The following is a 72,089-nucleotide window of genomic DNA, read 5'->3' as shown; positions in this document are numbered from 1 at the left end:
TCATTTGGGGGGTAGATACTATAAGTCAAGCTAGGCTTGACTCTTCCCTGCCCCCTCTTTGAGGTGTCTTGAAAAGACCATCCTAAGCCAAGTGGTCCACACTGCCTTTAAGAATACTCACCATATCCCCAATAATCAACATCAAACCAATTCCAGTCTAAAACTATTCATTTTTTTCAGAACACAGACACAGTAATCAATTATTTCATCTCCATAGTTCTATATATGATAGGATTTTAAAACACACCAATGGTCATAAGATCAAACCTTACTAGGAAGATCATAACTTTACCCTTTTAACCCAAGTTGCACTACAATGCCCCACTAAAATCTAAGTGCCATATTTCAGGTTTGAAACAAAGGATTCTCACCAATCTTAGATTGACTAAATGTCTTTTCACTAAGTTCATACTGAGGTTAGTACATCACATAAACAAATTCACACATAAATGCATCATACAAGTTTAAGCATATTCATCATGAAGCAAACAAGAAAGGCAAGCAGGTTGAACTTCTAAAAAAATGGATTCAAACCCTAGTGAAGAACTTACCTCTTTTAATACTTAGTTAATGGCAATTTTAACCCCCTTAATCGTGACAATGATGTGACAGACACCTACCCTATATTTTAACTTAGTTTTAAATAAGCATGAAATCTCAGGAATTCCCCCAAGGCATGACAAACCATTCTTGACCAATCCCAAAATCTCAATGAATCCCACAGTCATGAGAACAAGGTTTAGGAAGACAAGGAAGCCTCAGGGTCCTGAAAGAGGAACAGGATAGGGTGAGGTCATCACCTCCCCATCCCCTTCATGAACCTTACTTCCAGTAAAAAGGGATCAAAGGCCCTACTGGTCACTACCTACGGTTCATGCCTAAGCTCACCTTTTACTCTCCCAAAGCAACCCCAGCCCATTTACCTTATTCCCATACCTAATGTCAATCACCAAGAACTTATGGACAAGAGTAGTTTGACATTTCCCCTTAAACTGAATTTCACCTAGACCCCTAATTGATCACATAAGTTAACAACTTCTAACCAACTCAGTTTAGGGTCCTAATTATGTAAAGCCAATTTGAATTCATTTAGACACTAACATTTGAGAAAGTTGAACATTTAAATCTTTTAAAAGCTTAAGTTCAGACTGAACATCAACCCCAAGATTAAAAACAACACCTTTTCCAATTGATCAATCATTTTCAAGTAGTTAAAGGCACATCAGGACTCAAATCATCTTTTTAGTCCTCTTAGACTCCTTTTGAAAATTCAAGCATGAACTAGATATAAAAAAAGAAAGTCTGATAATATGAATGTAGAGCCTGAACTCTATTCAAATGAAACCAAACATGACACATAGTCCTGCTAGTGGCATCTAGGTATTCTACTTCATTTTAAATTATTTATAACTTCCTAATTCTTCATCAATGTCACGACCCAACTAGTGGGCCATGACGGGTACCCGGAGCTGACTACCGAGCATCACTCATTAGGTTATCTATCATACTCAACCTGGGCATACATCATGCTCAACACAAGGCTTATCGTGAAATAACCTGCAAATATCCCCAAAACACGTATATGTACATGAGCTCACGAGGCTACAAAAATGATGTACAGAATATTCAATGAAGAGGTCACATAGCATCTACAACCCACACATAAGTATTTATGAACCTCTAATTAGAGTACTGAGATCATAAGGATGGGACAGGACCCCGCCATGCCCCAAATATGTGCACAAAAGAATATACCAAGAAGTGGCAACTCCGGAGTAGTGGAGTGCTCCGGCAAATCTGCTGAAAAGCTCCTAAGTGTCTGCACCGTCTCCCTGTCTACTTGTGGGCATGAACACAGCGTCCATAAAGAAAAGGACCTCAGTACTAATAATGTACTGAGTATGTAAGGGATGTACAATAACATAATCAAGAGATAAGAAAGCATAAGTAGAAAAGAGAACTTGTAACTGATTGCCTCTTAAGGCGGAATCATGCATGCTAACAAAAGAAAACATCATAGCATGTATACATATATATAAACTGCCCAACCATACAGGTACGGTGTGATCATCATTAGCCCGCGTCCGGGGTAAACATCTCAAGCCGTCTGCTAGTGGTGTCTGCCCATGCCATATAGACATAGTGTAATCATCATCATAGCTGCCTACTACGCCTGTCGTAGTGGTGACTTCCCGGCCATATAGGAACGGTGTAATCATATGTATACATAGCATAATGCATGCATGAGAGCTCAAGAAAAGCTATAACTCTATCGGAGTGACATAAGGTCGGTAGCCTCCGATTATGTTATGGAATAGTCATGATCGTCATGTCTCACCTTGAAGGAACTAGTAACATGAGGTGAGACTAACAACAATGAACAATCATCAAGGAAAACATAGAATAAGATCATAAACCTTATAAAAGCCTCAACTCATAAACTTTGAAATCTTTAGAATTAGAACCATCAACCTCATCATTATCATAAAACACATCTCATCTTTATCTCATAAGGAGCTCTTAAGAACCTTTAACCTTCATCTTTTAGGATGTAAGAAGATCATGGGTGTATAGAAAAGAAATCATAAAACAGTAGTCATGCCTTTGAAAGAATGGGGACTAGCCTTACATACCTTTACATATCCTTAACGACTAAGCGCTCTCCTTCCAAGCTCACAACTCTACATTCAAGAGAATTCGTACCAAGGTTAGATCATTAGAAGCACGCTTAAGTCTAAGCTAAAGTGACTAAGGGTTAACGAAAATTGGGCAGTATTTCCTTTGTTTCGACAACTTTCTCCATATAATACACAACTCCCAAATAGAAATAGCAACACCCATAATATCATAATCAATAAACTTCTTCAAGTTAAACGTTATTTAATCCTCACAATTCTCTTTCAACCCATTCATAACTATGAGTACAATACATCACCATTTCCATTCTTCATATAATACTTCTTCAATGTTACTAACATCATTTATGACGATATTATATTCATCTCATACTAATAATCATGACTCAAATTAATTTACTACTCAAAGTACCATTATTTCCATATTTGAGCTCACATTCTACATTCTTATGTAATCCAAGTCTTTCAACCACTCAATACCTTTAATAACATGAAATAAGTGTGAAACTCACCTTTGATTATGTCGTAATGATCTTTGGATGAAGATACTTTACTTGAGAAGAACCCCAACTTCAATGCTAAAGAAGTTCTTGACTCGTATCAACCCTAGTGAGCATCCACACCCTTGGGTTTCTTGATCCTTAGTTATTGGTCTTTAATTTTTCCTTGGGTATATGTTGATATGGTTTGGAGAGGGTTCTAGAGGTTTTGAGAGAGTTTTAGAAGATGAGAAATGAGAGAAATGAATTTGGGGGTCCTCAAGAAAAGTTATAACCCTTATACGATCCGTATAACTTATATGGCCCGTATAAGTGACCGTATAATACTTCCAGTGAAAGACCCCTCTCTGGATAGGTTATACGGTCCCTCATACGAACCATATAAGTGGTTGTATAACTCATATTTTACGAAGTTGATCCCATTGTTTCGTTTGACTTCCAATCCTTGTGGAACCTTCTTGACACTTGTATAATACTTCATTAACCATCTACAGAGCCTTATAACTTCTCCTCGAGGCGTTACTAAATCAACGTTAGCTCGTTCGTTACAAAATCTTCCCGAACACAACTTATAGTTCACTTCCTTTGACGAACTTAGTTTCTCCAAGTCGTATGACTTCAAAATCTTGTCGTATACTCTTTGAGGCTATCAAGTACTCTCCTTAAGGCCATATGGACTCCATGTGCCCCTTGAGCTTGCATTAGTCTATTCACAGCTCGACGTATAAAAAGTCCGAGGTGTAACAATCAATTCCTAATGAACCATTTTAAGAATCTGCTACCACAAGAATGATCCTTAATCCCAAGGAAGAACTTCATCTTTAGACTTCTCTATCATATTCTAGGATGTTGTTATTTCAAACTACTTTTAATATATATATATATATATATATATATATATATATATAGCATACAACTATTCCAAATTATTTGACTAATTCAAACATGCTCAGACAGCCTTGGGAAGATTCAGACCCACAAAAATGCAAGCAGACCCCCCTAACTCTAAATGCCTTGAACACTCATCAAAGACTCCTATAAACATGCCTAGGTTCCTTAAGCTTTATTTCAACCTGAGCATGATCTCTTCTATTTTTTATCCTAATCATAATTTCATGTTATCTAGTTGACATTAGACAAGTATATAGGCCTATGAAATAACAAAATTTAGGAAATCAAAATGTCATAGTCTTATTCAAGAAAAAGCAACTACCTTAAATGCTTCAAATAGATCATCACAGTACTTTAATGTTCTACTGCATTCAAATAGGATCAGTGTTGATTTAAAAGTTCACTAGATTACTATCATGACTCATATAACGACCTTCCTATCATATTTAAGTATTGAACAGCCAAAATAGGAAACCTCAACATCCAACAGAGCACAAAAAAATCTGTTTCAACCATATCTATAGAAACAAACACTACATTATTTGGAACTCATACACTCAGTCTATACCACCAACTACTTATTAATGTCAAACATATGCTTTGAAACTAAAGGAAGTAATCTCCACATCTAAACAAGCTAATGAACCTTAATATCACCCAAACAGTACAGTCATTTAATTGAACAAAAAGGCAACACATCAATCAACTAACAAGCTACTATATATCATATAAACTAACTACTAAGCAATAACAAAATAAGTAAAGGATAGAATATTACCTTTTAATAGTGCAGCCTTGGTCAAAAATGAATTTAAAAGCCCTTTGTGCTTCCAAGACCACCACACAAACTGAAAAAACAAAAGGAAAATAATTTTTTAAACTCAGAAAAAACCTCAAACTGTGAAGTCTTAAAAAAATTTTACTAAAGAGGCTTGAAATCTGAAGTTTTCAGCCTTCCTTTTAATTTTCTCCAATTTTTGACCTTTGAAACTCTTTTAAAATTTTTAACTTTCAAAACTCAGACTTTTTCTCTCCCAAAAGACCTCTTCCTTTGTGAAAAGGTTGGGGTTCTATTTATAAAACCCCAAAATTGTTCAACTCTACAAAAACCCCAATGTGGGAAAGATATTTCCCTAAAAAATGAACTTTCAAATTGAATCTACGTCTCAAATGACTCCTCAAACACATGAACGGCCAGATCTGAACCTCATTTGGTTTGATCTGGACCTTTCAACCCCAACCAATGGAAATCAAGCAAGGTACAACAACAAAGCAGGTAAATCGCAGAATAATAAAGTAAAAAGACGATTCATTACCATGTTTGTATCATATTTTCGCGAAACCAAGTGAAACATTAAATGTTTCACTACAATGGACATGCAAAAGTTGCGTACATCTACTATACTTTGTGATTTTGCCATTTTTGGCGGAGAGAGAAGAGGGACAATATGAGGCGGCGATTAGGGTTACACAGAAAAGGATAGAGAGAGAAACGGGGTAGGGGTAGGGCTTTTTTTTCTGAAAAAAAGGAAATGAAATAGGGGGGGGGGGGGGTATGCCCCTTTATCATTATTAAATGTTTTGGGCCGGGTCTCAGCCTGGTTTCGGCTGGACTCGGTCCAGACCTTAAGGAATTAAAAGGGACCCTTTTCTTTTGTATACATATATATGTATACTATGTATACATATAAAGATTACAATTGATCATATTTTAATTATAGATAAAATTGGAACATAATTATCTTATTAAAATAGTTTAAAACTTGGCCAAATTGTGTTAATGGGCCTAAAATTGCGAACATGGCCCTAATGGATTCTGATCGAACTAATTACTTCAATTATGGTCAAAATTTGGCCTTAATTGAATTTTAATTTAGCTGGTTATTTCAATTATGGCCATATTTGGCCTAATTAGCGGGTTTAAAATTAAATTTCATTAATGACCTTGATTAATTTAAACCAATGAATTTGGTTATTTCAATCAAGGCCATTAAGATGTTAATTTTACAAAAATGACCCCAATTTTCTTGAACCATGAATTGGTTAAATTAATTGTGGCCATACCAGAATAATTAAATAATTTAAACATCAATTTGCAATAAGGACCACTTAATTAAATAATTAAAACATCTATAGATAATTACAAATAAATTTTGACAAATCACACAATTATGCAAAATTAAAGATTAAAGAGTGAAATGGTCAATTAATTAAATTACTCAAACTCCATGGATTAAAGGGAATAAAGTATTTCCTAATTTTGATTTTTGACAATTTAACAATTAAATAATGATTATTATTTTAAAACAAAATGTCCTTTTTTCTTTGATTAAATCAAATAAGTATCTTACAAATGTCATAAAAAAATACCAATTAATTTCTAAACAACTTTGTGATGTCATGAAAAATCTTTCACCAATTTAAAGGAGCAAAGCATTGTTCTGAACAATTTATAAAAAAAATTATTTAAACCCTTTAAAGTGCATAGCTTATTTTATTTATTTTCCAAGGACTCTAAGTAATTAAAGTAAATTATGGGAGGTCAAAAATTAGGTGTCAACACCACTTGTCTGGCCATATCTCCTTTCAATGTCCTTCCACAATTGCTCAACAATTTTTGTATACATCACACTCTCTCTAATCTCAAGTTCTAAACTATTCAATATCCAGCTAAGCACCATGTCATTTGCCCTACACTAGGGTTCAAAATAAGAGGAGTGTTCATCTGGTCTTTTTAGAGTGCCATTAACAAGCCCGAACTTATTCTTACATGAAAGACCTAACAACATACTCCTCTTCCATCCACCATATCCAATACCATTGAATTAGAAATAACTAGAATGGTTCCTGGACAATCAGATGGGTGCAAGTAGTATGGGTGTAAAGATTCAACAGAAAATGGAGTGAAACCATCACTATGACTAGATGTGCCGGCATTTGCAGTCGCATTCGCTACATTAGCAACCGGAGTGGTATGAACTGGTGGTGTAACAATATTTGTATATGATAGTCAAACAGAAAAATCACAGCAATGTCGTATATATCAATATAGTCGGCACAATTAAGATGAAACCAACACAAATCAGATGAAAACTAGGGCACCAAATTGAGTATATGAAAACAATAGGAACAACAAAGAGAATACCGATTAATCACACTATCTGACCAGCAACAAATCGAGCAATTGATCAGAAATCCCCAATTTCTCGACTAAGAACAAAACAATCTTAGAAAACCCTAATTTTCATCGACAACTTCGATCCAATTTCAACAAACCTTAGCAAGGTTAACATCGATCGATAGAGGGGATAAAGAGATTTTCCGTATCTATAAAAATCTCGCTCTGATACCATGTAAGATGAAGAATTTGAAGAGAGGGTTGGAGAAGAGAGAGAAAGAGAAGAGCTTTTATTTCATCTTTACAAATAAACCAACCAAGTTTTACAATGTACAAAACACTATATATATACATACACACACACACACACACACGAGAAACAAGTGTAAAGTAAATGAAACTAATGGACCTAAGTGTATAAGTAGAAACTAAGTATCAACAACATCTCACAATTTGTATGTTATATACAGATCCTACACTCGAAACTTTGGGGTCTGTGATTATGTGAACCTGAATATCAAGCTGCAATCAGTAACAACTTCTACTATAAGCAATTGAATATGTTGGTGTGTATTATCCAACTTGAGGGGAGTGCATGAGAAGTATTGTAAATTGGTGTCTCAGTTATGACATTCAAATTCACCTATCCACATTATTAATTGCCCAGAAAAGGCTAGTAACTAAAATACATATTGTAAACACCAAATTCTCATCTTAATTTTTTCCTCTAGAAGCAAGCAATTGCAAGTAATACAGTGAAAACAAATAAACTAGAACAAATAAAATTGATGACAAGAAATAGAGTAAAAAACAAATTGTGTTCAACTTTTTCTTTCCCCAAAATTCTTTGAAAAATATGAAGAATATATTGTTGGAAACGTAAGGAGATAAAGCTACAAACCTTAAGACTAAGTTTGGTTTGCTTATGGTCAATCAAGTTTTTGACATCTCCAACGTAACCGCACCAAATGCACAATATTTTCCCACCTTCAATACCCGAACGTACAAAAGCGAGGAAGACGACGGAGGACAAATTGACGAAGACGCTTGAAAGTAGCGTTTAAAACTAGAAATACTGATACATAGCCTTGATAATGTTAGATTTGTGCACTTTTCTAGCAAAATTGATGTTGTAGCTGGGCAGCAAAGTTAGGGCATCAATATGGGCTTTGACGATAAAGGTTTTGAGGTAATTGATAGGCATTTACCATGGAAATGAATTAAAGGTTAACTCATTTAATGGCCATTTCTTTTAATTGCGGGAAAAGTGTAGTTTTTCTAGGCTAATGTGTATTGGTCACTGGTGCTTTGGTTTAAACAATACATTGCTGGCAATTACGCTATTACCACTAAAAATATTTTTTGTAGTAGTGAATGTAGAAATGTGCCTTAACTACCTTAGTGAAAACTCCTGTAAAGGGTCTTTCCTTGAAAATATCCCCGAACATCAAATTTATACAATGAGCCGCACATGGAGTCCAATATATATTCAGAAAAACTCCCTTCAACATAGCACTTGCTTTAACATTTTCAGTTGCATTATTTGTAACAACTTGAACAACATTCTTTACTCCAATCTTCTATATGGTACTCTGAACAAGGAGAACATCTTGATGGAATCAGTAGACAAGTCGCTTGCATCAACAGATTCAAGAAATAAGCTTTTGGAGAATTCACCAACACATTGATTATCATTTTTCCAGTTCTTGCTGACCATTTATCCATCATAATGCAACATCCGAAATGCTTCCATTCTACCCGATGATCCTTCACTATTTTTTATTTTTATTTTGTCTCTTCCACCTTTTTAGCTAGATATGAGTTACTAACTTCATGATAAGTGGGTAGTTTCATTCCTGCACCATACTGGCCTACGGCCTCAATGAAGGCTCCAAATGTGTCGATATAGTTGACACAATTGAAGGGGAGCCTGGGATCGTATATCCACCGTGAAAAAGCCGCAACTGCACGATCCCTCAAGATAGCCTTGGCATGGGCTTGCAAATTTTTCTTACCACTCGTCCTTGCATTATCTCCTGGCTTCTGCTGAAAGTAACAATCTAAAGGACCTTTCGTACCGGTTGATCCATAAGTTGAAAAGATTGTTACATTCTTTGCACGTTTTTGTGATTGTGAAGGAAGCGATAAATCAGCAGCTTCACCTTCTTCCGTTTCATCATCATCAAGATTAATCACATTTGCCTGATGAAACATTTGACGTTTTAGATCCTTTTTTCTTCGACATATTTTTTTATTTCTTCCCTCACATTCTCCGGGCATCTTAGACGGCATATAATGTTGCTATAAGTACCAATAAGATGTTGTTTGTGACGAAAGATGCCTCCTTTAGTTATCTTATCACAAAATAAACATATAATTGCGGTCTGATAGGTCTCACTAGCTTTTCTCCCATATTTCCAAGCCGGGTCGGACATTTTTAATCGATGTTCAGATTTTAAAAAAATTAATCAGGAACAAATAATTATTTCTCTTCAGCAATATACAAAATCAGTAGAGAACAGCAAAACAGATCCAAAAAATCAGCAAAACGGAGCAAAAAAATCAATAAAACAAAGCAGAAGAAAGAAATAAGAAGAAAGATGAAGAAAAGTAGAGCAGAAAACAGAGAAAAGAAGAGAGTAGAAAAAGAAAAAGGCATAATACATAAACAGGCCTTCAACTTTGGCTTCAACTAACAAATATGCCCTCCAACTTTGGGTGTGCACAAGTAGGCACCTCACCTTGTATGGTGTTTGGTTCGTATACATAAACAGACCCTCAAATTCGAGTAGTTGCTTCGTATAAAATTCAGCACATCTAGTATGGTGTTTGGTTATTATTTTACAATCCCATATAATAAAATATGTGTGGGGGAATCTTAGTAGATCAGTTACTTGGCTACCTGAACTAGTGAGGGTTCAATTCCCCATCCTGTAATCTCCTCCTCTATTTTCCCTTCCGATCTCTTAGTTTACCCCCTATTTAAAAAAAATAAAAAAACTTCATGTATATGAGACATGGGTAATTAAGTACATAAATAAAACATGTTTAACTACTCCATCTGTTTCAATTTATGTAAACCTATTACTAATTGGGGAGTTTGCAAGGTGGCTCTTTGACCACATTTTCTTTACAATTTTTCTAAATTATTTGAATTATAAGTTATCATGACTAATAGTATTTTTTATGTAGTTTCTAAATATGTAAATTTTATTTTTATAAACTTGAAAAATCTATATCAAATTTTACGGTCAAAGTTATAAAGTTTGACCCTCGTACTTTGAAAAGATTCACATAAATTGAACCGGTGGAATTATTATTTTGTGCAATGTAAAAAATAGAATAGAATAGCTAATACACATGATAACTAATCGTTATATAACTAGTCCACATATAATTAATACTTGGATAACTCTAACTAGCCACCAAACAACTCCTTAAAATGTCCTAAGTTTATTGGAGAGTTTGAAAAATAGTCTCAAAGAAAATGGTGAAAACAAATATAAGAAAAAGGAGCGTGGCTTCTGGGGCCAAATACAAGAAACATTAAAATGAGATGACCAATTCTTGTTGCAGATTCTTTTGTGATGGTTGGTAAGTGTTGACTCTCTTCATAATATTAACGGGAATTTTCATCATTAAGTACGCGACCCGTTCTTGGCCTTTTCTTCTTCTTCTTGTTATTATTTTGTTTCGATTCTTTTAGGGATGACAAAATCAACTTAGGTAAACATGACCCATCCAACTCTCTCATATTTGGGTTGATCATTGACCGTCCAATTATTAGCTTAACTCATTTCAACTCATAAAAAGTTGGCTGATATTCAATCCAAATTGACCCATGAGAAATTTATCTTTTTGCGCGGATTGTCCTTCAAAGGCATTGGTCTTTAATTTTTACGCCTCAAATTGCCGGTCTTTAATTTTTGCCTTCGCTTAAAAATGTGACCAAAAATATCCCAAAGTTCTGGGTTTGAATCCCCGCTCAGTAATAAAAAATCACAAGGCGAAAACTCTACCTTTTGCAAGGTAGATTTTTTTTTTCTTACGTGGCTGAGATTCTACATAAGTTAGGCCTTAAGGTCTAACTTTGCCTGAATAGGCATAATTTGCTACGAAATTCTGCCTTGCGAATTTTTTTTATACTATATTGTGGTTGCAATCAGAATCTCAAGGGTATTTTCGGCCACTTAAAGTGCTGAAGGGTAGCAGCTGCGGGTTTTCTTGTCATCAAAAAGAAAGAATTGGGTGGGTGGAGTTATGACCCATTTTTAAGCCCATCAATTTTAACACAAGAAACTAACCCGCCCATTTTGACCCTCCCAAATTCAACTCAACTGTCCATTTGACACCCCTAGTTTCTTTCAAATTTGACATAAAAATGAAGAAAGAATTATAAAATTGGGCCTATGAATAGCCTATTCATCAATAATTGTAAGTTCTCACTATTTATCGGCCTAAAATGATAATTTTAGGTGCAAATTCGAATTAATTGATATTGATTAGTTAATTTTGAATATCTAATGATTAATTTTTATAAAAGAAAAGCTTTGTCACTCTCATTTGGAATACGCATTTATTTTAATTGTTGTTTACTTATATTAAAATTCAAAGAAAAGTAAAAAGTAGATATTTTAGGACAAATGAAGAAAGCTTAGATAGAAAATTTATTTTAAAATGTCAAGTAATTTCGAAATATCCAAAAACAAAAGAGTGGCCGAACAAATAGAGACATTTGGAATAGAAATGAAACGTCATACTGTATCAGTTTATAAGCAATTAAGTTACTACTTATGAACAATTGACTAATATTTTTGGACAAATGGGATAGTTTAAAGAGAAAATATATCTTTAAAATGTCACGTTATTTAAAAACATCCGAAAACAAAAGAGTGGATCTAAACAATAGAGATATTTGGCATAGAAATGAAACATCGTGTAGGTTTATAAACAATTAATCTACTATTTGTGAACAAATTAAATTTTGCATTTGCTAAAAAAACACATATAATCTATTTTCAAACGTTCTAAATAAAAGAACAAAAAAAAAAAAAAGGTTTAACATAACCAATTCCACTAAGGGTGTGTTCGATATGGAGGAAAACATTTTTCAATTTTCTCATTTTCGTTTGGTCAATTTTTTTAAAATATATATTTTTAAAAACAAGTTCATTAAAAATGAAAAAATGACTTCCCTAATCAAAGTAGGGAAAATAAGTAAACAAGTGACATATCACCAACCACCCTATCACCATCCAACCCACCCGCCAGTGACCAAAACCCCAACCACTCCCACAACCCCACACACCAGCCCTCCACCACCCCTACCCCCACCACCACCACCACCCCCCAAAAAAATTTTTTTTTCTTAAAAAAAGTTTCAAAATGTTTTTTTTTTTTTTTTTTTGGTTTTTTACACCACCCACCCCCTTCCACCACCACCCCCTCCAAAAAGATTAATTTTTAAAAAAAATTGAAAAGTTTTATTTTTCCTACGAAAAAAATTCTCATTTTTTATTGTTTTTTTTTAAATAAAAGTAACATAAAATGTATGAAATAGCAAATATGAGAGGGGGTGTTGGGTGGAAGGGTTTGATGGAGGGGTGGTGTGGCGTAGGGGTGGGTGAAGATGAAGTGCTTTCGAGGGTGGTTGTTGGGTGGGGTTGGATTTGGTTGGGGTGGTGGGGGGGTGGGTGGTGGGGCTTGGGTGAGTATTTTTCGAAAAATGTTTTCTACCAATCAACCAAACATGAGAAAATAAGTAAGAAATTCACTTATTTTTTACTACCCATCCGAACATGAGAAAATAAGTAAAAATTCACTTATTTTTCAAGAACACGTTTTTTAGGAAAATATTTTTCTCCATACCGAACACACCCTAAATTTAAAATTGGGATATCACATTTTTCTCCCTTTGTCCATTTTTATTTATGTTGTATTGACTTGACACACCCCTTAAGGAGCCATAAATATAATGAAAATTATACTATATTACCCTTAATTATTACTAAGTCATATGTTGATTGAAATTAATAAAACATATTTTAAAAGTTGTGCAGTCATTACAATTTCTTGAATTCTCCAACTCAATAATTAATAATAAGGAAAACAAAAGTATAAAATTATAAAAATTATCTCTTGATTTTTAAAACTGAACAAGTAAAAATGTACATCTATTTTCAGTATACGATGGAAGGAGGGAGTAAGTTTTATAAGCAATTACGTAACTTAATATTTCTGAACAACTTAAATTTTGCATTTGCTTTAAAGTTTAAACACACATAATCTATTTCACCCATTGCAGTCTAGAAAAGAAAAAGGTTCTAACATAGCCAAGGGTTGAAAATAGCACCATGCATTAAATATCTCTTCCTGATATAATTATGAACCCACCATTATAAAGTTGTATGCTCAAATTTGCCTTTTCTCTCTCTCTTCTTCCTTTTTCTCTCACTACTAGTTTTAAATTCATCTGCAACTACTCGAATCTAAAGGTGTTATCTCCAATTTAATCTCAAACCACTTTAGGGTTTTTTCCATTGATAAAGAGTAGTTATGAAGGACGAAAATTTGGACCTATTCAACCCGAGAACGGCGGTAATGAACCCGGATTAGGGAAAACATCACTAATTGCTCTCAAAATATAAAATATTTACCCGCTCATGCGCCCTCCAAACTATTTTCGCCTTTACCCCCACTGGCTGAAAATATTTACCCGACATACCCTCGTGCAAAAACCTTACTTGGGTGATACCATCGCAGTATATTTATATATCACGATAGTATTATGGAAGACTAAAAGAAGCTTCATGATCCATCCCACTATATTTATATATCATGATGGTACCATGAACCTGAGGAGTGTCTCATTGAAGGACTGAAGCAGTGCTTCGTGATACCATCACGATATATGTATATAAGACGATGGTATCATAAAAAAAAATCGAAAAAAGTGTGTCATTTTTAATAAATGAACATGATCATTCATATAACGTTTTGGTATATTTATATCACGGTATCATCGAGGACTAAGAGAAAGACTGAAGCATCTTTCGTCATACCATCTTAGCGTATTTATATATCATGATGACATCATGAAGGACTAAGAGAAAGACTGAAAATCTTACATGATACCATCTCAGTATATTTATATAGCATGTTAGTATTATAATTGGGGTATCTCGGATAAATATTCTTAATTTTTTTTGGGGCACGAAAATAATGGAGGTATGAGTGGATAATTTTTTTTTAATTGTGTGGGCAGCCGTGATCTTTAACCCCCGGATTACTCCCCAACCCGTACCCGTGAACGCGATTTCGCTTTCGCCTTTAATGATAGCAACAAATATAGTTTCTAGTTACATAGCCAATTCCATTAACTTAAAAATTAGGATCTCACACTTTCAAATGTTTTATTAATATCTTATATACATATATTTATGGTTTTTAATGTTTTTTTCTCTTCATTTCATAATAAGTGGTGTTTTATCTTTTTAATTTTATCTTTATTTAAATAAATTAAGTTTTACATAATCAGGAAATTATTAAATAACTACGTACATCTTTTTCAAGGCACTTGATCTGACTAAGTTAGTAAAAATAATTCTTACCCCGTTCACTTTTAGTTATCCACTTTTAACTTTGCACGCCCTTTAAAAATTAATAAATGAAGTATATATTTTATCATAATACATATATCAATTGGTGTATAGTCTCAATAGACTTGAAAAATAATTTGAAAATGAGTAATTAATGTTAAGCGTAAAACAAGATTTTTTTTTATCTTTATCTAATGCTAAATCGGACAACTAAAAATGAAAATTTATTTTTAATATAATGGACAAGTAAAAATGAACGGAGAAAGTACCCAAACTAAATATACCACTTATTATGAACCGGAGGAAATATCATATACAAGTTTTATAAGCAATTAATATACTATTTCTGGACAACTTAAATTTTGCATTTGCTTAAAATACGCATTAATCTATTTTCACACATTCTAGAAAAGAAAAAGACAAAAAAAAAAAAAAAGGCAATGCGTTAAATACTCCCTTCGATCCAAAATAATTGAGGTTTTAACTTCAAAAAGTTGATCCAAAATAATTAATGTTTCACAAAATCAAGAAAATATTTATTTCTCTTCTCCAAATTTGTTCTTACACATTTACATATCCCTATAATAATTATGTTTAACTTAAAAAAAAAATCATAATTAAGTGTATATTAGTCAAAACCTCTCTTATTTTTTTTTTTTCTTTTAGAGTTAGTGAATTCTTAAATCATGTGATCAAGCTTAAAATCTCAATTATTTTAATATATCTTCCTTGGTCACGATATTATTATGAACCCACCATATATAATAGTTGTATGCCTTTTCTCTCTCTCTCTTCTTCTTTTTCTTATTCTCTCACTAGTTTTAAATTAAATTCATCTGCAACGACTCGAATCCACACATCTTATCTTCAGCAATTTAATCCCCCAAAACGAAACCACCTTAGGGTTTTTCCATTGATACTTATGAAGGATCAGAATTTGGACTTATTTGACCCGAGAACGGCAATAATGGACCCGGATTATTCCCCGACCCGTACCCGAGAACCCGATTTCGCTTTCGCCTTCAACGATAGCAACTTCTCTGATCGTGTCCTTCGGATCGAGATCCTAGGCGATTCAATCGACGGTTGTGATGATTCTAATAATGGATGTAATAGCCTTGCTGATTGGGCGCGTAATCGTAAACGCCGCCGTGAAGATTTTAAAAAGGAAAACGGTTAGTTTTTTAAGCATCTGTTGTAGCTGTAATTGGCTTTTTTAAGTGGCTATTTTTGTAACTTTGTGCTATTTTGGTGAATATATTCGGCGATTTATCTGTGAGCATTTTAGGAAGGAAAACGGTTAGTTTTTCATGCATCTGTGGTAGCTTTAATTGGATTTTTAAGTGGCTATTTTTGTAACTTTGTGCTATTTTGGTAAATATATTCCGCGATTTATCTGCGAGTATTTTAGGAAGGAAAACGGTTAGTTTTTCATGCATCTGTGGTAGCTTTAATTGGATTTTTTAAGTGGCTATTTTTGTAACTTTGTGCTATTTTGGTAAATATATTCCGAGATTTATCTGCGAGCATTTTAGGAAGGAAAACTGTTAGTTTTTCTTGCATCTGTGGTAGCTCTAATTGGATTTTTAACTGGCTATTTTTGTAACTTTGTGCTATTTTGGTAAATATATTCCGCGATTTATCTGTTAGCCTCGCTGAATGGGTGCGTAACTGTAAGGGCTGCCGTGAAGATTTTAAAAAGGAAAATGGTTAGTTTTTAAGCATATGTGGTGGCTTTGAGTGGGTTTATAAGTGGTTAATTTTGTAACTTTGTGCTATTTTGGTAAATATGTTCCGCGATTTATCTGTGAGCATTGACGAAGGAAAACGGTTAGTTTTCTCTGTCTGTGGTAGTTGTATTTGGATGTTTGAACGTCTAATTTTGTAAATATGGCTAATGTTGTGCTATTGTGGTTAAACGGTTAGTTTTTCCACCTATGGTATCTCCAATTTAATCCCCAAAACTCAAACCATGTTAGGGTTTTCCATATAGAGAAAAAAGAGTAAAATCGATAAAAGAGTAGTTATGAAGGATCCGAATTTGGACTTATTTAACCCGAGAACGGCAATAATGGACCCGGAATATTCCCCAACCAGTACCCGAGAACGGCAATAATGGACCCGGAATATTCCCCAACCAGTACCTGAGAACCCGATTTCGCGTTCGCCTTCAGTGATAGCAACTTCTCCGATCGTGTCCATCCTAGGTGATTCAATCGATGGTTGTGATGATTCTAACAATGGATGTAATAATCTCGCTGATTGGGCGTGTAACCGCAAACGCCGCCTTGAAGATTTTAAAAAGGAGAATGGTTAGTTTTTTTGCATCTATGGTAGCTTTAATTGGCTTTTTAAGTGTCTATTTTTGTAACTTTGTGCTATTGTGGTAAATATATTCCGCGATTTATCTGTGAGCCTAGCTGATTAGGCATGTAATCGTAAGGGAAGGGCAGCAAGGGACGGATAATATACAGTTTCTTCCCTTGCTATAAATGTTATGCACAATGATTAGACTTTTGCTCTTTCTTATGCTGGTGTGGGTTTTTCTGATGATAACCAGACATGTACCACTCGTTTGCAGCTTTGGATATCACAGCATGCCCTGAAGAACAGATAATAAGATGTAATCAAATTGATAGTGAAGATGCTGATACCGAAAATCAAGACGAATCAGTTGTTGCAATGATTGAAGAGCCAAACTCAGGTATTATAATAAAATTACTTTCTAAATTTCTTTTCTTTGTGCCCTGTTTCTTTTTGAACTCTTATGATTCTTAAACTTCTCTTTTATTTTCTTGAATTCTGTATGACTGCCAAATGTTATTCTGATAATTTTTCAAAAATAGAAAGGGTACAGAATATGAAACATGATTGCAATTCCTAGATATAGAAGGCTAGGCGATGGCTAACCTCTTAACAAATTTGACCCCAAAATGTGGGTGTTTTGCCCTAGTTTCGTGGACCAGTTTGGCACTTAAGGTGGTAGGTTTAAAAGGAAAATTTATAGCCATCATGTATTATCGTCTCTATTATGCTAGGCAGCTGCCATGTAGAGGGAATTTATGCAAGAGATTCAAAACTGTTCGTTCTGGCCTGCATAAGGAAATCAGATTGCTCATAAGCCAAAATTCAGTTATTTGAGTTGTATGTTAGAACTACTACTCTGGGCATGTATCTGTGTTGCATATAGCTTCTGTCAACTACTACTCTGGGCATGTATCTGTGTTCCATATAGCTTCTGTCAGTTATCATCGCATAGTGGAATAAATGTATGATGCAAGTAGTTTTGGAGATAAAAGCAGGGAAATTTCTGTAACCCGGACAAGAAATCTTGCTTCTAGTTACCAATGATGTTTGGCGTGTACCATCGGAGACTGAGGTTCAAATTCCTATGGAGCCAAAAAAGTTGAGTGATTACTTATCATCTATCTAAGCCTTGGTGGTTGGAGTTACCTGGTCTGCTGGTGGAAGGTAGCAGGTATTCGGTGGATTAGCTAAGGTGCAAGGCTACAAGCAAAGCTGGTCCGGATACTGCCACTATGAATAAAATAACTCTTGTTTCTAGCTTTCAGTCGTGAAAAATGGTAGTGTGCCATGGGCTGAAAAAGATGAACCATGTAATGTTTTCTGTGCAGGAGATGAAGCTGCTAATAGTGACGATTCAACTTGGAATTGTGATTCGCCAAGGGTTATAAGAGTTAAAACACTACACATTAGCTCCCCCATTTTAGCAGCCAAGAGTCCATTCTTCTACAAGGTAAACATTTCATTTTCACGTGTAAGCAGCTTCTGCGCTGTCTAGAATTGGTATTGGAAGTTTGAACCTGCTTTATGATGTAATTTATGCAGCTCTTCTCAAATGGGATGAGAGAGTCTGAGCAAAGACAAGTGACTCTACGTATTAATGCTTCAGGTATGTCACATCTGTGCTGTTGTTTGACGTTGATTACATAATGATCAATGAACTTCTGTTCAAATTAACGTGAGCAAGGTCTACCAAGTAATGAACGCAGTTTCCATTCATCTTGAATATGAGGAATTTCCAAATCATGGGGAGTTGAGATGCTTGTTCTGTTATATTCCAAGTATTTTGTATAGTGATATGCTGGATCTATGGTTTTGAAAATTGTGTATCAAATATTGTTACTTCATTTGAAGTGGCTTGAAAATCAGTATCACTTCTCGCGTAAAATTGATTTCTCTATATTTGTTCCCATGGAGCAGAGGAAGCTGCATTGATGGAGCTCCTCAATTTTATGTATAGCAATACGTTGACTACAAATACCGGGCCTGCTTTGCTGGATGTGCTCATGGCTGCTGATAAGTTTGAGGTTGCTTCTTGCATGAGGTATTGCAGCCGACTGCTACGTAATTTGCCTATGACTCCGGAGTCAGCTTTGCTTTATTTGGAGCTTCCCTCTAGTGTCCTGATGGCTGATGCAGTTCAGCCATTGACTGATGCAGCAAAACAATTCCTAGCCGCACGATACAAAGATATAACCAAGTTAGTTCCATTTATGCCTACCCCTTTTCCTTTTTCTTTTGTCTTTTAGTTTGTTATGCAGAACAGCTATAGGCGCAGCAATGACATTTAAATTTTAAATCTACAGAACCATTGTTTAGTATGCCTTTTTTTCCCCCCTTTCTTTTGAGGAATATTTCTGCTACCAGAATTTATTTCAGCCAATCTCAGCAGATGTTTCTGATAAGCAAAACTGGTAACTTTTCTATAATATTAGGGTAACATATTGGGAACTTTGTGAATTTTGTAAATCTAAAAGTTGCAACATAAGAATTTGACATAAGCAATTATAATAAAGAATATGTCAAGATCCCTACCATATATTCATATCTATCTATAAAAAAACATTTATGTTTCAACATCAGAAGGTTGTCAATGATGCATAACCGTTATGTTCATGTACTAGTAATTCATTTCAATTTGATAAGAGTAATATGTCATGAATTTTATAGCGTGTTGCTTTATCATCTTGTATGAAGGATTGATATGTATTACATTAGTAAAAGTTCTTATTGAAGCATCTCGTACTTGCTTGCTAAGTTACACGGACTCACCATTTTGGGTGTCGTCCCCATCCCGGATACGGAGGGGTGCGGGTGCGGGAACGGCAAACGTTCCGGATACGGTCAATCACATATGGATACTTTGACCGGAGTCCGTCAACAAATTTGGGGGAAAAATCTGAGATTTTGATTTCTCAAAATTAAAAATAAAACAGATTTAAGATAAGGAAAATGACATACCTTAAATATTATAGTACTTTTATCTCATGTTTGCTGCTTCATGGTTTAGATAAACCAAGAATACAAGGTTGTGTTGAGTTCGGATGGCAGAGAGAAGCAGTGATATAGATGGAGGGTTTGTTTTCGGCCTTGAATGGCTCTCTCTTTCTATCTTTAGGAAAGAATGAAAGACTGTGAAAGAGACGACCTAGAGGCTTGAAAACTTTGCTCTATAAAAGCTTGAAAAGGAAATTTGGGGAATATGAAGAAGACGACTGCTTACAGCTGGAGGAGACATGTAGTGGGCGTTTGGCCATAAAAATTATTCACTTTTTTCCGGAATTTTTTTTCACTTTTTTTACTTTTAGCGTTTGGCCTTAAAAATTATACACTTTTTTCCGGAGTTGTATTCCGGAATACTAAAGACAAGAAAAACTTCTTTTTCAAAAAAAAAATCACTTTTTTCACTTGTTTACACTACATTTCACCAAAAACTACAATTTCAAAAACTATGGCCAAACACAACTCCAACTCCAACTCCAACTCCAACTTCAAAAATTCCAAAAAAAGTGAAAAAGTTTTTGGTATTTATGTACAAGCTGAATTAGGACTCTTAAAAGTCTTAATTGTATTAACGTACAAAAATGATCCCTTTATTCTTCATATGTGCTATTTTTATCCCCTTTATTTTCCATTATATGCTACTTGTGACACAAAATTGAAAGGCACCTAATTATGCTATTTATAAATGTTTCTTTCTTATAGAATATAGGGATAATTTTAAAATTAATTATTAGCCTGTCAAATTTTTGATAATTAATTTAGATTTTTTAATCGCACAAAAGCACGGACATATTTGCTGGTTGAAACATAATAAAATTGACCCCTTTGTACAACTGATTATTCTTAGAACGTATTTTTTCATATGCCTTTTATATTTTTTCATATTTACAGCCGAATCCCCGCACCCGTATCCATAACTGGATACGCACCCCCGATTTAGATTTTGCCGAATTCGACACTCGAATCCGTACCCGTATCGGATACCCCACCCGAGTCCGTGTAACTTAGCTTGCCTGTGCTTGTTAATCAGCTCATTCATCTTTGCACAGGTTTCAAGAAGAGGTCATCAAGTTGCCTCTTGCTGGTATTGAGGCAATTTTGTCCAGTGATGACCTCCAGGTGGCATCAGAAGATGCAGTATATGACTTTGTCTTGAAGTGGACAAGGGCTCATTATCCCTTGATAGAGGACCGCCGAGAAGTTCTTAGTTCAAGACTCGGTCGTTGCATCCGTTACCCTTTCATGAGCTGCCGAAAGCTTCGGAAGGTTCTCACATGTAATGACTTCGAACATGAGTTTGCATCTAAGCTTGTGCTTGAGGCCCTCTTTTTTAAAGCCGAGGCCCCTCACCGCCAGCGAACTCAAGCTGCAGAAGAATCAGGCTCGACCAGTCGTCGTTTTGTGGAGCGTGCATACAAGTATCGGCCTGTTAAGGTGGTCGAGTTTGAACTTCCAAGGCAACAATGTATAGTCTACTTAGATCTTAAACGGGATGAATGTGCTAATCTTTTTCCATCTGGGAGAGTATATTCTCAAGCTTTTCATTTGGGTGGACAAGGGTTTTTCCTGTCCGCACATTGCAACATGGATCAGCAAAGCTCTTTCCATTGTTTCGGTCTCTTTCTGGGAATGCAAGAAAAGGGTTCAGTGACATTTGCAGTCGATTATGAATTTGCAGCAAGGACTAAACCAGCAGAGGAGTATGTCAGCAAATACAAAGGAAACTACACTTTTACTGGGGGTAAGGCAGTTGGCTATCGCAATTTATTTGCCATACCTTGGACTTCTTTCACGGCCGAGGACAGTCTCTATTTTATTAACGGCGTACTCCATCTCAGGGCTGAACTTACTATCAGGCACTGATTTTCTGATCTCCAGAGTGTCAATTACTACCGTTGTTTTGCTTATTAGCTGAGGCAAAGTCCCGGTCTTTTCTTGGAGTAAGGTTTAGGTGTCAGTACTAACTGTCATAGGTATTGAAACATTTTGTAATGTTATATCCTTTTGACCGTAGTTTATCCTTGTGCTCTCCAAAACATGAGGGGAAGGATGTAAATGGAATTCAGGGAGTGAGAGATGTTTATTGTTGTGACCTGTTTTAATGCAATACAAGCATGGAGGTTCTCCTGAACATTGTGAATAGGTTATGTTAACTTTCTTATGACCCGGTAGACAAATATATTGTAGCTGTGTATCAAAATCATTCTACTGAATTACTGTATTCCTTCTTAGCAAGTGATTAAACTAAATGGTGTGGTATGGTAAACGTTGTGATTGCTAAGCATTTTAGTGACTCATTCAGCAAGCTCTTATGTGATTTGGAATTCCTTTCTACTGGCCATTTCAGTGTTGAAGCATCTTTCTGGTTTAATTCTGCCATGGATTGCCTTAATTCATTTCTGCTTTCTGTCAATTGGACTTCCCCTTGTGCGTTATGGTATATTCTTTTGGTTTTCCATCCCGTGTTAGGTACTCATATGGAGGTCCGATAAAATCCAAATTCGCACCCCACATTGGAAGGCGGAGCACTCCCTAATAAAGGTGATTCAAACCCATGACCTCTGGTTATTGTTACTCCACCACAACCCTTGTTAGTCTTGTGCGTTATGATTCAACTTCTCTCTTTTATCATCTCCAACAAACAACAAGTTTATGCTTCTCAAATGGGATTCTATAAAATCATTGGTTTGTCAAGAAAGATGGTCTGGTTGAACGACCATTGGAATCTTGAGAAATTATTGAATGTCCATTCAGAGTTTTTGCACCTTAGTTTCTTTCCCTTTTCAGCGTCCCCGTATCTTTGTAGCATAAGATTTTGCCTTTCTACAAACCTTTCCCATTTGCTTGTAGTACAAGCATAAACAAGTATATAAAAGGCTTTTCTGACTTGCTTTGCAAGATAAACTAATTTAAAATTTAGTATTAGTATTACAACGTCGAAGTTGCAGCGCAAGATTTTGATGTCTATCCGCTTTGCTTGTTGTACAAGTATATAGGGCTTTTCCAGGTAACTGTATTAGAATAATTGATTCTAGATTTAAAATTTAAAAATACGAATACAGTGTGAAAATTGTGACATAAGGTTCTTCAATATTCAACTAAGGGAAAGGTTGGGGAAATACAATGTATTCATTAAATTATTAAAAGATATTCCTCATTGATTTAATCAAAGACAACTTGGTGTTCTCAAGTATTTTAATAAACAATCTTCACGAAATAAGCCGTGCGCGCGGCCAAAGATGGAAATACCGAGGGGTCGTTTGGTACGGAGACAGTAATGCAGGGATTATAATGCTGAGATTATTTTTTATCAAGTGTTTGATTCATTGTATTAAAAATTAGATATACAATGTATAATCTAATTTGTGTTTGGTTTAAAACTATACAAATTCTTTGCAATTATATCCTTTAAATATTTGTGGGATTTTCTATTTCATGTAATTGGGAAAAGGGTTTGAGGGATAGTTTAGTCATTTTAGGGGTCTTATCCATGTATAGTTAAACCTGGTATAAGTAATCCCTTGGTTTACTTGGTATTAGATAAGCCTCCTATGGTGTATAAGTAATCCATATATTAAGTATGATTAAATTGAATTGAGTAACCAAACATTATATTGATGGACTAAATTTTAATACAAGAACTATTTTGATTAGTACAACCTACCAACCGACCCCTAAATGTCAACATAACTAAACTCAAACATTACAAATACGTCTATTTGGTACTGCCCTTATGTGTGCGCGCCTGACTGGGCCCTAAAAAAGAAAGACTTTTAAATTTTATAGTCTAAAATAAATTACAGAAATTTTTGTGGCTAGAAATTATTACATTAAGGTGAAAAAATGAGAATTTTAGAGTTAAATTATTGCTAAATATAAAGAGATGTTATTTCTTTGGACTGGCTTAAAAAAAAAGAGCGTTGTATAAATTAAGACGGACGGACGAAGTACACCGTACTTAACCACCACCTTATTAGATTATAGTCTGTTTGGCCAAACTTCTAAAATCAGCTTTTTTTAAAAAGTACTTTTGACAAAAAACAATCTGTGTTTGGCTAATTAATTTAAAAAGCACTTTTAAGTAGCAATTAGTGTTTGACTAAGCTTTTAAAAAATGTTTCTAATAAGTGTATTTTTCTCAAAAGTACTTTTGGGCAGAAGCCATTTCTCTTTTACCTTCTGAAAACTGCTTCTGCTACTCCCCAGAAACATTTATTTTCCCTCAAAAATATGACCAAACACCTCATTTTTTTAAAATAAATACTTTATCACAAAAAATAAACATTTTTGGGGAAAATAAGTTTGGCCCATATACGATTAAGGATTTTAATTCCTGGTTCTTTTTCTCTGAGGAAAATAAAAATAAAAATCCCCCTTATAAAAAGGAGACAAAAACCAAATCAACCACACATTCCCAAAAAAAAAAAAAAAAAAACAAAACAACAGGTACTAATTAATACTAGGGTTTCATTTTTGTGTCTGAAAAATTAGGGTTTGCAACAAATCTGATTAATCAAACATGCCTAAGAACAAAGGAAAAGGAGGTAAGAACAGGAAGAGAGGTAAAAACGAAGCAGATGATGAGAAAAGAGAACTTATATTCAAAGAAGATGGACAAGAATACGCACAAGTACAACGTATGTTAGGTAATGGAAGATGTGAAGCCACGTGTATTGATGGAACAAAACGTTTGTGTCATATACGTGGTAAGATGCATAAAAAAGTATGGATTGCTGCTGGTGATATTGTTCTTGTTGGTCTTCGTGATTATCAGGTAAACTTAAATAAATACCCCCATCATCTTCATCCAAAAAAATACTTTAATTTTGGAGTAACTTTTTGGAGAAATTGTCACCCATCTTTCCCCCTTTTTGGGGGGTTTTTAATTCGTTTTGGGTACATGATTTTGTTTTGTTTTGGTTTACACGATTTGTGATTAAGAATGTAAATTTGTATGGCTTAATGAATTGAGGTTGAGGACGAGTACAGAAATAGCCACCTATGTAGGTCGATTAATTCTCAGTTAGAAACTAGTTGGGTTGGCTATATACAACAACAACAACAACAACATACCCAGTGTGATCCCACAGGTGGGGTCTGGCTCTATATTCAATTCTGACCCAACAATTTCAGTTTACAGGATTAATCATATCCATTGGCGGAGCTAGGGTACCCCCGTTTTTGAGAAATTTGTTTTTGTTTATTAAAATTGTATGTGAACTTGTATGGCTTAATGAATTGAGGATGAGGTACATAAATTGGCACCTATGTTGGCCAATCAATCGGTTACTTCTCAATTCGGTTCACATGAATTTGGAGTTTAAAGAGTTTTTGAGAAATTCATTTTTGGGGGTACATGATTTATGTTATTTATCTCCCTTTGATGTATGATTTTGAAAAATTGCTAGTAAACTTTTATGAACTAATGAATCACGGATTAGGAACAGAAATAGTCACCTATGTTAATCAGTGAATTGATTAGTTCTTAATTCAAAACTAGTTGGGCGGCTATTATGAATTGTCTATATTCAATTTCGACCCAGCAATTTCAGTGTTTACGGGATTGATGATATAGTACTTTTGGGCTCTCGGGAAGCCAACGGTAATGCTTACACGAGAGTATTTTGGACACAATTTTTTGGCCTCCGCAGTACTTTTGATTCAAGATTGAATCTTTATCATGTTGTGGTTCTCTGAGTTGTTAATGATCATAAATATAAAGTGGGATCTTATGCTGTGGAGCTACTTAAATCTACTCAAGTGTTTTGGAGTAACTTTTTAATCAACTAACAGATTACGTCTCAATCCGAAATTAGTAGGGTTGGCTATATCAACTGTGTATATTCCTTGACAAAAAAAAATCAATTTTCTGTATTCATTCCGATCCAACAATTTTTGGATATCATACTTTTTAGGCTTTTCGGAGACCTATGGTAATAATGCTGTTTCCTTGTTTATGTTTCTTTATCTGGACTTGGAACCAGCTATGCAGAGTTTATGTAGCTTGAGGTTAATAGTCATCGGCAGAATTGTTTGCCTCCATAGTCCTTTTGAGTTGATATTGAAGCTAGTTCTTTTGTTCAGTTGTTGTTCCAATGGGTAGTCAATAGTCATAATAAAAAGTGGGATCTGTGTGCTCTTCAGCTATGTGAATCTGCTCAAGTGTATCTCTCGTTAGTGAAAAGAAATTGTTCTTGGTATATTTTTTACTTGTGCAATTAATTTGCATCATTGGATTGTTGCTGTTGTCTTAGTTCTGGTAGAATGTGGATATATATTGCTGTTTCTTAACTTCATTATATTTGGGTTTTGCAGGATGATAAAGCTGATGTCATTCTGAAGTACATGCCAGATGAGGCAAGGCTGTTGAAGGCATATGGAGAGTTGCCAGAGAACACTAGGCTCAATGAGGGTGTTGCTAATTTGGATGAAGAGGACGAGAACACTGTTGATAATTATATCGAGTTTGAGGATGAGGACATTGACAGAATCTAAAGTTTTCGTGACTTAAATTGCTTTTTTGCCTTGCTATTTCCTTTTTGGTGTTTAATTTCAATATAGATTGAGAGCTTATATGCTGTATCGTTTGAAGTAATATATGATTCAGAGCTTTATGCATTTAGGTTTCTGTATGAATATTTATGCTTCGATGAAACGGATGCAATAATAACGAGCTACTGTTTTTCGGATTTGCACAATTTCCTGGATGGTTTGCCTGCATCGATACTTCTGCAATGTTTTTTTGGTGTCTTCTCCTTCTGAATTTGTTGCTAGATGGTACCTTTAAAACGATCCTTATGCTGAAGGTCCACCTGAAACAGCTTCTCTACCTCCCAAGGTAGGGGTAAAGTCTACCCTCCCCGCCTCAGACCCTTTTAGTGGGATTCAATTGGGTATGTTGTGTTTGTGTTATAGTACCTTTAAAACGAGCTTGAGGTTATGATTCATTGAGCCATTCCTCCAGTGATATTCAGTCATCCTTCTAATTAAAATTTCAACCATCTTTCAGTACAGGGGAAGTGGAATTTGATCAAAGGATATCTAGGTCTAAAATTGGACCTTTGAACACTCAACCAATTCCTTGGTGTCCTCTTTTAAAGGTTACTGGAGTTTTGTAGTATGTAACACATTTTTCCCCTTAATCCACACAGCATTCTCTACTTATACCAGGGCAGAAATATAGAAACACTACTTGCTTGACCTAAAGTTAAATGTAAAAGAACTAGGGTTATATGCATGGTTGATTTTCTATGGAAGAATTGGTCTGTTTTTTGAAGTACATTCTTAATGCAGCCTCGAAGAGCCACAAATGGGGTCTATGGAGGGTGGTGCGTACATGTGTGAAGGTAGAGAGGTTGTTTCAAATGAAATGAAAGGTAGAGAGGCTGTTTCAAATGAAATGAAGACTTAAAAAAATAACAATAGGAAGTGCTTCCACAGGCATAGGCTACCTTCCTACTGACAGCACAACTAGGTGTTGGCAATTGGCACATTACTACACTAATTGCTACGTCACTACACTTCATCAGGATCGGTAGCGGGTAGGATATGTATGGAAAAAACTGAAAACCCCTATTGTAAATTGCAACATTGGATCTTTGGCAATAACCATATGCTCCATTTCAAAAAGTAGTTAATTTGCATTGTGCACTTGACTTACAGCCTTATTTACAGAACGATATAGTGTAACAAGATGCAGAAGTAGACTATGATTTATAACACTATTAAATAAAAGTGAAACATAAAAGCTTCTTTGAAGATGTGCTAAGTGAGATAAAGAAAATTACATCAAAACCTACTCTTACTTATAAAGAAAATTACATCAGAACCTACTCTTACTTCACATGAACATATGCCTCTTGTACAAGAAACTAACAGCCCATTTGCATTGGCTCGTTCACCATGAATTTGACATCAAATTACATGCATTTATTCAGTTCCTGCAATCTTCTTCAATTCCTCAGCATCTTCTGCCAATTCTTTTCTACTCGACTGTCAGCAAGAACAAGAAATCACATCTCTAGTAAGCCATTGCCATCTCTATGCAAACAATAAGCCAATTCTACAGTAGTTCAAGTACTTTCTTGTGCAGTTATTTCAGTAGTTTTGGCTCAAAACTCTATGTTATGAAATTTACTAAATATGTACAAAAATTTAATTCAGAACCCAATAACTAGCACTTAAAGTTGTTGTCCTAGACCAGAACCCATAAAGTTCAAATCTTGTATCCACTTCTGCACCAACTTAAAGAACATTTACCCTTCTCGGGAAAAGGCAAGACAATGACAGGCTGACTGAGAGATTGGAAGTTCTATATGGCAGTTCTTTTCTTCTTTTTGCCTAAATTCAGTGTACAAAAAAGTTGATACAGAAATCAACTACTCCATCTGTGCCTATTTACGTGACATTCTTTCCTATTTAGTCGGTCCCAAAAAGAATTGACACATTTTTATATTTTGTAACAATTTAACTTTAAACTTCTCATAATGAGATGATTTATAGTCACACAAATATCTATGGCTTATTTTGGACCCCAGGTTTCAAAAGCCTACCTTTCATTCTTAAACTCTGTGTTCAGTGAAACACCTTCACATAAATTGAGACGGAGGGAGTAGTTTATAGAAATTCAAGCTTTCAAATATTTACCTAAGAAGCCTATTTCAATATATGGGAAAAAGAAAAACTAGCCGTCATTTTGTTTTAAGCCACAATTCCTTCCATACCCCAACTGAAAATCTACAGCATGCGATGCGATTCGACTGGAAAACATTTATTTAAAATATTTTTTGTGGTATAATTTGAAATGTTAAGAGAAATGTAACCTAATCCCGCAATCTTACCTTGAAGAGAAGGTAGCGGTAGACAAACCATCCAGTATATCCAAGTCCTACCAACTCCAAGACTTTTGGTAGCTGCAGAAAGGGGAAAGATTAGTGAATCTCTGATGGTTGGACCAAACCACAGAAGAGATCTATGAAAGAGAGGATCTCAGTCTGTCATACAAATGGAAATTCAAAAACCTATAGCAGGGAAAATACTCACAACATTCTTAAAGCAGTTCCTTAAGTAAAACAATTATGGGATAATTACATTTTTGGACCGTTCAGAAAAATGATAGCCAGAAAAAGTATAGGTTTTGTATATTAAGTATAAATATACATTAATATGTATAGACATTAATATACATAATCAGTGTATATGTTTTGTACATTTTAGATAGTGCCCGTAAATAACTTCGGCTGACGGGCCAACAAATGGAAAAAGGCCAGCAGTTATCTTATTCCATCAATCTACTTACCAGAGGAACTGAGTTGACGGCACCAACAACAATTGAAGACAGCCAAACTGCAACAATTGCCCCACCACCGTAAAGTAGCACTGTTGATTTGTCTTCAACAGCATCCCACTGTAAGCAATAAGAAGGTATTCAATGTGAGTTAGACATAGAACAAATCGGTCATAAAAGATCAAAAGGATTAAAAAAATTGCTGAATCCTGATCTCGTATTAAAATGAAAAGCTATCTATTCCGACCAGTAAAACTAAAATGCATCCCTAAGATTCTTTAATTCTATTTTTAGGGACTCTTACATTGTCTCCATGCGAGAAAATGCCAACTTAGCAAAATGTGTTCTATGTACCCGAAATTAGAGAGCATTCAGCAGACGAGAACTATGAAGAAACCTCTAATGAAGGTAAAAACAACAAAAATCTATGGTTGCACTGAATGCTAATATCAAAGTTATCATGACATGGTACTATTTATTATTAACTAAACTGCCATTTCTATAATATATATATATTATTAACTACTAGAGTTAAAGTAATATAATTGACTTCAATGATCTGCTCCTATTATTCTCTGGTTATCTTTACTATTTGCTGTCAATACGTTTCTCTTCTTCAATATTTTCATCATAGCTTTTTACTCTTGTATTTTTCAAACCTGCTTAGAAAACGCTTTTCTTGAGCCGAGCGTCTTATTGGAAACAACCTCTCTACCTCACCCAAGGTAGGGGTAAGGTCTGCGTACACCCACTCTCCCCAAACTAGGTGTGCTGTTGTTGTTGATCTACTCCTATTATTAAATTGAAGAAAATCTCATGACGTTATAAATGTAACAAAAACTGCTGCTCTACAAGTATTTTGCAGGTATAAGTATCTCACACTCTATGGTGATGTACCGTGTACAAAACAAGGTTTTGATTTCTAATAAATCTCAAAGCGATGCAACAAAAGAGAGATTGACTACCAAATGACTTTTGATTATTTGCAGCAGAGAAGATGCAATTTTTTCTCAGGCAGCAAGCCATCCAGTTTACCTTTTCTTTTAGCTCCGTTAGGAATTCGCTAGTATCAACAGAAGTTTCTTCAGATGAAGAGGCTTTAACCTGGAGCAGTGAAGACCTTTTGGACTCTGCTACAGAACATCAACATAAATCATGAGCACAGCAATAGGAACAAGTGTTATCTTTGAAATCAGAAAACATCATACAAATACAATGCGCATCACTTCTATGTATGGTTTAGTGTAATTGTGTAAGTAGCAACTAGGAGTGGCAAAATTGGCCCATTAAAACATGACCCGCCCAAGTTTGGGTTGGTCATTGACCTGCCTAAGTTTGGGTTGGTCATTGACCTGCCTAAGTTTGGGTTGGTCATTGATCCGCCCATTTATTACCTCAGCCCACATTAGTCCAACCCATCCAAAAATTGGACTGATATAGCCCAAATTGACCCTTGAGATATCTTGTCAAACTATTTTCAAAGACTTTTTTTTTTTAATTGATATGTTGTATATAGCCATAATACTCCCTAGATCCCCCAATGTGGGACTTGTTGGGCTTTAAAGATCCATTAAGTGGTTGGGCTTTAAAATGAAGTGGTGTGAATGAGAAATGGAAGGAAATGAAATTTGTTTGAATTTCATTTGTGCAAATGCACTTTGTCCCACATAGGTGAGGGAAACCATTTGTTGTGTGCTTATATAGAGATAGACAATTGTTCTAACTCTTAAAGAGTTGAGGCATCTACAGTGTAGTTATCTAATCATGACAAGGCAAGATTATGGCACATGTCACTGGGGTGTTGAGCAACCGTAACCTTTTGAAAGGTGAGAACATCAACACACTTGAATTTTATGAGCACTGCATTCTAGGAAAGCAGAAGAAGATCAGCTTCAGTGCTGGCAAGCACAAGATGGGATGGGTGCTAGACTACATCCATTCAGATATACGAGCCCCTAAATTTCCATCGAAGGGTGGAAAGAGGTATCTCCTCACGTTCATTGATGAATTTCACGTGTTTTCCACAGGCGAAAGGTGATGATTTTGAAGCATTTAAAGAGTGGAAGAATTTGATTGATAATCAAATGGAGCGGAAAATCAAGTATCTTCACACAAACAATGGCTTTAAGTTTTGCAGTGAAGAGTTTAATGATTTTTGCAAGGTTTATGGAACTCATCTTTGCTTGTTCTTCCTCCTTGGATCTTCAAAGAGCCCTAACGTTATGATACCAAGTATTAGCGGAAATGTAAAAGAAAGAACATAAGATTTAACATAGTTCGGATCAAAGTGCCAGAGCACAACTGCCTTTATATTATTAACAAAGAAAGGGGAGATATCCAATTACACCTAAGAGAATTGCTCTCTACTCTTGCAAGGATTTTATGATTTTGGGATGATTAGACAATGAAGAATGATCATCCTTTTATAATGACCAGACTTGGACTCCAAGCTCAAAAAGAGAAAAGGAAAAATAAATCCAAAATTTGTCCTCCACAAATTTTGCTTGCTCCCCAAGTTCATTTGCCAGCCAAGTTATTTGGCACATGGGTTGGACCCCACAAAAAACCAACTCTTTCAGTCCTCTAAACTTTGAAGTACTAAAACATCAAGATTTCCACACAGATGTACTCTTAACTGTAAGTCAGTCAAGAGAAAATCATTCATCATAGCATATGAGCTTCTCCTTTGTATTGCATGGAACATTTTTGAAGCTCCAATAACAATTGAAAGCGCAAATGAAAAATACTTGCGAAATTACCAAAACTAGGTTCTATTGTCAGTCCCCAATTCATCGAAAAGGATACTGGAAAGTAGAAAAAGCTAGTAACTAGATTATTGCAGAAAAGGTATCCAAATACAGTATAACTTACATAATTAGAATCATATTTATTTCTGGAGAAAAGGAAATAGCAAATTACGAGTTTCCATCCATTTTCCGATGCTATTTTCCTTGATGTAAGGAATCTTAAAGTGGTTTCAGACACCAATTCTAAGATAGCCCTGGAGGCAAAGCAGCTGACAATACTCACTATAAGTAAATCCAAGACCAGAAGTAGCACAGGTTATATGAAGCTTCCATGAGCTAACTTTAAAATGACAATAGTCACTAGCGTCAAATTGTGTCGATCCGTATTAATAATCAACCAGAGGATAAGGCGTCGTCCCCTAAAAGCTAAACAATCTAATCTCACGGTGATAAGCTAAAATATTTTAAGCCAAGGCATGATAGAACTAGAAGGCCTGGTATACAACGATAAACCAAATTCTGATGTAATAAGGAGAAACTCTCTTAGCTTCTCAAACACTTCTACAGTTAAAGGTATAACAGTTTTAAGTTTAAAAACCAAATGGTTTAAGCTTGTACTCCAGTCACCACAAATGTGCAAGTAATTTATCGATCAATGTAGCAGAATAGCAACAAGCAAGTTAGCACCTTTTCAGACATGGATATTTATCTGCAAACTTATCAGTGTAGCAGTTCGAAACGACCATACCATGAATCTAAGCTTTCAAAGTAGTTTTAGAAATAGGATATATTCAGGAAAATAATACACACAGACTACAATCTACCAAAAAAAAAAAAAAAATCTATCAATCAATCTACTAACCAGTTGTCACTAAGCAATTTTTTTTTTTTTTTTTTTTTGTATCCATTCTCTATTCAGACATTCGATAATCAGATAACTCATACTTAATAGCAAAAAATAAATAAATTATGCTTTACTCTTAATAGGGGAAGATAACATTTCATCCATTACTTTATAATACAAGGTTTCACTAAGCAATTTGACTTATAAATGACTAGCAGTGGTGAAAGACAATCTATATATAATATAAAGCTAGGCATAGACAAGGTGATGTGGCACCTCTCTATGGCCTAGAATGCTATTTATCTTTTTTGTCATTTTTTTGAGTTCTTTTCTATTTTCCCCCCCTCATCTCCCCTTTTCCAATAATTATTTACTCCTATTTATTATTGTAATAGATGAGGCATTGAAGAATTGTGAGGGGCAACGAAGAGTCACGGTAAAAGGGTAGCAAAGAGTCATATTTTATCCCCCAAAAGTATTTCTTTTCCTATCGACAATTGATCTGAAGAGGTGTAAAAGAACATTAAAATCTGCCCATTTGCATTCAGCTCATAATTTCCATTAAATGCAAAAGTAAAGACAAACTCTTTCTCTAACGTTAAAGTTCATGTATAAAATGAAAAAGTATTCCAGAAAAACAAGGACAACACAAAACCCTTCCAGTCCTTCTCTTTTTGGATACTATCAGGTAATGCTTCCATTGTTAATCATATTTTTTGCTTTGTATAGTAATGGCCAAAACTTCTTTGAAATATCAAGCCTAAAATGCTTCATATAATAAAGTTCTTATGAGCTTGGTATGGTAAACTTATCTGGTTCTTTTTATGCTGGCTTGATAAAATGCTACGATGTTGTATTGTATTAAGTATGTCAGTTGTTAGTTCTTTTCCTATTGATGTCAGCAATTTCTTTTTTGTCAAGTTGTTTAGTTTGTGATAAAATATACGATAATTTTGATTGTTAGTTAATTTTGTTTATATTGATATGTGGTTTAATCTGTTTACAAACTAAAATTTGCTCCTTCACTATGATCATTGAGATGTAATAATATGGCAGTTTTTCTTTGTTTTTACATGATTTTGAGAGAGTAGATAACAGTCGGAATCAAACCATGAGACGGGATGGTGATAACAATATAATAAAAGAAAGCTTGCATTGAGTTTTTTCATTTTTCCTTCTCAATTTCTAATTTATTTCAATTTTAACTTGACTGTCTCTGTTTTATCTAATTGAAAAAATGTTAGCACATGTTTATCAGTTACATATTCTACATTTCTATTTTGCTATGACATGACTACTTGTAGGAGAATAAAATTTGTCTAATACAGGTAAAGTTATGATATTTTATTTGACTTACGTATCAGAAACTTTTTTTTTCTTCTTAATTTTGCCTCTAATTAAATGTGACAAATAAATTGGAACGGAGACCGACAACTTGACAAGGAACAGTAGGACAGAGCAGCTCTATAGTCATATAAAGTGACTAACTGGTTAAGCATCATAAGTGCATTTGATCAAACTAAAACTCATAAGATATTCCAATACTATAAGTGTAACAAATGAAAAACAGAAGTAAGCAAATAAATATCCCAAGTCACAATATTAATTATTACATTGACTTTATACCTCTATGCTTCGTGAAAATTCCGTACTTCCAAATTACCCAATTGATCCAAATTCTGCTGTATTTATTTCTGCGTTTATTTTCATTTACCTTAAAATACATTTAATATGATTAAAACGTTTTTTTTTTTTTTGACAAAGCTTATTAAAGAGTTCAACAACCAGTACCACTACTAAGGGAAAGCTCAATTATTCCACATTAATGGAGGTACTAACATCCTCTAGAAAATTAATCAAGTTGTCCATGAAGATAAACTACTATACTTGTGATTTATCAAGTTATAAAATTATTTTTTGTATGTACGTACATATTTTATCTCCTTGATCTTGGCTACATCCACAAAAGTATTTTATAAATTTAGTTTGTTGCTTTTATAACTGAGCGAAGATCGGTCACGTACACTAGTAAAATAATAATCGAAAAATTAGAACAATTTACTGAAAAGTTACAAAAAAAAAAAAATGGCAGGTAACGTTTTGAAACATGTCACATAAGTTTAAACGGAGGAGAATACTCATTTGCCAAACTAGAATACCTGGAAATTTGAAGGAAGTGGAAAAGGTGTGGAAGAGACACGTGGTGGAAGATAAGGTAAGGTAGAACAGGAAAATGGGGCGGCTGCTTTAAGTGGGAAACGAGTAGTAAAGAGGGTAATAGAAGGAGAAGCTGCTGCCATTTTGGCTGGGCGGTGTGAGTTTCTTCTCTACACAAAAGTAGTGGCTGTGTATCATCTCTTTGGGAGACAAAATGACTAAAATTATCTCTCTCATTTTTTTTATTTTTTGCTAATAGGTTTAAAATAGTCCTTTAAATAGTACTATAAGTGGTGTTTGGTACTAGACAAAATTATCTCACGATTATAATCCTGGGACTAATTTATCTCATCTCTTGAAACTTATCTCATCTAGGAGATGGGATTCCAGGATTAATGGGATATTCCTTCTTTAAGTTTGGGATGTACTTTATACTTTATTTGAGATCACAGTATAAAATTATACCTTCTATCAAATATGATACAAAATTAATCCCACGGTTAGTGTTGGGATCAGAGGCGGATCTAGGATTTGAAGGTGGCGGATGCCACAATTTTCTTCAATGTACATCTTGTTAGGAACGTGTATTTGGGTCGGTCTATCTCTTTTTAATTTATTCGGATCAACTTAATAGGCTTTTTTTTTATTTGCAAATATGAAAATTACATCTCAAAAATCAACAAATGAACATAATTAGAATTTTAAACAAGGAATCACACTCGTTAACACCCATTAACAACAGAAGTAAATCAATATTTTCACCAAGGGACTTGCATCTCTTATGTATATTAAAAAATGAATTTGCGCAAGTAAAATAACATCATCAATAAGGGAATTACACCAATCAAAATAAGAAAAATAATAGAAAAACTCTTCAATAGGTAAATACACCCCATAAGTAAATGTAGAATTAGATAAACTATAAGTTTTCAAAAATAAATCATAAATTTCATGTTTTTTCTAAGCAGTGCTTACGAAATTTCCATCATAATTTAAGTAGTAAAGTGATTTAAATTGAATTTAACAATTATAGAATAGCATAAGTTTTTATAATACACTCCCTCCGTCCATTTTTATTTGTCCATTATACTAAAAATATATGTCCACTTTTACTTGTAAGTTATATAGTTTGAAAAAACAAGACATAATTTACCATTTTATACCTATTTTACCTTATTATTAAGTACTCCAATTCATTTCTCATTTATTTATTGCTTATTAAGAGTGCTCAAGTCAAATATAGACAAGTAAACATGGACGGAGGAAGTAATAAACAAAAGAAATTATAAAAAAAAAAAATTGAATTTTGATCTCAATCCAAAATTCCCATTGAGACCCAAGTTTTTCGATTTAAATACTCACAGATTTGAGATTAAGATAAATGCTTAATTTAAGGGCTTTTAAAGTTTCTATTTGTGTGTTCTCGCTAAAGATCACAGATAAAATAATAGAAAAGAGGAAAGACAATATAAATAATAAAAGATAAATAGAAAATTGGGACAGCCGAAAAGAAAATTACTTGTACAAAGGAAGTAAAAAGTACAAAGAAAAACGGGAGTCAGAAAATGCTCAAGATAGATTCAAACTTGTGTCTACCAGCCGTGACACCTTTGTCTAATTTTCGACTGGGGGTGGCAGGATCAAATATTTAACCTAACTTAAGCGAATTACAATATAAGTACATAAAAATTTTATTAATCTAGAGGGTGTCATGCCATCCCCACCCTAAAGGGTGGATCCGCCCCTGGCTGGGATATCCCAATTAATACCGTGTACGAAACGACCCCTTATTAAAGTGATCAAATATACCTCTCATTTGATGGAAATCCACAAATTGACTCAAGTAACCCAATTTATGGGGCAAATGAAAATATGAGAGCGATTTAGTTTTTTGGTGAAATTGGGCTAATCAATTTGTGAATTTCCGTCAAATGAGGAGTATATTTGGACACTTTAGTGAAGGGAGGGGCATAAATGACCCAAAATTGTAACCGGGGATATTTTTAGCCATTAAAACAAAGTAGATGGTATTATTTTACCCTTTTCCCAATATTATATGAGCAGTTTTAGTAAATTAAATTTGTAAAAAATAAGCATTTTTTATCTCCCTCAAATACTTATTAAACTCTAATTATTAAATTCAATCGGGATCGTGGAATTTTTTTTAACAAAAAACATTATAAATTTCTATTAAAATTTCAGAAACCGCAATATAAATAACTACACCAGACAAAAATATAGATCAAAATAATAGAAATTACACCTCAATAGTTGCATCAGGCTCTTGATAGAGATAGAAAAAAATATACTCCCGCCATCCCAATTTAAGTGTCTTATTTGACTGCTCATGGAATTTGAGAAATAAAGATAGATCTTTGAATCTTGTGGTCTTAAATTAAATATGTATTTAGTCATTTAAATCTTGTGGTCTTAAACTTGCCATATAGAATGTTGGAATTAGGAAACTTACAAAATATAGAAAGGGCGCTCTTTTTGGGACATATTAAAAAGAAAATAATACATTTAAATTGGGACGGAGGGAGTACTACAAAATTTGTACTGAGTTTCCTTTAAATATTTTCTATTTTCACAATTTCAATTAAATTTGACAATCAACAACAACAACAACAACAACCCAGTGAAATCCTACATCGTGGGGTCTGGGGAGGGTAGAGTGTACGCAGACCTGACTCCTACCAAGGTAGGACGGCTGTTTCCGAAAGACCCCCGGCTCAATAAAAGCATAAAAAGAAGTCAGATAAGGTTAAGAGATTCGGATAAGAGATTTAAAGCGATATGGAAATGAAATAATGCAAGCGACACAGATAACACATGATAATCAGAGCACAGGAAATAACAGATAATAGCAGAAATCGGAGCAGATGACATAAGATAACCAAAGCACAGGAAATAACAGATAATAGCAGAAATCGGAGCACAAGATAAAATGCTCAGTTTTGATATATTTAAAGGATCATTAAAAAAAATAAACTTAAGTAATTATTTTAAATTTAAGTAAAAAAAAAAATAAGGGGATCATTTTTGTCAATTTCTCGTTAACTTAGGCTCTGCTTCTACGAGTCACTCCCTTTAGGACGGAGAAAGAGAAATTGGTTATGGGGAGTGAGTGCCACCATTTTCCCCATTTCCATGTATGCATTTCAAAACCATTAAAACTTAGGTTGAGTACTTGTAAATAAATTTTATCTACACTCGAATTATAATATGTTTTAATTGTGCACCTAATCATATGATAGGCCAAAATACCAAATGAAAGTAGATCGATTTTTTTTTTCATTCCTGAAGAGGTGCATATCTTGCTCGGATCTTCTTCCATAATGGTACGGAACAATAATATCGTTGGGGTAGATACACAAATCACCTTAAATCTAAGAAGCCGAATGTTAGTAGTAGACACTTTTGATTTAAATTTTGTAAAATCTTTTTGATGCGTTCTTAAGAATCATCACGTTGATAATTAATCACATAAAAACCACTTTCTTTAATTGTATAAATTAGCACCAATTGGAATATACCTGAAGTTGTACGACTTATTCAGGCTAATGCGTATAATAAAAGGAGATGATATATCTTAAATGGTTAACTTATCTACGTAATGGCGCTTGAGAACACATGCAGAAACTTTTCCAAAATCTCAGTTGGATATATATAATATAAACATTTTATCACAAGTTCAAGTGCTTAATTGAAAAAAGTTATAGTTTTAGTGTCTTAATCAATTTATTGACAACTTTAAGCAGAGGCAAATTTATGTAGAAAAACTGGGTCACGTGAACCCATGATCACTCGACTAAACTCGATATATTATGTGTATAATTTTAAAATATATCCAATACTGAAGGAACACATGGTCAAATCAGGCCGAGTGTAGCATTGGTTAGGAGTTGGGTTTAATTCCTCAAAGTAGCGGGATCGAACCTGATGACCTTTTGCATTTTTTTTTGTTTTATTTCTGAAGCAGCCTTTAACTTTCCTTTTTTTATATTATTTCTAAACCCTTTTTCTTCTTTAGTTCAAATTACCCAGAAGGCAAACCGTTTTCCTTTTCCTTTGCTCGCCAAGTTGATGCCAATATAAATTTTTATATTTTATCTTAAAAGTAATGATGAACCCATCCTCTTGAAATCTTGGATTCGCCTCGGGACTTTAAGGGACTGTCGATGTATTCTGCCTTAAAACTTATACGAATTCAGTGTTTATAATAAATCTCAAATAATTGTCTTTTATATGCTATTTATCCCTTAGTTATAGTCAAGTTAGATGTATTCTTAATTAAAATTTAAACTCTAAGGTTAAATTGTTTAATTTGATGTAAACACCGAATACAAATAACTATTTCCCTTTTGAAAGTTGGAGTGACTTGTCTCTTTTCTTACTTTTTTTGTTACCTCTCATGTTATGTGACTGTGTTTAACTGGGTACGTAGTGTACTCAAATTAAATCTCCAGATAAAATAAAAAATTAGTGAAGTAAGGTCTATAGACGTTAGCACAAAAGGCTTGAAAGGAAAATCAATCATACCTACTTTTGGGAGAAATCCTAGACACCTTACACTAATTTTTTATAAGACTCTTATTTGATAGGCATTAGGGAGTGCGAATAAGAAAGACTTTTGAAATTTGTCGTCTAAAATAAATCATAGATTTTTTTATAGTGTAGCTATAAATTATTTTATTATGAGTAAAATAAATTAAATTATTTTTAATTATAGAAATATATTGGAACAAACTAACAAAAAGTATACCACTTAAAATCTGACAGAGGAGGAAATATTTCAAAAGTTGGGGCTAACACTTTTCTTACTTATATTGCTAAGTTTCTTAACGGGCAAAGTGTAATTTATCATACCGATAAGATTTTTTAATACATATTGTTCAGATGAAAGGTAGCATATGCTTAATAGAATTGTTAATTTACAAACAAATTGACTAAACACTACCGTTATTTAAAAAAGAAGACAACCTTTCTTCTTTCATGTATTTCTCTAGCTTAATATCTAAGTATATTGTTAAGTGAAAGCTCATTTTCTTTTACCCTACAAGAAAAAGTACTAGGGAAAAATGGATTGAAGTGGATTTCATTTCGTTTTCCACTTAACTTCCAAATCAGAATTGTCGTTTTGACCAACTTAACTATGAAGCATAAAATTTGACCTATACTTACATTGTGGACCTAACTAATTAAAGTTTTATTCAATCACTGTGTCTTGTGATCAATTGTTCATTTCATCAGTAAACTGTCTAAGCTAAGAGATGATTATCTGTATTGGTTAAACTATATCAGAAGCAAAGATTATTTAACCAGACACGTGATAAGTATAAAAAGGACTATAGTTAATTAACCATCGAGTTGGTTAACATCAGTCAAATCATAGGCTTGTTTGATCATTGAGAATCAACTGCCAACTTCGCTTCATTTGGACCGGGCAAAGAGTCAGCTTAGTTCTATTCATGTGTATTTTAGCTCGACTCGACTCAGCTAGGCTTAGCTAAACTTAGTTTTAGTCAAAGTTTAACTTGGCTCGACTCGATCAAAGCTTAGCTCGAGTTCATTGAGCTAGCTCACGTCAATTCGATTGGGTCGATTAAGTCATGTAATGATTACTTTTAAACTCATTAAAATTCACCTATTAAGTTTAATTTCTAAATAAATTAGTAATATGTTAGTTTAATAATCAATAATTATTAGTAATTACTAATAAACTTATAATTTTGTACTTCTGTAATATATTTGATGTAATTAAATCTTGAAGACATATTGTTACTTAAAAGTACTTTAAGGGCAATGCGTGAAATGTAATTAAAAATTGAGATTTAAGAATTCGAATATCAAGTAAACTTAATATTGTGAAAATTCTTTGAATTTAATGTTGTTTTATGTTTTTACCTTGCAAGTTCTATTTTTTGTTCAATATGAAGTTAACCTAATTATAATTTATACTCTATTTCAAACCAATAATGTTATATAGTTTAATTATCTATATTTGAATATAATTACCAATTTAAACTAGTAATACTTATATTTTCTTATTTCACCAATCGACTATAAATTTCAATTTTTTTATGAAGTAGCACTATGCGTGGAAGAAAATATTAAAGAGCCGACTCAAACACGTTTCGAGTTGGGTTATATTTGGACAAAGTTCAATTGAGCTGATCTGAGAAATGATAGTGTGCCTGGTTAATATAAAATAGTACTGATACTTAATATTTTTCTAATCAATCAATTTGTTATGAATTTAATTTTTCGAATGACATAGCACAGTGCACATAAGAAAATATTAAAGAGTCAGCTCAGCCTTGGTTCGAGTTCGATTATACTTTAACAAAGCTCAGTTGAATCGATAGTGTTTCAAGTCTGGTTAATATAAAATAATAATGCTCATATTTTTCTTAATTATGAATTTAATTTTTCGAATGACATAGCACTGTGTACAGTAAGAAAATATTAAAGTGTCCACTCAGACTCGACTCTAGCTCGATTATACACTCAGTTGCATCCTGCTTGGATTCGATATTGTATCAAGCTAAGTTGAACTCAGACTCGAAGTCAATTTGATTCAACATTGTAGTAAAGCTCGACTTGGCATCCCTTCAATGTCGACACGTGGTACTAATACTTAGCAATTTTGGACAACATATTTCATTACACATCATCACATAAACCTCGGACAGTTAAAAAAAAAAAAAAAAAAAAAAAAAAGAACACACACATTACCTGCCACTTTCTCTCAACCTCAATCAGTGTCTGAAGAATTTAAAACTGAAGTGTCAGAATCCCCAAAAATCCCCTTTTTGCTAAATCTTAAATCAACAGTTAAAAAAAATAAATATTTCCACATTAGTTTTTGTGAGTACTACTATTATTCCGCAGTATTTCCCCTGCAAAACCCAGGTTTTATTTTTACATTCTTATTCAGTTTTTAAACCTTAATTTACTTTAATTAATGCAACATTAACTTCTTCTTTTTTCTAGTTTGTTTGCATTATACTTCCACTTTGATGCATTATATAAAGTTCAGATTTTTCTTCTTCCTCTTTATATTTATCATGCTTTCTTGCTCTCTTGATTCTTGAAAGTTCAATGCTTGCATTCTAAAATTATAGGAATTTTGATGTATATTTATAAAGTTTTCTCAAATGGGGATTCCCTAAAATTTGAGATATTACATAGTAATAAAGAAGACACTTCTTTAATGTTTTCAATTTTTGGAACTCAAGATTTGAGTTGGGAATTGAAACTCTTGAATTTTTTGAGCTTAATTTATAGTATTAGGAATATATAGAGGTTTGTTTTTAGAATTGTGGTGCAGTTAAAGTTTCTCTGTATATTTGTTTACAAGATTTTAGCTGGCGTTTTCTTAGGTAAATGTCACATTTGAATTTAGGCTTGGACTATAGAGTACTTTTGAGCATTTTTGCCAGATGTCATATTTTTGTTTGTTTTGCTTCCTTTGTTGCTGATGTTACTTTTATGTTATTGTTACAAAGTATGAGTATGATTTGAGTAAATGTACATTCAATGTGAGGGATAGTGATAAGGTACAGAATAAGAATTTTGGATTACGTATGAGGTTTTTTCGGGGTTCGCTAGATTACAAGTTTTTCCAGAGAGGATTATCGATACAAACCGAAAAAAATTGAGGCTTTTGTCTCATCCGATTTACCGGCATTGTCGTTTTTCTGGTTCAAGTAGCATAAATAAGGGTTATTGAATGGGGCATTATGTGCCTATCTGGATCATAGAGCGTCGGTCGAAGTAACAAAAGATATGAGTGAGATGAATCAAGTCACGCTTCGGAACCCTCAGGGTGCCTCTGTACGGGTTAGACTCCCTAAACCCATTCTGTTAGATTAATTAGATGTAATGATTTTATGGTTCTAAATCGTCTGTTAGATCTGTCATTGATGTGATTACTTAACTTGTGTTGTGAATGAGGTCAATTTCCTTGTATGGCTATTTACCCTTTTTGTCAAATTCAGGTTAGCTTGCATGGAGGACAAGTTACTTCGTGGCGGAATGATCGAGGTGAAGAGCTCCTATTCACCAGCAATAAGGTATAGGTTTCATATTCAGTATTAGTTAGTTCTTACATTGGCGATTCAGATCTTTTTGCTGTATGTTCAATATCATGTGAATTAAAAATCGGAACTTGGATTAAAGGTTTCTGATATCGTAGCAGAAGATTTGGTGAAAAAGCAAAATTTACTCTTTTAGATGCTTAGCTGTGCAAGTCAATCATCTCCCTGCAGATATAGAAATGCTAATTAAAGTGAACTTCAGTGTTTATTTTCTTGTAGATTAGAGGTAAAGTGAACTGCAGTGGAATCACTAGTTCACATTGCTTTAGAGATTCCAAATTCGAGGTGAATTGCTTGTATATGAGGTGGTCACTCCAACGGGTAGAGAACAGAGAGAGCCTTTTTATTCCCCCCCCCCCCCCCCCCCCCCCCTTCTTTTTTTTTTTTTTTTGAATTTGTTCTTTTTATAAATCTATATCACTTAATTGTTAGAGAATGACGGTTGTTCACGTGAACCTTCTCCCGAACTTGTCGTATCTTTTATTTATCTTTCAAATCCCAGCGGAGACAAAAACGCTAGGTGATTTCTTCCCATTTGTCCTAGCATTGGTGGACAGAGTTACCTATTGCTGGTGTGAGATAGCAGGTACACCGTGGAATTAGTCGAGGTGTGCAAGCTGGTCCGGACACCACGGTTATAAAATATGTTTTAAAAAATCATCTCACTAGCAAGAAAAGGAAAAGAAAAAAAAAAGGATCATCTCACTAGCAAGAAAATCACCTCAATAGCTTTCTCTTCTTTTGTACTCCACTCATCCACTCTCTACAACTACACCTACCCACCATGCGTCCTAGGTCTTTCATTCTTTTCAATCTCTTTCATGTCCCGCATTTTATAAGGAAAGACTGAATGGTAAAAGATGTTTTTAGTTGTACAAAAACTAAAAGTGTGCTTCATTGTCTAATTTAAATTCTCGGGGTTCTGTTGGAGCAAGTGGCAGAATCTTACAAACTTAAAATTAGAGTTACTTCAAATAGTTTATTGCTTGACAAGTGGTAGACACGGGAAACTCATAACATAAAGTCGTGGTGTTGGTTGGTGCCAATAGTGGATATTCAAAGATGAGAATAGTAGTGTTAGTTTGGCTAGGCATATACTCCTCTGTCCATTTTCATCAATGTACCTTCTATTTTAGCCGTTCCCAGAAAGTTATCTGTCTGAAATGGTAAATCCTTTTCCCATCCAACAATTTAAGTAATACTATATACTTTTACTATTTTACAAGGTTTTAAATTTAATATGACTTCTTTTGAACACTTCTTCACTTCTTCACATTACAAACAAATACTTGAGACACTTCTACAACCAATTTTATCTCATTATCTTTGTCTAAGTAAAATAGAGTCCATTTAGGATAAAACTGGATGACTGCTAGATCTGGAGTTGAATTGATAAATACTTACTAAACGATGTCCCTTTCTTGTTTAAACAAAATTTCTTTTGTAAATGTCTTCTAGAGTTTTGGATGACTTTAACAGACTATATGAAAGGTTATTGCTATTATGTGATATTCCAATTGGAGAGGTCTTAAAACCTTTTCAATGAAAAGGTTTTAAGAACTGCACTAACTTGTCCAAACAGTTGGCATTTGATGATAGGATTAGTGAAAGTGCTTCATCTAAATTATTTTGTCTGCATTAATTATACTTTTAGTTATGTAAAAATGACTGTAAATCAAAATATGTCATTATACAACAACAACAACAACAACAACCCAGTGAAATCCCACATCGTGGGGTCTGGGGAGGGTAGAGTGTACGCAGACCTTACTCCTAACAAGGTAGGACGGCTGTTTCCGAAAGACCCTCGGCTCAAGAAAAGCATAAAAGCATAAAATATGTCATTATAGTGGTCATTATAATCAAAGAATCTTTCAGCTTAGTGCTTTATAAAGTACACAGGATACATATAATTTTGAGAATGCACATTGACAAACATTTGCCTTTTGCATTTTAGGCCATCTCCAGATCTTTGAAATCTACACGAGGAGGAATTTCTGTTTTCTTTCCCCAGGTACCTTTAGCGGTGCAAATCTTTGATAAATTATTCCTGTCGAGTACTGTAGAATAGATCATGCGATTATTCTACTTATGCTGCAGTATGGAACTGGTGGATCAGTTGAGCAAAATGGATTTGCCAGAAACAAAATTTGGACCATTGAAGACGACCCTCCATCTCTAAAATCATTTGATGCCCAAGGAAAATCTTTCATTGACTTGCTGCTCAAACCGTCAGAAGATGATCTGAAGTCCTGGCCTCATGTGTATGACCTTCACTTTGTAGTAAATTCTAATTAGTTTTCTTAGAAGCTTGGTGATTGAATTAGTTTTATTCCTTATAGCCTGTTTGGCCAAGCTTCTCCAAGGTGCTTTTTTTTTTCTTTTCAAAATTGAGGTGTTGGCCAAGCATTTAGGAGAAGAAAAAGTGCTTTTGTGTAGAAGCAGAAGCTGTTTCTGAGAAGCTGAAAAAAGTAGCTTCTCCCTAAAAGTACTTTTTTGAGAAGCTTTTTTCGCAAAAATACACTTTGAAGCACTATCTAAAAACTTGGCCAAGCGCTAGTTACTGCTCAAAAGTACTTTTCAAATTGATTAGCCAAACACAAATTGCTTCTTGTTGAAGTAGGTTTCAAAATAAGCTAACTTTAGAAGCTTAGCTAAACAGGTTATTCTTGCTTATAGCTGTAGCTTTCGAAGTTGCCGGTTAATATCTTTCTTGTAATGTTTCAGCTTTGAGTTTCGCCTTCGAGTTTCTCTTGCATCAGATGGAAGCTTGTCTCTGATATCTCGTATAAGAAACATCAATGGCAAGCCGTTCAAATTCTCCTTTGCTTACCAAACATACTTTTCTGTTTCTAACATAAGGTATGCTGTTTCCTCTGTGTTTTCTTATCGTTTTCATATTCGTGAATTTTCTTACTTCCTGCTGTCAGCAATTTTATTAAAGGGATAATTACAGTTTCGGAGCACTCAAAAGATTAATAGCCAACAAATGTATAGGTTTTTATATGAAGTAAAAATATACATATTATATACACAAAATATACATATAATATGCATAATCACTGTATAGGTTTTTGTATATTTTGGCTAGCACCCGTAATTAATTTCGGCCGACGGGCTAAAAATGGAAAAAATACTAAATCTAATTTTCCTGGAAAAGCCTGAAAGCTATTCAAACTTAAGAAAAGAAAGAACAGAAAGCAGTTTCTTTGTACATCATTGTTTATTTAAATGTTTTGAGCATTGCTTTAAGAGATTGGTGATTTATTCCTTTTAATTTCTTTTTTGAACTTAACGTGAATCTTGTCCACAGTGAAGTGCGGCTAGAAGGTTTAGAAACACTGGACTATCGTGACAACCTGTGCAAGAAAGAACTCTTTACTGAACAAGGAGATGCCATAACATTTGAGGCTGAGGTAAATCTATTTATGCAGCCTCAATATCTCAAAAGTTTGTGATTACAGATTTTCAATTAGTTAAAATCTCAAATTTAGGTGGTTTTGTGAATCACAAGTTGAATAATGACTTGACATAGATATTTTGATATCTCACTTGGTATTTAACAATGTGTACTCTATCACCGAGCTACAAGAAAAACAGAGACAGGTCAGGAAGCATCTTTCAATTGATGTTAAATAAGAAGATCATATTAAGAAGATCATATATATGTGGTTTTTCTGAACTGCATGTCGAAGTTGCTTATCGTAAACTGCTCAGCTTACAATATCTTTCATATCTGAAGCCTTTTAGGTCTACTTTAGTAAATTGATTGAGTATTAATCCGTGTGTTTATTTATTTTGCGCTTAGAAAATCTTTCTTTTTCTTTCAGATGGACCGCGTCTACCATCATTCTCCTGATTGCGTTGCTGTTCTTGATCATGAAAGGAGGCGAACATATCTGCTAAAGAAGGAAGGGCTACCAGATATTGGTAAGTTGCTTCAGTTCAATATCATTTTTTGAAACTATTTTCAATTTGGGGGGTGGGGGTGGGGAACCCCCCGTGGGAGTATCAAATTGACACCAGATCTGCCCTTAGTAAGGCTTAATTTTTTCCTCAGGGACTAGCCGGAGAGGAACATTTCTGAATTTTACTTTAGCATCTATATCTCATGATTCTTCTCTTAGTAAACCTGGAAATGTTTGTTTTATCTGGAATGATATCATTAAATTATCGAAAACTCTGAAAGGAATAAAGGGTGTGTTTGGTATGAAGGGAAATGTTTTATTGGAAATAAGCGAGTTTCTTACTTATTTTCCATTGTTTGATATGTAAGCAATAAAATATTGTTCCAAGAGCATTTATATATAATCTAGGAAAACACTATGGGTGTGGATGGGGTGGGAGTGGGAGTTTTGGGGTGGCGGGGGTGGATGATCAAGGGGTGGGGTTGGGGCCTGTTGGAGTGGGGCGTGGAGAGGAGACAATGAACTTGTAATGCCCACTTATGCAACTTGTTTTCCCTACTCATGTTGTTGTTTTCCTAGAGAAAAAATTTTCCAAAATATTTTCACCAACCAAACACAAGACGATTGGAAAATATTTTTTGAAAAATGTTTTCCTCGGTACCAAACGCACCCGAAGTGTTAATGTGACTTGACGTCAGTCTTTCACCAGTTATTTTTAGTGCTCGAGAAACTTTCATTGCTTTCTATCATGATCCTACAAGTTGGCTTCATGGAAGCATAATAGTATACCGCCTACGAGTCTAGTGGCGGACCAGGAATCCTAACAAGGGATTAGAAGAAAATGCTAGAAGGCCAAACTTGGGATATAAACTTTACTTGACCAAATTTTTAGCCACTTTATGTCAAGGGAACTCAATAAACGTCAGGATTCCTTATGTCAAGATTCAATAATTTTTATATATACGTACAAAAAAATTGGTTTTACTTGCCTATGACTAAACCTAGTGTACCTGTTCCGTCGTCTTGTCTTATTCAGTGCTATGGAATCCCTGGCAAAAGAAATCCAAAGCAATGGTGGATCTTGGCGACCAAGAGTACAAGAATATGCTTTGTGTTGATGGTGCAGTAATAGAAAACCCCATCACTTTGAAGCCGGGAAAGGAATGGACAGGTCGCGTGGAGCTTGTGGTGGTACCATCAACCTATTGGAGCGACGATCTTTAGTCTCTCAAATTCTGGCCAGAAGTATTTTGGAATGGGTCAATAGCTTAGCGAGAGAGCGTAATCTTTTCAAATCGTTTCTATTTTCTAGGGTCATTAAAATGTTGTCATTTGACAGCTAAAGCTTGTCAATTGTTGCTCCATTGTTATATGTTTTGAAAGTGAAGGTTTTTTAAACTAAAATGGTTCCATTTTGGTACATTATTTATGTTTAGTGCAATTGAAATGAGAAAGTGAAGGATCGATATATTTTCTTTGTTTGGTCAAGTACATCTTGGAACACATCTGTTAAAAGGTTATCACAATAGGTATATGGTTGATATAGTCGACTATGTGAACATAAACAAGAATTAAAAGCGTAGAATCTTAAAAGAGAAACATTACTAGAGAAGACAATATTTTAAATCAGGATTCATTATAAGGAAGAATGTTTACTCAAAGGATTTTGCAGACTCATCTTATCTTCTTTTAAGATCATAAAAAGAAAATGAGATTATTGCCAAGTAAACTAGAGATATATGAGCAACAACAACTTAACATGTATTGAGATAGTTGTTCTTTTATCACCTCTAATTTGCACCAACAGCCATAAATAGAAAAAAAATCTGTTATGGTCATAGAGGGAAAAGTTTTATACATTTGGTGTTAAATTATTGTGATTCTTTCCCTCCAATGCCACCTTTTGTTTTTTCTTCTTTTTACCTTTTTGGCCAGACATTATCACAATTGTTTTTACATTGTAAGAATTTTTTATATTTCTGAACTACAAGCATTAGAATAAAATATTCCTATATATATAATAGAAGAGGAGGCGTTAAGAAAGGGGAATTTCTGTTATTTCGACTTACAACCTAAAAGTGGGAAACCAAGAACTTATTTGGAAGTAATTTCGTGTCTAAGGACTTGCCTCAAATGAAGACATGTCACCTTTTTTTTAAAAACATTTTAAAAGAGAAGAGTAGTCCTTTTTGCTTGTGAAAGAGGGAGTGCTATTTGAGTTTTAGGTAAGAAGAAGTATCCATTGCTATATTCATTTTACCTTTTAGTGCTACCTTAAGTTTAGGCGTCATATGACATTATGAGTGAAAATATTGTTCCTCCCCTGAGAATATATTGTAAGGATGTTGCTTTTATCAAGTAACATGTTAAAAATTACTCCTCATAGAACATGATAAAAAAGATTAGATTTTTCTATCTGGTGTCTGGGAGTGGTATTAGGCTCTCACTAATCCAGATTCGCTCTGTGTAAAGTCCATTAAAAATGGAGGTATCTTGTAATAACCAGACCCTTAATTTTAAGTTTTAACGCTCAATTTTGAAATTGAAGACTTTGAACAAGTCATGTTTATCATTTGGACATGTTTGAGAGGTTCGGGTTGAGATCCGAGGGACTCGATGGGGTGGGTTTTGAAACCAAAAATCACAAATTAGAAGTGTAGATATTATTTATTTTCTCTGCTGCAGATGCAATGCTTTGCAATCGCGTACTTCTGCCAGTTTCTTTTGTAGACTGCAACTCAGCTACTTCCTCAGGTCTTTTCGGTAGGAACCCAAACTTTATCGTGTTATTTCAGACTTTTAGTATTTCGAGAATGCCCCGAGGACAATACATTTTTTAGTATTCTTTAGAGACTTATGACTAGTCTTAGTGGGTGTTATGGATATTCTTTCTTAGTTTTCAGTGACTGGTCTTAGTGGGTGTTGCATTCTTAGTTTCAGACTCAATTGATTGAGTTTAAAGGGCTCAGGTTGAACAGGAAAAAAATAATAATATTTGGAGTGTAAGTTCAATGGCGTAATGCATGAGGCTTGATGCACAAACCATCCCCAAGAGAGAGAGTTTCAAGTATCTTGGATCTATAATCCAAGGAAATGGGGAGATTGACGATAATGTCACACATCATATTGGGGCGGGATGGATGAAATGGAGGCTCACGTCCGGAGTCTTGTCTGATAAGAATGTGCCACCAAAATTTAAAAGTAAATTCAGCAGAGTGGTGGTTAAATCAACTATGTTGTATGGGGACGGAGTATTAGCCAATCAAGAGCTCTCATGTTCAGAAGATGAAAGTTGTGGAAATGAGGATGTTTAGATGGATCTGTGGACATACTAGGAGAGATAAGATTATTAATGAAGATATCCGGGACAAAGTGGGAATAACCTCCATGGTGGACAAGATGAGAAAAGCGAGGTTGAGATGGTTCGGACATGTGAAGAGGAGATGTACAAATTCCCTAATGAGGAGGTATGAGAGGTTAGCAATGGTAGGTTCAAGCAGAAGTAGAGGTAGGCAGAAGAATTATTGGAGAGAGACGATTCGACGGTAGTGGCGTATCTTTAGCTTACCGAAGAGATGAATTTAAATAAGAGGATATGAAAATTGTGGATTAAGGTAGAATGTTAGTAGGTAGTTGACCGTTGTCTCGCTTTCTTGTGGGTTAGGCTTGGTGGTAGTTTGGAGCACCATATCTGCTTCTCCTTTCATACCAGTAGTATTAGTATTATTCTCGTAGTTTCCTAATCTTCGATTTCTGTTACTACCTGTTATTTCTTGTGCTTCGATTATCGTATCATTTTATTATTGTTACTGTTCCTTTTCCTCTATGTTATGTAATGCTTTCCTAATTATTTTCCTTGGCTTCTTTACTTCCGTATTTTCTTTTTTCCAAACTGCTTGAAATGCTTTACTTGAGCAAAGGGTCTATCGAAAACAACCTCTCTACCTCCACAAGCCACAAGGTAAGGATAAGGTTTGTGTATACACTATCCTCTTCAGACTTCACTTGTGTGAATACACTGGGTATGTGGGTGTCAATCACATCCCTCCCCAATTTTGGGGCGTTATATTAATAATCCCTATACTACACGTATTATTGATTCCTGCATTATTAATCTCTGTATAACTTATATTGAAACCAAACAACCCCTTGGTATTTCTCTTATTTTTGTATGCTAGTTGAAACCTTCCCGCTACGCCAGCACATAAAACCTGCGCATAGATCTCATCACTTCAAGTGATCACATTCCTCTCTGCTTGCTGTCTTCACCATACACAAACACTTCCAAATTCCACCTCTTCATCTCCCTGTTTTCTTCCACCAATAACCCCACAAAAGATCTCCTCTTTTTTTTTTCTTTTCCAACCCAAATATACTTTCTTTAATTCCTAAATCTTCACATTCACATCTGATCTGATCTCTCACATTCATATCATCAAGATTCATACTTGACAGTTTACAACCATCATATGTACATATCATTTTTGATTCAATCTAACACTCCCTTTCTATAAAGATTTGCTTATTTATATCCAGAAAAAGAAAGAAAAAAAGGGTCTTTCTTGTCTTAAAGAATCAAGAATGTCACAGGTGAAACCTCTAAAGAAGCCACCAGGCTTCAAAGATCCTACAATTCCAATCCAAATGCCACCCAAACCGCGAAAAATTAACGTTCCACCACCATTATACCCGCAAAAGAAAAAACGAAGAAGTTGTTGTTGTTATTGTTGTTGTTGCTGTTTGATTATACTAATCTTGTTACTCTTTTTAGTAGCAGCTTGTGGTTTTCTTTACCTTTGGTTTAATCCAAAACTCCCTGTTTTCCATTTAAGATCCCTAGAGTTTGCTAAATTCAATGTCACTGAAAGCCAAGACGGGCCTAAAATGAATGCACAATCTACACTTGTGGTGGAGTTAAAAAATCCAAACAGGGACTTAAAGATTGTGTATGGTGACACTAGAGTGGAATTGAAAGGCGAAAATGACGTTAACATGGGTGAAGGGAAAGTTTCTGGTTTTGTTCAAGAGAAGAAGAATGTTAAAGTTGTCAAATTCGTTATGCAGACGTCGAATGAGATGTTGTATGGGAATAGTGTTGGGAAAGTTATGAGTATTGGATTCAAGAACAAGAATTTGAGAGTTTCTGCAGATGTGAATACTGATATTGGTATTGGGTATAATGAGTGGAAGAGTTGGAAAATTGGAGTTAGAGTTTCTTGTGGATCTTTGAGGTTAAAGCAGATTGAAAATGGTGCTACACCTAAATGTGGCATTACCCTGTTTAACTGGTAAGTTAACAAGCTAATACAAACAACTTCGTTTGTCTGTATATTTTTGGGTTGCTAATGTTGGTATATAGAACATATGATATAACATAACGTGAAATCAGTTCCCAAGAAAGTTTTGGCAGTTACAATGAAATGTTGTTATAGAGAGGTCTAACTTTATTATAAATAAATTAGGAAGTTTGGGTTATAACCTATGTTGCTTGGCCCCTCGAAAATGCTGTTAAACTTGTGCCGGATCCTCCAAATATGCATAGCTTTTGGAGGATCCGACACACTTTCTAAAGAGTCTGAGCAACATAGGTTATAGCTGAAGTGATCATTAATGCCACCTTTTATTTGTTATTAGGTGATATATACTGATAGTACAAAGATGCAGATAATGAAGCATGACCTTTTGCATTTGAATTTCTGCTTCATATGAAGTCACTAATCATGTTCTTGCTTGTTTCCTGACTATTTTGAGTGTACCAATGGGAGGAAATCAATATATTTACTGAATGTGTTTAACTTATATTACTGATACTGGAAAAAGAATTAACAATCATTTTAACTTCTTGTACTACCTTATATTCTTGGTGCATTCGTTCCCATTTTATGAACAGTTACATGTAGTTATCTTTTAGGTGACCTGACACTGATAGTGATAGTGTAGGTAAGTAATACAATTGAAGAATTCATTGAATTGGTGATTGAATCATGCACATGGGGGAGTAGCTATAGAGTACTTAATAACATGTTATCATTTCACATTGTTTACAATTTAGCTATTATTAGTTTTAGGTGATACAGACAAAAACAAAAGTTCCAAAAGGATGCCATCTTAACTTGACACTAATATACAACAACTAATGATTCTCGCCTTAGTTCTCTGGTGTACTATGAGAAACTATACATGATTATTTTAATTCTTGAATTGCACTTATGTTGCAGGAGATATGTTTCAGCTTATAACAAACCTTTGTGTGTTGGATTTGCAGGTTTCATTTAAATTGATTGATTCAAGGCCTATTCACACATATATAACTGGGAAAAAGGATTGAAGGCATCGCTATCACCTTAGGATGAGAAGAATGAAATACTATTGTGTCTAAATTCATACATAAGTTCATACTCTTATACTCACCATTTAGATGTAAAATCTTATCTAAGTTAATTTGAGAAGTTCCATCTTATAGCTGGTGTTTTATAGCAGGTGGTATACTGGGTAGAGTTGCAAGTATACTTAGAATAATTTCAAACTTGTAACCAAACTATAAGCACCTGTACCGTATAGCATAGATGTTGGAGCATGGAAATTGGAAAGGATGAAAAGGTAGATAGAAGTATCATTTATAATAGCAGCATAGATAAAAGGTAAAAATTACTTGTAAAGTGCGCTGGCTATTTCTGCCGTGTGGGACACATTACAAAGTTTTTGAAAACGTGAAATTACACAAACCTCAACGAGGACATTGAGTCCCTATGGAATACGTATGTACATCATAGGAAAATCTTGCATAGATAAAAACACTTAAAATATGTAAATATATAAGGAAACAAGCCTTAAATCCTAGTAACACGTGTTAAAACAATGCGAACTTAGACTCAAAAGCGAACAATATCACTAGCATATTGAACTGTTGCAATATTTGATCAAGTGTTTTTATTAAGCGATATCTTTGGTGTCTTTTTAGAGGCGGCGGGTTACTTTTTCTAGTGAAGGAATTAGGTTGAAGTAGACAAAGAAGGTGCAACGTGACAATCCATCTAGTAATTGTTTGTAAGGGCAAACTCATTAGTAATTAACTTAAAATAAAGCACATTTGAGATCTTATTTTTCTCCCAAGAGTACAGTCTTGCCAAAAGTTGTTTAACATGATCCAAGAAAGTTTCAAACAAATATCTTTTCAATTTATTTGCTTGTTTTGTGCAATTTATTTAATTACAAATTGAACTAAAAGCGACTTTTCTTTTGTTCCTTTTTATAAAGAGAAAAGCTGAATGAACTAATACTGAACCAACCGGAAAAAAAAAGTAATAGAAGGACTCGCGACTTTTCAAGAGGGTAGACTTTTTAAGGGGTTAATTTGAATGTACCCAAATTAACCCATCAGTTATTTATTCCCAACCCACCAGTTTAAAATTGAACATATTGAACGAGTTACCATTATATTAGCTAAACTTGACGCCCCTATCTTGGTAGAGTTAAGATTACAAGAGAAAGAGAACATTGTTGGTTCAGCAGTATGATAAAAATTAACCACACAAAATCACCTATGCTTTTGGAGGTCAATCAATTAAAATTTGTATGATTAGGAGTCACAAGCAAGCAATTAATACAAACTGATGAGTCCTTTGATAATATCGAAGTAACGAAAATAATGCGAAGATAGTAGCGAAACGAATAAATAAATTGAAATAACAAGTAAAAGAGAGAGATTGAATCTTGTTGAGTATTCGGTAACACACCCCCGCAGTCGAAGCGGGAGGTTGACGAACGGTTAGACTGTCCCGAAAATCATCAAATAGTATGCGCGGAAGACCTTTGGTGAAGATGTCGGCAATCTGATAACGGGACGGAACATGTAGGACACGAACTTCTCCACGTCTAACCTTTTCACGAACAAAGTGAATGTCCATTTCAATATGCTTGGTACGTTGATGTTGTACCGGATTTCCAGACAAGTAAATGGCACTCACATTGTCACAATAGACCAAAGTTGCTTTACGAATAGGACAATTGAGTTCAAGCAACAGATTACGAATCCAACAAGATTCAGAGACAACATTAGCAACCCCTCTGTACTCAGCTTCAGCACTAGACTTAGATAGAGTAGGTTGACACTTGGAAGACCAAGAAATCAAGTTATCCCCAAAATATACACAATAACCCGATGTGGAGCGTCGAGTGTCTGGACATCCTCCCCAATCAACATATGTATATAAAAGTAGTGACTATAGAGAGGTTTTGCATAAGTGTGTACCAAAGTCAATCGTACCTCGAATGTAACGCAAAATGCGTTTTAATGCTTCCATATGCTCGACTTTGGGATCATGCATAAACAAGCAAACCTGTTGGACCGCGTATGATATGTCTGGCCGAGTAAATGTCAAGTATTGCAAAGCACCTGCCAGACGACGATACTTCGTAGGATCTTCATACGGGGTGCTCGAAGTAGCACTGAGTTTGCCTTTTGTATCAACTGGAGTGGGGCAAGGCTTACATTGTGACATGCCTGCCCTGTCAAGAATATCCTCTGCATAAGAACTCTGAGACATGAATAGGCTATTTTTGTCCCGGGAGAAGGCAATCCTAAAAAAATAGCTCAACGGACCCAAGTCTTTCATTGCAAATTTCGTAGCTAACTTGGACATAATACCTAGTATGAGAGAGTCTGAAGATGCAGTTAGAATAATATCATCCACATATAACAAAATATAAGCAGTATCCTTTCCACGACAGTAAGTGAAGAGAGAGTTATCAGATGTGTTGACACCCAATTTTGTCCCTCTGTTATTTCAATTTATTTACTGGAGCTTCTAAATTATTTGACAAGCTAAACACTTTATTTTCACTATTATTTTTTATTTCCATTGCTTTCATTATTACTATCAACATTACAAGTATTACTTTATCACAAATTTTAAATGGTTCGTCACCGTTTCATTTTCAGGTTTGAACTCGTTAAATTAATTGCAAGACAACACTTTGTTAAACCCTTATTTTTCTACATATTAATTATTAATTATCTTCACATAATATATATATTGTACTAATCTAAGTTAAAATCCCAAAGGAATTAAATTGAAGGAGAAAAGGCCATCATTTTAAATTCGGCCAGCCCAATTCCTACACCAACTACCCGACCCGGTCCAGCCCATCCCTTCCACCCGACCCGACCAGCCCACCTTTTAAACAAAATCATCACCTACCCTAATCCCTTTTCTCTTTCTCTTTTTTCAGCCGCCTCCCTCACCCCTCACTCTCTCTCCTCACGCTCCTATCCACTTCCCCTTGTCCCCCACGCCTATCTCCTCCACTTCCCTTTGTCCCCCGCTCCTCTCTCTCCTACGCTCCTCTCCTCTCCTCCTTCTCCTTTTCTTAAACCCGAATGGAAAACCCTATAAATTGGTGTGCTAGGAGTCGTCAAAAGGGGAGACAGACCGGAAAAATCCCCCGAAAAACAAGATCTTGAACCCCAGAAGTCTTTGGCATTTTACGATTTTCATTCTTTGACTACCATTCTAAACTCTAAGGCTGGTTAAACATTCATCCTGTTTTGGTGGACTTTAGCCACGACAGAAATCTTCGAACTCATTTGAGTGAAGTTCGGATCTGTTCGAGCAGGGATCCGAGACTCCGTGTCCCGATTCACTGCACCAACAAAGGTCAGTAAACAATCCCTCTTTAAGTCGATTAATTTCAGTTTAGTAGATTAAGAAGCAGTTATATGTTCACGCATACATGTTTCAGTTGGTTGAAGGTTAGTTTATGACTTGTAGTTATGCATGCTCAGGATTGTTTAGTTTGGTTTTGCTTTTAAGGATGTTTGTATGTTCATGTTTTAATTCAGTTCGGGCTTTGCAGTTTAATAGTTGGTAGAATTTATATGTTTATGCCTTATCTATGTTTGGTTTGATTTCAATTTTTTTTTCAGTATTTAGATGTTCATATGAGTTCAAGGGTGTACGATTATACCGACAGTGTTTGATTTCCTAATTTGACATAGTCTCACTTATTAAGCTTATTGGATTAACTTAGTCACCCTGGCTGCAATCTGAAAGGAAAACATTAATATTAAAAGAATCAGGATCTGCCCTCTTGGGATATTAAAGGAAAACTTAAGATTCTGAAAAGGGAATATGCTTTGTTGAAGTGCAATATGCCCTTGTCTATCTTTAATGATATTAGAAAGGCCTGTACTGTTAATCTAAAATTTGATTCTGCCCTCTTTGTTTTCCTTGCTGCATTCTTCTGTCACCAGACATTTGTATGTGCCGTGTTGAACATGAATCCAATAGTCATATTTGATTACTCACACTGCCTGAATGTTGCTTCCCTTTGATACTCAGTGTTCTGTATGTTTACTTCCTGTTTCCTTCATGTCACTGTGTGATTTTCCTTTTACATCTGTTTGTTGTTCCTTGCTTGTGTTCTCTTGTTAATCATCACTGTCTGCATTATCACTCTTCTCTTTGCTGCTGCTTTCATTACTTTGGTTGACTAGTCACTGTATTTTTTGCTATTCTCTCAGAATCATAGTTTAGTTCTTCAGGCAACTCGACCAGTCTCATCTCTGTTGGTTTCTTCACTGGTGTTTATATTAATGCCAATACTTATCTGCTTAGCTCATATTTTATGGCCCTATCGTTGTCTGTATACCTGCCACACATTTGTTTCAACTCCAGTTCCCTTTATAAAAAAGAATTTTGTGCTTGCTTTGAGTTTGGTATGACCAGCTGTGTATTTTATTCTTTATCCTCAACAAGTTCCAATCCCATGTCTCTGTTCTTCAGCCAGTCTGCTATGAACTGTGGCTGTTTGTTGTTTGTTGTGGAGTATTACTACTTTGATAAAACAAATGCTACATTTTGAAGAGGAAATAGCTGCCTACTGGTTTATTCTATAGATAGATATTACATTCGATAGGCCTGACCTACTTATGGTTGAAATGGCCACCATGTTGGTATATGTTGATGTCCCTGTTTGTTTTCTTTGCATCTGGTCGCTACATTCAAGTTCCTTTTCTTGCTAATTTGAGTCAGTGTCTGATGGGAATGTTTAGTGTCATTGTTTTCCCAGTTAAAATTCCTCATGATTAGGTAATTTTTAATCTTTTCATTTCGGGCATACCAAGTATACTCTGAATACAGTGCATATATCAGTCATTACATATGACTGAACTCTACACACGTCTAATACACCATAGATGTTATACGGTTTGATTCAGCTATGTTTGGTTGTTGCCTATATGTAGTAAGTGTGTGGTAGCTGAATTGTGTATACATGAGGTATATTTAAAATATACAATTTGTTAATTTGTTTTTGAGTTCATATTTCGTATGTTTAACATTATTCATTGATCGTATGCTAATCCTTTTCTTTCGTTTTTATGCATGAACATCGCATACGAGTCCGAGGGACTCATCTCCTCCCGCAGTCGGTGTTGGGCCAAAGCCCAACGAAATTGTCCTCTCTGTCCAGCCGTGTCCGCAGCAAGACAAAAACAAAAGAAAAAGAAGAAAGAAATCTTGGGCCAAAGCCCAACAGCCGCAGATTGCAGCAATCCTAAAATGGGCTGAGCCCATTTAATATTATTTGCTCCTTCATTTTATTTTATGCATTTGATTTGTATTGTGCAACTAACGCGTGACTTTGTTTGCTTTCTTAGCTAGAATGAGCCTTAGTGGGAATTAGCGGGTTAGTTTTAGGATGATGATTAGTCGATTTAAAGGAGAAATTAACAATTCATTTCATAAGTTTCAATCTTATTTTTTATTTTTATGTTAAATTATTTATGGTGTCTATAATATTTATGTTTATTAGAATAATTGATTTTCAAAAATAGCATGGCTACACATTTTGAGCTAAAAGAATCAAGATTCACTCTTACTATCTTAGAAATTTAAAACGTCACAAATCTTACACTAACGTTAGCTTATTTTGAGAAATAAAAAGGCAAGCTAGTTGTGTGGATAATTTCTTCACTTTAGCTCTTTTTCAACACTTGAATCATGTATTTGTTAAAATAATTCTTACATGGTCTATACTGAACTAATAGTCTTTCATAACCTTTTTTTTTTTAAATAACATTCAAAGTCTTCTTTTATGCAAATCATTATATTTTCTGTGAACCTTATTTTAACAACATTGTTATATTTTCTTTAAAACTTTAGCTACATTTCCCAGCCGTTTTTTTCTTAAAATTTCAATACTATATTTGGATTTTTAGCTTTAATACAAAGTCCGGTCGGTTAACTATTGTTAATGGATTTTCGAGGATGCCTAATACCTTCCCTCTAGATTAGTTGAACCCTTACTTAGAATCATTTGGTTTCGTAGACTTTAAAATTAACTTTAGATAAATAATAAATTTAGGTGTCCTAATTTACCGTAAATAATTAGGTGGCGACTCCTTAAAAAAAAAAAAATTGGAATCACCAATATGTTGTACTCTACTTTAACCCGGTTAAAATGGGGTATGACAAGATGTACTATGCGAGAAACCAATGGTTGCCACATATTCAGCAAAACGCTGATACCTTGCTTGTGGTGCCTGTTTCAAGCCATAAAGAGACTTACGCAAGAGACAAACATGATCAGGATGAGCCGAATCCCGGAATCCCAGAGGCTGATACATATAGACGGTCTCATTCAAATTGCCATGCAAGAAAGCATTCTTTACATCAAGTTGGTGAATAGGCCAAGAGTGAGATAAAGCAATAGTAAGAACTACACGGATAGTTGCCGGCTTGACCACCGGACTGAAAGTCTCATCACAATCAACACCTTCCCGTTGAGACCTGCCATCACCTACAAGATGGGTTTTATGCCTCTCAAAAGAACCATCAGATTTCTTTTTATGCCGAAAAATCCATAAAGACCGAATAATATTAGCATTTGGAGGACGAGGGACCAACTCCCAAGTATTACTATCAATAAGAGCATTATATTCACCTTGCATAGCATTTTTCCAATTCGGGTCATTAAGTGCACCGACGGGATTCCAGGGAATAGGGGAGATGGAATTGTTGGTGGCACTTAAGGCTTGATTATGGTATTTCAAGTTCGGCTTAAATATCCCATGTTGACTACGTGTAGTCATGCGATGAACAGGTGGGGGGCTGCTGCTGTTGTGGGGGTTGGCAGCGAGGGAGACGGAGGGGCTGGCAGTGGCGGGACTGTCGGCTGGACCGCGGAAGGATTGGGAAGGAACTGGCGGGCAGCTGGGGTGGTGGGAGGGTTTTGCCGGACAGACGATGAGGGAGGAGAGGAGATGGGTGAGCTCGGGTGTTGGGTTGTAGGAGGCGGAGCAGTGGCCTGGTCATGCAACAAATGTATTCTCAAAGAGGAATTATCATCACCCAAAAACTCATATGAGGTAGAAGATGGACTATTTATTTGTGAAAATGGAAAGGAGTTTTCATCAAACCACACATGCCGAGCTATGATAATTTTTCGGCTTGATAAATCATAGCATTTGTACCCCCGATGATTAGAAGGATACCCCAGGAAAACACACAGAGTGGACCTAGATGTAGCTTATGAATTTGTGTGGACGGAAAGAGAGGAAAGCATAGACAACCAAAAACTCGGAGATGAGAGTAGGATGGATTCTTTTGATAAAGAATCTGAGTGGGTGTTTTATATGCTAAGATTTTAGAAGGCAGAATATTGTGTAGGTACGTTGCCATGGCCAAGGCATGATGCCAATAGGAGGGGGGCCTAGATGCATGGGCAAGGAGTGTACAAACAATATTATTTATGGATTTAATTTTCCGTTCCGCCTTACCATTTTGGGTTGAGGTGTGCGGGCAAGAAAATCAGAAAAGCATCCCGTTTTGTCACAAAATTTATAAAAAGGACCATTATCAAATTCACGCCCGTTGTCACATTGAAAGGTTTTGATTTCTTTTTCAAACTGAGTGCGAATGAAAATCCGGAAAGACAAGAAACAATCATAAACTTGGGACTTTGTTTTGATGGGAAAAGTCCAAAGAAAATTAGTATAATTGTCAATAAATAAAACATAATATCTGTGATCAGAAGAGCTAAGAACAGGTGAGGTCCATAAATCACTGTGAACAATGTCAAAGGGCATAGTAGTAGTTGAAAGAGAGTCATAAAAAGGCATTTTAATTAATTTCCCTAAAGGGAAAGAATGACAAACATTGTTTCGAGCCTTATTACATTCAATCAAATTACTACTACGTAAAGAACTAAGAATTACATCCCTGGGATGACCTAAACGGGAGTGCCAAATATAAGGAGAGATGACGGTAAAAGCAGATGGTGCGGAAGGCGAGATGGATCGATAATTTTTGAAGAATGGATAAAGATCACCCGAACTCTCACATCTCATAAGTTTGCTCCCCGTCCAGAAATCCTTCACAGAAAAGCCAAAAGGATCAAATTCAACAGAAACCATATTATCGATAGTAAATTTACGAATGGAAATAAGGTTTTTGATGAGTTTAGGTGCATGTAACACATTTTTCAGGTTTAAGGAGGGATTTACTTGAAGGGATGTATGACCATAACCACGAATCAGAATCATGTTACCATTACCAACAACAATGCCATTATTTTTGCTCAATTGATAGTAAGACGAGAGAGTACCTTAGGAGTTGGTCATGTGAGATGTGGCTCCAGTGTCCATGTACCAATTGTTGTCATTGGGCGGATTCAAAGACATTGTGTGCATAGCCTGATCAATATCCGTGGGCGCATACCCACCATGTGATGACGGGGCTGCCGAGTAGAATGACTGTGGAGGACGAGCACCAAGAACTCCCTGCTGCGACGGGGCTGGGCGGGACTGCTGCCAGCCGCGAGGATGCTGCCATCTTGCGGTGGGGTACGAGCACGGTGGGGTGGCCCACGACTGTGGCCCCAAGCAGCCCACGGTGGAAAATACCACGACGGAGCAGTGGCCCCCTGGTGCTGCGACTCGGCGGGCTAGTTTGCCTGGGCATTGTTTCGGCTGCCCCCGCCGCTGCTTTGCCCATTCCCTGCGCCATCGCAGTTGTTGTTGCGATTGCCGCCGCTGCGACCGCGGTTGTTCTTCTTTCCACGATTATGAGAATTTCCTCGATTGTTGAAGGTATTTTCAGAATTGTTGGGCTGCCCATTACCAGAGAAATTATGAGGATTAATATTGTGGGAAACGAGAGCTGCATTCAACCCGGAGTCGTGAATGGCGTCCTCGCCATGGCTGTCTTCCTCAAGTTCGAGCATCGACCGGACAACGTCAAAAGATGGGAGAGGAGTACGGTGCTGCACCGTCATTCAAAAAGTTTTATATTCTTCCGATAACCCTCGCAGAAGACGAAGCACAAGTCGTTCGTCGGAAACTTTGTGGCCGACGTTGGCGAGATTGTCTGCAAGAACTTTCATCCTGGTGCAGTATGCTTTCACATTCGAAAAATCCACCAATTTGGTGTTGGTGAATTTTGCATCAAGAGCAAGAGCCCTAGCCGATTTGTTGTCCTGAAAGAGATGAACAAGGCGATTCCAAGCCTCGGCTGCGGTGTCCTCTTGATGAATGATCGTGTTGAGAAGATCATTCGATATCGTACTATATATCCATTGCCGAACAATGTCATCTAGCCGTTCCCATAGAGCCTTTGTAGCAAGTTTCTCGGCTGCAGTTGCCGGTAGTGGCACGGTGGGGGAGGCAGGAGGGAGGATGTGGTCGATCACCAAGTTTGCTCGGCAATGGAGCTTGAAGAGGGTAGCCCAGTTATTGTATTGGCTTCCTTCATAGTCAAGAACAATAGGAATGCATGATTTGATATTGGTGACTGTATTTGCAGGATGCAACTAGGACGCGTCAGCCATGGAGAAGAGGAGGAGGAGGGGCCGAAGAGGAGGAAGACGAAAAAGAGGGGTCGGCGGCTAGGGTTTTAGGAGAGACCTAGTCTGATACCATGTGAGAAAATATTTGCCGTTGTTATTCTCATTCCTTGAATAGGTTAATATACAGCATTTACAACATAATTGTAGGCTACAAATTAGGAACTAATTTAACTAATGTATTCTAACATACGCTATCCTAAAATAGAAGATTACAAAACCGATAAATCGCAATGAACAAATATTTTTCCAGAGTATATGTGTAATAACGTGTGTCATCGGATGGATCAAAATGATTGGAGACAGAGGTGTTTATAGGATAAGCTAACTATAACTGACACCGCGATTCTCGTTTGTTACAGCCGCTACACGGATAAGACCGTGGTTACTAGATGTGATTAAATGGAGTCCTGAATATCAAATAATCTGGCCGTTATTGAGACGTCAACTGCCAAGGCACTATGGACCTTCAGGACGTATCGGTCTAATTCAATGCTATTCAGAGTGGGAAAAGTACATCCGGGAGGCCATTTGCCAGGGCAACCGAGTAGCATTCTCGGGCTATCTCTTGGATCACCTGATCACTTTAATACCCCACTTAGAGGGAACTTCGATACTTGATGCAATGTAGATGGTACTGTTTCTATCGCATGAAACCAGGGCCTCCCCATGATGATGTTGTTCGTCATATCTTCGGATATTACTTGGAACTTTGTCATGCAAAAGTTGGCAGTGTAATTTCACCTTTTGTTATTTCGCTGGCGTTGTTGAAGTCGGAGAGTACCCGAGATGACCTTGTTTCCTAGTTGTATATCCTTTATGACCCGCGATTGAATATTATTCATTGAGCTGCCTGGGACAATTAAAACACGTTTAACATCAGTATCAAACACACGAAGTATAATACTAGAGCATCGTGGTATGGAACATCAGTCCATCTGTGTCTGCTTCGTCAAAGGTTATGCTGTCTCCCGGAGAGTGCTCTCGGCTCCGCTTCGCAAGAGCAAAAAATATCTTGGCATAACTTTTGGAGGCTGTGAGTGTGATTCAGCTAACTTCCGCCACTCTGGAGATGACATTGACCACACACTTGGTTGAAGGAGCTCGGGGTGGCTCCTCATGTTTAGGTTCTTGGTGGATATAACTATCCTTTCTTAAGGATATAAGCTACTTCACGCCGTAAGGATTTGCAGTTCTTAGTGGTATTCCCGTGATCGTAGACATGAAAAGTCTTGTAGAACACTACAAAATATGACTAACAAGTTGTTAGAAGTCACAGCTCATCCATGGACCACAAGTTTTGTAATTAGTGACGTAGCTCATTTTCTGTCCATTTATGCTAAAGTTGGACGAGAAAAATGTTGTATAAGTGGTACTAGCAACCAAGACCTAAGATAATGGATCTTTCTGAAAATTGACTAAACACATGAGAGGAATTATCCACAACCACAAATTAGTTAGTGCTAGTTGGGGCAAGTACCGCATTTTATTTGTCGGGGAGTTTTTCTTTTCTTTCTTTGATTTATACCCCCCAATCCCATAGACAAGTCAACTTCAAAAGTTCTACCCAGACTCGAATTTTGACCGTAAGTGGTAGAATTTCGAGTCCGAGCCATGAAGTTAGAATCCTAGTTTGACATGTATAATAAACAAATGCAATCTTGTGCATTATTGACCTTTAAACTAAGAATCTAGTAGATGTTTATAAGGAGGTTGTTTCAAAATTTGATGCCTTTACACCTCCCACTACCAAAAAAAAAAGGGAAGGTAGTAGAGTTATTAAAGGAAAAAATAGATTAAACTTTTTTTTTAAAGCAAAGCTAACAGAAAGGTGGAAATTTATTGATAAACCAAAATATGTACATATCAATCCAAAAGTGATTGATCAAATAAATAAACAACAACAGAAAAGAAAATCAACAAGTGGAAAATGGAAATACAGATTTAGTTTGAAACAGATTATTAACAACTAAAAATCCAAGGACCTTGACTTGATAACATCTATCACACCTTCAAAGTCTCACAGGTGGAATGTTTCAAATCAGTTGAATCATTCTTCAGGCCACTTAAATGTAGTTGTGTTCTTCTGTAGAAACCAGCATCTACATGAAAGCAAAAACCACTCTCAACTTTGTACTATTGCCAAAAGATCATGAACCCTAGCCTTGACATGTGTAGCTTTCATACTAAGAAATGAGCACCTTAATACAGTTACTGCATCTGTCCATGCTAGTTCATTCAGCATATTGAATATGGCTCTTCTACATATCTTGATCATCAGTCTAGTTCTCTCTCTTGGGCTGTCCTTATTCTAAAGTTTGGAAATCCATCCTTTTCAATATTCAATATCTTCCTAGCTTGACTTGGTAACTACTGGACTCAACGTCTCACGGGTGGTCAAGTCCTCTGAATCATTCTTCAGGCAATCTTGAAAGGAGTTGTATATTGCTGTGTATATCACCTTCTGCATGAAAACCAGATCACTATACTACTTGATCCATAAATAGTACAATCTACTAATTAGATCATGAGCATCACACCATTTATATTAAGGCATGAGCATGCCAAGCAGACTGATACCATCCTAATACATATGCTGCAATTACTCACAATCTGTTGAAAAACTGTACTCAGCAATGGTTTAAAGTTCTGGTGTCAAAGACTAATCTGGTGCTTTGTCTTGAAGCGTTCTTATTCTCAAGTTAGGAATTCCTCTTTTTTCCATATTCAGAATCCTCTTAGCTTGACTTGGTAATTCCTGAAAATTATGAAACTGAACTGAACCTGCAAAATCAAAAACCAAGTTAGTTAAAAAATCTGCAAGTCCATTTCCTTCTCTATGTATATGCTCCACAGTCACTCTTTGATCTTCCATCAACCTCTTGATATCATCCACCAACATTGACATGCTCCAAGGGATCTTCCATTCAGCATTTATAATCTTCTTCATGGTCATGGAATCAGTCTCTATAATCAATGGAAAAAGTTGTTTTTCACACAGTACATGAGTCCCATTCTAATAGCCTCAGCCTCAGCAACAATATTTGATCCATCTGTCAGAATTTTAGCAGCTGCATACACCAAATCTCCCTCTTCATTTCTGATACAAAAAGCAGCAAAACTTGGTCCTGGATTTCCTTTAGCAGCTCCATCAGTATTACACTTCTAGAATCCAGATGCAGGTCTCATCCATTTAATAATTCTGCATATAACAGTTAGCTTATATCCTTCAAAGAATTGAATAATCTGATGCCATCTAGTTGGAATATTTAGCCCAGGAAACTGAACTTTACATAACATATAAATGTTCAGATTTATGTCATATATTACTCTATTCAGATTCATATTACCACCATGTAGCCTATTGTTTCTCCACTTCCATATTTGCTACACAATGAAAGCAGGCACTGCTTTGTATATGGTCTTCATTTTGAAATGGCATTTTGCTTCCCACCAACTTCTTATGGCATGTCTCACCTGAATACAATTCATGCTCACTCCAGCCCCTATATTAGAGTATCTCCATACCTTAGTAGCCAAATCTCCACACAGAAATAGATGGTTTATAGTCTCAATCTGAGCAGTATGACAGCAACAACACTTTGAGACTATAAGAATGCCAATACTTGCCACCACTTCATCAATTGGCACTTTAAACTTCCACAATCTTCACATGAAGAATGAAAGTTTAAAAGGCACACCTTTGATCCACATATTCTGAAATGGCACTGTTACATTAGTTTTTTGTCTCAATAACTGCCATGCACTACTTACTATAAACCTTCCTGTACTTGTCATCATCCACCAAGGTCTGTCCTATTCATTTGATGCATATTTAATATCAATTTCCTATATTATATGCTGCACAATATCTTCAAGAAACAACTGCATGAGTCTGCTGATATTCCATCCTCCATTTGACATAAGCTCAGAAACATCTTCAGCATGATCATTGATTTGCCAGGACTGGGGAACCATATAGCTGAGAGCACCTAACTTAGTCCAATTGTCAAACTAGATGTTTGAACTTCCAATTTTTGGCTCCCACCAGATTTCCTGCTCTACACTTTCCCTTGCTTCCAACATCATCTTCCAGACTTGTGACCCTCCCTTCCATTGAACCACATGAGGAATTTGCTTCTTACAGTATTTGTTCCACATGAAATTATCCCAAAGAGAACTAGTGGTTCTAAACTTCCACCAGAGTTTAGCACATAAGGATTTGGACATGTCATAAATAAACCTGAAACCCAAACCTCCTTCATGTTTGGGAATGCACATGTTAAGCCAAGATGACCAGTGTCTGCATCTTCCTTCCTCCTTATTATTCCAAAAGAACCTGGCAAAGATCCTGTATAGTTCTTTTATAACACATTTAGGAGGCCTTATAGCAGATAGAACATGAATTGGGATACTTTGAAGGACACTTGTAATCAACACTGCTTTTCCTCCATAAGACAGTAACTTGCCTTTCCAAGTTTGGAACTTGTCTTTGACTTTCTTCAATAATTCAGTATAATCCACTTTCCTTTTCCTGGCATGAGTAATTTGTACTCCAAGATATGTAAAAGGAAATTGTCCTCTCACAAATCCTGTTACTGCTGCAACCTACTGACTTAACTCATCTGATACTTTGCTGAACATATAAAAAGAACTTTTCCTCTTGTTTATCAGCTGTCCAGATATTTTCTCATATTCCTGAAGAGTATCCATGATCATCTGTAAAGATTGGTTATCAGCTGCAGAAAAAATAATTGTATCATCTGCATATGCCAGATGATTCAGCTCAGCACTCCACTTTGGCATCCCATATCCAACAAAACCAGGCTGATCAAACAAAGAGTTTAATGCTCTTGAAAGAACTTCTGCAGCTATAATGAAAAGAGCAGGAGAGAGTGAATCCCCCTGCTTGACACCCCTTGTAGAGTGAAAGAAACCATGTGCCTGACCATTTAGAAGTACAGAGTACCAATTATTTGCCAACAGTCTCCATACAAGGTCAATGAAAAATGAAGAGAATCCCATCTTTTCCATCACTTTATAGAGGTATAACCATGAGACCCTATCATATGCTTTTGTCATATCCAACTTAATCACAACATTTGCTGGTTTTCCTCTCTTCCTTATATCAGTTACAATTTCTTGTGTCAACAATACATTCTCAATTATATTCCTACCCTTAACAAAACCTGATTGATTAGGAGAAATCACCCTTGTGAGTAACTTGTCCAATCTGTCATGAACTACTCTTGATATGACCTTATTGATAAAGTTGCTAAGACTTATAGGTCTCATATCAGAGAATGACTCAACAACATTCTTCTTTGGCAGCAAAACTAGATTACTGTGAGTGATTGACTTGGGAAGAGTCTGTCCTTGAAAGAAAGCTTTAACAACGCTAAATACATCAGCCTTGATCACCTCCCAACACTTCTGATAAAAGATACCAGAAAATCCATCAGGGCCACAGGTACTGTCCCCATTTAATTCAAACACTGCCTTCTGTACTTCCTCTATAGTAGGTTATTCAGCAAGCAGTATATTATCCTCCTCTCTAATCAGTTCAGGAATATGATTAAGAATTGGAGAATCTTCACTAACCTCCTCATGAGTAAATTGCTTATGGAAAAAATTAACAGCTTCAGCAGCAACTCTATCAGCATCCTCCAGCCAATTTCCAGTAGCATCTTTAATCCTCTTAATCTGGATTCTTTTCCTTCTTCCTTTTACCAGACTATGAAAATATCTTGTATTCTTATCACCTTCTGAGAAACAGTCCATCCCAGCTTTTTGCCTCTAGAATTCTTTCTCATAGTGAAGATACAGTTTATGGTCTGCTTGTGCCCTTTGCATGACCATTCTATTTTCTTCAGATGGATTCTCCTCAAACAAATGCTCTTTAATCTTAACTATATCCTCTCTGATTACTAGTTGTTTAAAAATGTCCCCAAAAGTAGTCTTACTCCATGTACTTAAAGCAGCTTTCAGTTTCTTCATCTTGAGTTTAAAGGACAGAAACACATCATCAGATAAGACTGTTTCCCATTGCTGCTTAACAAAGTCAAGAAAAGTATCATGTTCCACCCAGAATTTGAGAAATCTGAATGGTTTGATAAAATTGTCCACTTGATCTCCACAAGATACAAGTAATGGCGCATGATCAGAACCATTCCTTGACAAATGTTCCACTTCTAGTTGTCCAAACCAATTCTGAAAAGTATCATTATGCAGAATCCTGTCCAATCTCTTAAAAATACAGTCATTGGCAGCCCTACCATTCCACCAAATCTTCATATTCTTGTGGCAATACTGGTAAACCTCCTATTTTTTCTTCTTCATTTAATATAACATTGATATCTCCACCAATCAGCCAAGGAGATATCATATTACTAGACAAAAAGTATAAACTATCCCACAACTACATTCTCTCCACTTCTGAACATTTAGCATAAACAATTGTAACCACCATATCTCTATTCAAATCTTGAAACTGCAGCTTTGCAGTAATGGATTGTTCAGTATCCAACAGAACCTCAACATCTACATTGTGTTGCACAAAAAAACAGATTTTACCATTACAGTTGAAATTAGCATAAGGCATTCCAAGTCTCCTTCTATATTTCTGAATCTGTCTCTGATGCTGAAAAGGTTCCATCAGAGCTACCAAAAAGAACTTGTGATTTAACATTTGAACTCTATGAAATGCTTGTTGGGACTTCACTGATCTTATGTTCCAGGATAAGGTTTAACAATCATTTAACAGATTTCTTAGAGTTATTCCTTGTTGAGTACCTCATTGTTTGTGGAACCTCAGAATTTTGCTTTCTTCCTTTTCTTGGCCCTTTGCTTTGTGATTTTGGAGATCATCCTGCTTCTACACACATCTGCTGTAGTTTCATATCAATAGCATCACCATCAGCATCTTCCTTCTTATTGTTGACCAAAGTCAACTTATCATTTTCCTCCTGTAGCTTGTGAGAAACTACATCATGCAAAGCCTTATTAGGTGATATCCTTACAGCAACACTCAGAGGCTGAACCTCCTTAATACCAGGAATAATGGCCAAAGCTAAATTCCTTTGTTCTGCATCAGTAACTTTCTCAGGATAATAGCAACCAACTGCAAGTTCCAATTAAAATTGTGTACCTCCTCATTAGAAATCTCGTCGTGTAATTCTTTATGAGAAGAAGGATTATTCTGTTTAGCTATTACATTAGAATTATCCTTCAGAATTAAAGCCTGAGCAGAATCCTCCTAATCCATGGAACCAGTCATACTTGGAGAACAACTAATAACCCTTTTATCATCATTCTCCAGACAAATTGAGTACTTTCCAATCTCACCTTGCATCTTCTCATTAGAAACTTCATTCAAATTCAGATCACCTGCTTGAGTACATTCAGACATTTGATTTTCCAGAGAAACTTCAGAGGCCTCTTTTACATCATGATACCTATTAATTACATCAAACCACTGATGAAAATCTTCATCTTCATCCCTAACACCCCTATTTTCCTCTCCTAGTTGCTGATAATCTGTATCTGCAAGTGCTAGTAAATTGTTAACTAGCACTTGATCCTTATTAATCAAGTTATTCACCCCATCCCCCGGATCATGCATAACTTCCAAAACACCTTTATTTTGGTCAACTTCATCTTTGCCCACATATTGATCAAAGGGTCTTGACACTCCTTCTCCAATATTAAGATCTTCATCAATTCTTCCCTATACCATTACAGACTCTGAACATCTTCAGATAATTCATTATTATCCTGTTCTTGACATTCATGAGCCTTCTTTGAACCATAATCCACTTTAACCTCCAGAGATTCTGCTTTGCCATCCAGCTGTGGATTATTAATCTCTTTTTGAACAGGATCACCATTAATCTGTTGTGTTTTGTCAATAACTACTACACTTTGATTATCAGCTTCACTATTGTGCACCTTAGCAATTTCATTCTCATAAAATTCACCCTCTTCCATAGACTTGGTTCTATTCTTAGTCTGATGTTTGTCCAGAGACAAAATTGCAGCTTCTACCCCATCATGCACCTTATTATGATCCCTCTTGTCATCTACAGATGCAACTGCAACCCTTTGTTCTACATAAACATCCTCTTCTATCACATCCTCCTCATTACTTTTATTCTCATTACTCAACTTACTAACTTCAGTATACTCTACTCCTTGGTTCACTATCTCAAATTTGTTTGACACATTAACTTCTTCGTTTCCATCATCCTTCGCAGTTGGAATTACTTTGTTCTTGCGCTGCCCTTTGTTTCCAGGGTAAGTTACCACAATACCACTGGATAACACTTTTGGTAAATATTGTTGCACTGGTTTTTTCCACCCCCTATATCCTCTATATCTTTCTTGTTGGACCTGCCCTTGTTTACTTGTTCCAGGCTCATCTGCTACAACTAAAGCCTTTCCCTTATTCTGAACCACTTCTTCTTTATCTACCACCTCATTTTCTAGCAGTTCTGGATGAAGCACCCAGCAATCTTCATTGGAATGACTTTGTAAAAAACACTTTGTGCAATACTTTGGTAGGTAGTCATATTGAATATTAACTTTAATAGACCTGATATCCTTTGTAACATCATCTTCAATCTCCATCCACACAGACTTAGGCAAATCTGCAAGCAAATCTACCTGCACTTTCACTCTTGCACTATTTGGCCTAGTTTTTTTTATAGTAGCAGCATCTAGTTGAATTGGCTTGCCCACAGCTGAAGCTAATGTAAACAAAGATTCCTTGACAAAAAAAGTAGGAAGAAGGTTTGGAAACGAAATCCAAGCCATAACAATTGAAGTCTCCTTTTCAATACTGAACTTAGAATCATATATCACATTTGATAAGAATGACCATCCTTTGACTTCAACCAAAAGAAACTTTTTGATGAGATAGTAATAAAATCTTCCCTTAAATCACATCTTATTAAAACATGTCTATCTCTCAAAAAGCCTACACGACAGTTACCCATTACTCCATACTGTTGAGGTATAATAGTTCTCAACTCATCTAACTCGGGCCATCCATACGAAAACTTACCAACAATGGCATTTTGTAAGTTTTCAATCCTCTCCATTCGTAAGACTTTAGAAGAGGACCATCTCACAACGTGTTTACCATCTATAATCTC

General features: G+C 35.4%; 3 protein-coding genes, 1 long non-coding RNA gene and 2 pseudogenes across 6 annotated transcripts; 4 read left to right on the top strand and 2 right to left on the bottom strand.

Moving 5' to 3' along the window:
- Positions 1-3,985: 3,985 nt before the first annotated feature.
- Positions 3,986-5,538, bottom strand: LOC132632537 (uncharacterized). Its single transcript, XR_009579430.1, has 2 exons — positions 5,344-5,538; positions 3,986-4,875 (listed from the first exon to the last, which is right to left on the bottom strand). It is a non-coding gene; the product is annotated as an uncharacterized LOC132632537 (long non-coding RNA).
- A 9,961-nt stretch (positions 5,539-15,499) lies between these two features.
- Positions 15,500-22,381, top strand: LOC132632522 (BTB/POZ domain-containing protein POB1-like). Of its 3 annotated transcripts, none has more exons than XM_060348489.1 (6): positions 15,500-15,918; positions 17,304-17,447; positions 18,379-18,500; positions 18,593-18,656; positions 18,968-19,247; positions 21,100-22,381. In XM_060348489.1, exons 1-6 carry the CDS (start codon positions 15,516-15,518, stop codon positions 21,911-21,913), a joined length of 1,827 nt encoding a protein of 608 aa, XP_060204472.1. In that variant the 5' UTR covers positions 15,500-15,515; the 3' UTR covers positions 21,914-22,381. The 3 variants fall into 3 exon arrangements, with proteins under 3 accessions (XP_060204472.1, XP_060204481.1, XP_060204489.1); XM_060348498.1 differs by having other exon boundaries at positions 15,502-15,918; positions 17,325-17,447; XM_060348506.1 differs by lacking the exon at positions 15,500-15,918 and adding an exon at positions 16,044-17,055 and having other exon boundaries at positions 17,325-17,447.
- Positions 22,382-24,460: 2,079 nt separating this feature from the next.
- LOC132632512 (eukaryotic translation initiation factor 1A-like) lies at positions 24,461-26,739 on the top strand. Its single transcript, XM_060348477.1, has 2 exons — positions 24,461-24,824; positions 26,366-26,739. The coding sequence occupies exons 1-2, from the start codon at positions 24,570-24,572 to the stop codon at positions 26,543-26,545; spliced, it is 435 nt and encodes a 144-aa protein (XP_060204460.1). The 5' UTR covers positions 24,461-24,569; the 3' UTR covers positions 26,546-26,739.
- Positions 26,740-27,744: 1,005 nt separating this feature from the next.
- LOC132632502 (protein CURVATURE THYLAKOID 1A, chloroplastic-like) lies at positions 27,745-35,314 on the bottom strand (annotated as a pseudogene).
- A 6,352-nt stretch (positions 35,315-41,666) lies between these two features.
- On the top strand, positions 41,667-48,575 carry LOC132632491 (putative glucose-6-phosphate 1-epimerase; annotated as a pseudogene).
- Positions 48,576-51,287: 2,712 nt separating this feature from the next.
- Positions 51,288-53,554, top strand: LOC132631366 (NDR1/HIN1-like protein 6). Its single transcript, XM_060346969.1, has 2 exons — positions 51,288-52,382; positions 53,360-53,554. Exons 1-2 carry the CDS (start codon positions 51,676-51,678, stop codon positions 53,373-53,375), a joined length of 723 nt encoding a protein of 240 aa, XP_060202952.1. The 5' UTR covers positions 51,288-51,675; the 3' UTR covers positions 53,376-53,554.
- Positions 53,555-72,089: the final 18,535 nt, after the last annotated feature.

The sequence above is a fragment of the Lycium barbarum genome, chromosome 1, assembly GCF_019175385.1.
Source record: "Lycium barbarum isolate Lr01 chromosome 1, ASM1917538v2, whole genome shotgun sequence".
In the NCBI taxonomy this organism is placed as follows: Eukaryota; Viridiplantae; Streptophyta; class Magnoliopsida; order Solanales; family Solanaceae; genus Lycium; species Lycium barbarum.
Note: the sequence above shows the minus strand (reverse complement) of the source record. Positions and strands in the feature narration are given on the sequence as shown.

Excerpts from the sequence above, each read along its gene's own strand:
- LOC132631366 (XM_060346969.1), top strand. The coding sequence starts at position 51,676 with ATGTCACAGGTGAAACCTCTAAAGAAGCCACCAGGCTTCAAAGATCCT.
- LOC132632522 (XM_060348489.1), top strand. The coding sequence starts at position 15,516 with ATGCCTTTTCTCTCTCTCTCTTCTTCTTTTTCTTATTCTCTCACTAGT. Across the intron at positions 17,448-18,378 it reads GATTGAAGAGCCAAACTCAG|GAGATGAAGCTGCTAATAGT; the intron begins GTATTATAATAA and ends TTTTCTGTGCAG. Across the intron at positions 18,501-18,592 it reads AGAGTCCATTCTTCTACAAG|CTCTTCTCAAATGGGATGAG; the intron begins GTAAACATTTCA and ends TAATTTATGCAG.
- LOC132632512 (XM_060348477.1), top strand. The coding sequence starts at position 24,570 with ATGCCTAAGAACAAAGGAAAAGGAGGTAAGAACAGGAAGAGAGGTAAA. Across the intron at positions 24,825-26,365 it reads TTGGTCTTCGTGATTATCAG|GATGATAAAGCTGATGTCAT; the intron begins GTAAACTTAAAT and ends TGGGTTTTGCAG.